This window comes from Zea mays, chromosome 4 (genome assembly GCF_902167145.1).
Source record: "Zea mays cultivar B73 chromosome 4, Zm-B73-REFERENCE-NAM-5.0, whole genome shotgun sequence".
Classification (NCBI taxonomy): Eukaryota; Viridiplantae; Streptophyta; class Magnoliopsida; order Poales; family Poaceae; genus Zea; species Zea mays.
In genome coordinates, this window is record NC_050099.1 from 244,643,046 (window position 1) to 244,713,919 (window position 70,874).

The 70,874-nt window shown below is 45.4% G+C and overlaps 4 protein-coding genes across 6 annotated transcripts; 1 reads left to right on the forward strand and 3 right to left on the reverse strand.

The window, feature by feature from the left end:
- Positions 1–10,476: 10,476 nt before the first annotated feature.
- Positions 10,477–15,469, reverse strand: LOC100191900 (glyceraldehyde-3-phosphate dehydrogenase, cytosolic). The gene is made up of 14 exons (NM_001137324.1): positions 15,163–15,469; positions 14,670–14,743; positions 14,506–14,564; positions 14,372–14,410; positions 13,890–13,990; positions 13,212–13,324; positions 12,628–12,727; positions 12,378–12,524; positions 12,181–12,241; positions 11,981–12,078; positions 11,763–11,905; positions 11,251–11,334; positions 11,079–11,168; positions 10,477–10,847 (listed from the first exon to the last, which is right to left on the reverse strand). Exons 1-14 carry the CDS (start codon positions 15,229–15,231, stop codon positions 10,787–10,789), a joined length of 1,239 nt encoding a protein of 412 aa, NP_001130796.1. The 5' UTR covers positions 15,232–15,469; the 3' UTR covers positions 10,477–10,786.
- A 3,176-nt stretch (positions 15,470–18,645) lies between these two features.
- LOC100381715 (uncharacterized) lies at positions 18,646–32,068 on the forward strand. 3 transcript variants are annotated; one of them, XM_035967013.1, is made up of 15 exons: positions 19,152–19,264; positions 20,060–20,269; positions 20,642–20,692; positions 21,052–21,129; positions 21,370–21,500; positions 21,590–21,706; positions 21,799–21,921; positions 22,654–22,709; positions 22,858–23,027; positions 23,890–23,943; positions 30,174–30,283; positions 30,845–30,958; positions 31,047–31,172; positions 31,434–31,501; positions 31,618–32,068. In XM_035967013.1, exons 2-14 carry the CDS (start codon positions 20,093–20,095, stop codon positions 31,462–31,464), a joined length of 1,338 nt encoding a protein of 445 aa, XP_035822906.1. In that variant the 5' UTR covers positions 19,152–19,264; positions 20,060–20,092; the 3' UTR covers positions 31,465–31,501; positions 31,618–32,068. The 3 variants fall into 3 exon arrangements, with proteins under 3 accessions (XP_020407220.1, NP_001169403.1, XP_035822906.1); XM_020551631.2 differs by lacking the exons at positions 19,152–19,264; positions 21,052–21,129 and adding an exon at positions 18,646–18,969; NM_001175932.2 differs by lacking the exons at positions 19,152–19,264; positions 21,052–21,129 and adding an exon at positions 18,740–19,058 and having other exon boundaries at positions 31,618–32,057.
- A 2,890-nt stretch (positions 32,069–34,958) lies between these two features.
- Positions 34,959–36,631, reverse strand: LOC100286311 (glycine cleavage system H protein 1). The gene is given in 4 exon segments (NM_001159198.1): positions 34,959–35,241; positions 35,330–35,500; positions 35,747–35,835; positions 36,373–36,631. Coding segments are annotated over 4 exon segments (483 nt in total). The 5' UTR covers positions 36,470–36,631; the 3' UTR covers positions 34,959–35,115.
- A 1,573-nt stretch (positions 36,632–38,204) lies between these two features.
- Positions 38,205–41,518, reverse strand: LOC100384405 (uncharacterized). Its single transcript, NM_001176947.2, has 10 exons — positions 41,236–41,518; positions 40,656–40,723; positions 40,371–40,504; positions 39,877–39,965; positions 39,687–39,744; positions 39,544–39,596; positions 39,217–39,315; positions 39,016–39,129; positions 38,455–38,556; positions 38,205–38,372 (listed from the first exon to the last, which is right to left on the reverse strand). The coding sequence occupies exons 1-10, from the start codon at positions 41,500–41,502 to the stop codon at positions 38,274–38,276; spliced, it is 1,083 nt and encodes a 360-aa protein (NP_001170418.2). The 5' UTR covers positions 41,503–41,518; the 3' UTR covers positions 38,205–38,273.
- Between the last annotated feature and the right edge of the window lie 29,356 nt (positions 41,519–70,874).

Below are 70,874 nucleotides of genomic sequence, written 5' to 3' on the forward strand. Positions count from 1 at the left end.
TTTAAATGCTAAGTTAGAAGTAGCAAATAAATCTAATTCTTGTGTAGAACATGTTAAGATTTGCACTAGGTGTAAGGATTTCGATGTTGATGCCTGTAGTGAACATCTAGTTTTAATTTCCAAATTAAATAAGGAAGTGGCTAGTCTTAATGCCCAACTTAAGACTAGCAAGAATGAAGTTGATAAAATAAAATTTGCAAGGGATGCCTATACGGTTGGTAGACACCCCTCAATTAAGGATGGTCTTGGCTTCAAGAGAGAGGCCAAGAACTTAACAAGCCATAAGGCTCCCATCTTCGTCAAGGAGAAAGGGAAGGCCCCTATGGCTAGTAATGCTAAAAAGAACCATGCTTTTATGTATTATGATAGGAGAAATGCTAGAAATGCTTATAATGATTTTGATTCACATGTTTATGATTCTCATGCCATGTTTGCCTCTAGTTCTTCTTATAAGCATGATAGGGATATGCCTAGGAGAAATATTGCTCATGTGCCTAGAAAGAATGTTATTCATGCTCCTAGGAAAGTAGTGAATGAACCTTCTATAATTTATTGTGCTTTAAACACTTCCTTTGCTATTTGTAGAAAGGATAGGAAAATAGTTGCTAGGAAGTTAGGGGCAAAATGCAAGGGAGACAGGACTTGCATTTGGGTCCCTAAGGACATTTGTGCTAACCTTGCAGGACCCAACATGAGTTGGGTACCTAAGACCCAAGCCTAAATTTGCCTTGCAGGTTTATGCATCCGGGGGTTCAAGCTGGATTATTGACAGCGGATGCACAAACCATATGACGGGGGAGAAGAAGATGTTCACCTCCTACGTCAAAAATAAGGATTCCCAAGATTCAATTATATTCGGTGATGGGAATCAAGGCAAGGTAAAAGGGCTAGGTAAAATTGCAATTTCTAATGAGCATTCTATATCAAATGTATTCTTAGTGGAGAGTCTTGGATATAATTTGCTATATGTCAGTCAATTATGTCAAATGGGATATAATTGTTTATTTACAAATGTAGATGTGTCTGTCTTTAGAAGAAGTGATGGTTCACTAGCTTTTAAGGGTGTATTAGACGGCAAACTTTATTTAGTTGATTTTGCAAAAGAAGAGGCCGGTCTAGATGCATGCTTAATGGCTAAGACTTGCATGGGCTGGCTGTGGCATCGCCGCTTAGCACATGTGGGGATGAAGAACCTCCACAAGCTTCTAAAGGGAGAACATGTGATAGGTCTAACCAATGTTCATTTCGAAAAAGATAGACCTTGTGCAGCTTGTCAAGCAGGGAAACAGGTGGGAGGAGCGCATCACAGCAAGAATGTGATGACCACTTCAAGACCCCTGGAGCTGCTGCATATGGATCTCTTCGGACCCGTCGCCTATCTAAGCATAGGGGGAAGTAAGTATGGTCTAGTTATTGTTGATGACTTTTCCCGCTTCACTTGGGTGTTCTTTTTGCAGGATAAGTCTGAAACCCAAGGGACCCTCAAGCGCTTCCTCAGGAGGGCTCAAAATGAGTTTGAGCTCAAAGTGAAAAAGATAAGGAGCGACAACGGGTCCGAGTTCAAGAACCTTCAAGTGGAGGAGTTCCTTGAAGAAGAAGGGATCAAGCACGAGTTCTCCGCTCCCTACACACCACAGCAAAATGGTGTGGTAGAGAGGAAGAACAGGACGCTCATCGACATGGCGAGGACGATGCTAGGAGAGTTCAAGACCCCCGAGTGCTTTTGGACGGAAGCCGTGAACACGGCTTGCCACGCCATCAACAGGATGAAGAAGATGTTCCGACAGCCGCTATACGAACCATGGCGATTGGAGAAGTGCGGCCACAGGAACAAGATGAGCAAGATCAACCCTCTTCCTCAATTATGGTGCATCCCCCGACTCAAGACGATGAACAGGTTCATCATAAGGAGGCGTGTGATCAAGGGGGAGCACAAGATGATAACGTAATGGAGGAAGAAGCGCAACCGGCACCTCCAACCCAAGTTCGAGCGATGATTCAAAGGGATCATCCCGTCGACCAAATTCTGGGTGACATTAGCAAGGGAGTAACTACTCGATCTCGATTAGTTAATTTTTGTGAGCATTACTCCTTTGTCTCTTCTATTGAGCCTTTCAGGGTAGAAGAGGCCTTGCTAGATCCAGACTGGGTGTTGGCCATGCAAGAGGAGTTAAACAACTTCAAGCACAATGAAGTTTGGACACTGGTGCCTCGTCCGAAGCAAAATGTTGTGGGAACCAAGTGGGTGTTCCGCAACAAACAGGACGAGCACGGGGTGGTGACGAGGAACAAGGCTCGACTTGTGGCAAAAGGTTATGCCCAAGTCGCAGGTTTGGATTTCGAGGAGACCTTTGCTCCTGTGGCTAGGCTAGAGTCAATTCGTATCTTGCTAGCATATGCCGCTCACCATTCTTTCAGGTTGTTTCAAATGGATGTGAAGAGCGCCTTCCTCAACGGGCCAATCAAGGAGGAGGTGTACGTGGAGCAACCCCCTGGCTTCGAGGATGAACGGTACCCCGACCATGTGTGTAAGCTCTCTAAGGCGCTCTATGGACTTAAGCAAGCCCCAAGAGCATGGTATGAATGCCTTAGAGATTTCTTAATTGCTAATGCTTTCAAGGTTGGGAAAGCCGATCCAACTCTTTTTACTAAGACTTGTAATGGTGAATTGTTTGTGTGCCAAATTTATGTCGATGACATAATATTTGGTTCTACTAACCAAAAGTCTTGTGAAGAGTTTAGCAGGGTGATGACGCAGAAATTCGAGATGTCGATGATGGGCGAGTTGAACTACTTCCTTGGGTTCCAAGTGAAGCAACTCAAGGACGGCACCTTCATCTCCCAAACGAAGTACACGCAAGATCTGCTAAAGCGGTTTGGGATGAAGGACGCCAAGCCCGCAAAGACTCCGATGGGGACCGACGGACACACCGACCTCAACAAAGGAGGTAAGTCCGTTGATCAAAAAGCATACCGGTCAATGATAGGTTCTTTGCTTTACTTATGTGCTAGTAGACCGGATATTATGCTTAGCGTATGCATGTGTGCTAGATTTCAATCCGATCCTAAGGAGTGTCACTTAGTGGTGGTGAAGCGAATTCTTAGATATTTGGTTGCTACGCCTTGCTTCGGGCTCTGGTATCCAAAGGGGTCTACCTTTGACTTAGTTGGATACTCAGACTCCGACTATGCTGGATGTAAGGTCGATAGGAAGAGTACATCGGGGACGTGCCAATTCTTAGGAAGGTCCCTGGTGTCATGGAACTCTAAGAAACAAACTTCCGTTGCCCTATCCACCGCTGAGGCCGAGTATGTTGCCGCAGGACAGTGTTGCGCGCAACTACTTTGGATGAGGCAAACCCTCAGGGACTTTGGCTACAATCTGAGCAAAGTCCCACTCCTATGTGATAATGAGAGTGCTATCCGCATGGCGGAAAATCCTGTTGAGCACAGCCGCACAAAGCACATAGACATCCGGCATCACTTTTTGAGAGACCACCAGCAAAAGGGAGATATCGAAGTGTTTCATGTTAGCACCGAGAACCAGCTAGCCGATATCTTTACCAAGCCTCTAGATGAGAAGACCTTTTGCAGGCTGCGTAGTGAGCTAAATGTCTTAGATTCGCGGAACCTGGATTGAATTGTAGCATACATGTAGTTATGCTTTTGATCATGTTCCTTTTTTGCATTATGTTGCTTATTATGGTGCTCAAGTTGTACAAACACTCCCTGGACCTCACAAGTCCGTTGCAAAGTGATGCACATGTTTAGGGGGAGATGTGTTACAACTTGACCCTTTGAGACTAACCTTGTGCTTGAGTTTGATAATTTAGTCTCGAAGGAGGATTGAAAGGGAAAAGATGGACTTGGACCATGAAAGACTTCCACTGCACTCCGATGAGAGGGTAACTAATTCCAAGTTCATCTCATGAAATCTTATTGCCATTTGCTCTTAATTAAAGACTTTGGTGAGGCAATGGGGTTAAAAGGCCAAGATTGATCCCGTTTTGGTGCTTGATGCCAAAGGGGGAGAAAATAAAGGCCAAAGCGATAAATGGATCAGCTACCACTTGAGAGATTTTGAAAATAGTAGAATAGAGTTTTTGTTGTGTCAAAAGCTTTTATTGTCTCTCTTGTCAAAAGTTGGCTTCTTGTGGGGAGAAGTATTGATTATGGGAAATAGGGGGAGTTTTTGAAATCTTTGATCAATCTCTTTTGGAATGACTCTCTTTATACTTCAACATGTGTGTTTGACTTAGAGATAGAGATTTGAGTTTGATTTGCTAAAACAAACCAAGTGGTGGCAAAGGATGATCCATATATGCCAAAATTGAATAAAACTTAAATTTATTTTATTTGAAGTGAGTTTGCACTTGTTCTAGTTGCTTTATGTTGTGTTGGCATAAATCACCAAAAAGGGGGAGATTGAAAGGGAAATGTGCCCTTGGGCCATTTCTATGTATTTTGGTGATTGAGTGCCAACACATGTGCTTAATTGGGAATTTATGTACATGGTTGAACAAGGTGAAAATCATGAAGTAAAGGTATGTTTCTAAGCCTTAGTACATTGGTTTTAAGTACTAATATATTTGTCTAAGTGTTAGAAACAGAAAGAAGAAGAATAGAGAAAAGGAGAAGGGACTTGGCTGTGTGCTGCCAAGACCCAGCTCGGTCTGGAGCACCGGACTGTCCGGTGTGCACCGGACAGTGTCCGGTGCGCCAGGCTGGCGCGACTCGAACTGGCCGCTCTCGGGAAATTGGCCGGCGGCGTACGGCTAAAATTCACCGGACTGTCCGGTGTGCACCGGACTGTCCGGTGAGCCAACGGTCGGCCAGGGCCAACGGTCGGCCGCGCAATCCGCGCGGGACACGTGGCCGAGCCAACGGTCGGAAGACGGCACCGGACTGTCCGGTGTGCACCGGACATGTCCGGTGCGCCAACAGCGCCAGATCTGCCAATGGTCTGCAACGGTCGTCTTCGCCGTTTAAGGAAACAAATCGGGCACCGGACAGTGTCCGGTGTGCACCGGACTGTCCGGTGCCCCCGACGACAGAAGGCAAGGATGGCCTTCCGGATTTGCTCTCAACGGCTCCTTGCTGCCTTGGGGCTATAAAAGGAGCCCCTAGGCGCATGGAGGAGATACACAAGCAACCTTTGAGCATTCTTGATAATCCACACTAAGTCTCTGCGCATTCGTTTGTGTTTCTAAGTGATTCGAGCTCTGTTCTAAGTGAGAACTCTGAGATAGTCTTGTGAGCTCGATTCTTGGCCGTGTGTGTGCGCTTTTGCTGTGGATTTGTGTGTGTTGCTTCCCTCCCTTGCTCTGTGTTTCATTTGTGATCATATACTTGTAAGGGCAAGAGACTCCAATTTGTGGAGATTCCTTGCAAACGGGATAGTGAAAGGAAAACAAAACACCGTGGTATTCAAGTGGGTCTTTGGACCGCTTGAGAGGGGTTGATTGCAACCCTCGTCCGTTGGGACGCCACAACGTGGAGTAGGCAAGCGTTGGTCTTGGCCGAACCACGGGATAAAACCACTGTGTCACTCTGTGCTTGATTCTCTTGTGGTACTTGTGTTTTGACTCCTCTCTAGCCACTTGGCATAAACTGTGCTAACACCTAATCAAGTTTTGTGGCTATAAGTTTGAAGTTTTTACAGGATCACCTATTCACCCCCCCCCTCTAGGTGCTCTCAGTTACGTATTTCCTAGCTTTTAAGATATAAAAATACACAAACAACTTTTTTCATCATTTGTATTATTTATAGTATATTTATAGTATTTAACTTTTGTTTTTCTCTTATTCATTCACTTGAACACAACAAAAGTCTATAACTTGAATAAATTATATGCTAGATGTATCTCATATTATATAAAAACGGTAAAAACGGTATCATCACAACTCGGAAATGGAAAATACAAAAACGATCGGAAAACTAGCTAAATCGTTTTTGTACCGTTTCTAATCGGTTCCTGAACAATTCGAAAACAATCGGGAAAAAAGAGTATTCGAAATGGGGCGGTATGGGAATTTCCCGTCCCGTTTTCATCCTTATAAATAGTGAAGATTTATCCTATATATGTATAGGGCAGTGCTTAATTTCTGTTGCCCTGTGGCATGAGGTGGGGTTATGCGTTAGCCTTGGGACCTGTGGGGGACAGATATCCCCCAGGTCCACTAGAAGGCAAGAAGGCCTCGCGAGAGGCTTTGGGCCAGTTACCTCGACTCATTGCTCTTAGTGGTGATGTAGACATAGGGGCCTTGAAAGTTTTCTTCTTTTTCGGGGCACCAATTCCCTCTAGAAAACAGGCACACTTGTCAGTGAGTGAGGATCCCTCTAATAACCTTAGATGTTCTAGATACCAAGATTGAGAGAAGCAAAATGGGGCTAAAGAACAACCGAAGAGCGAGAGAGGGTAAGTAAAACACCACTCAAATTGTAGCCCTAGCTCCAACCCGGCCAGTCTAAGTTGGCATATCGGGTAGGCTAGGATGACGACTAGGCTAGGTTAGGGTCAGTTAGGCTAAATTTTGGGCTAACTGCTAGTTGGTTTGAGTACCTAGCGTGACCATGTTTCCAACCTGTCTAGGCCAGGTTTGTCAACCCAGTCTCAAATGACTAGTTTTGGTATGCTAGCTATAAATATCTCTCCCACTCTACCATTTCATGATGCTGATCCTCCACACTCTTGTCCATGACCAGACTAGGCCCTAGGAATTCCTCCTATCTTTGTGAGTGTTTGATTAGATAAATATTAAACCTTGATTAGGGAGTATCCCAACCTTTGTGAGCTTGCCTTTGTGGCATTAGAGGGCTTGAAAGGCCATGAGAGTTGAGCCATTTTTTAGCACTTGAGGAATTCAAATATCTTTGTTTTGTTACAATCTTTCTCTTGGATCTTTGTTCCTAGGTGGTAAAGTGTCACTGGTAAGCACCCTAGGGTGTGTAGGCTACTACGACAATTTTGTAAGAAGGGCTAGATTTTCTGTTGAAAGAGGAAAGAAGACTCCTTAGTGGATTAGTAGAGGGGGTGCTATTTTGGGTATGGCCAAGAGTAGACATTTTTGGGTCATTCACCAGCTTCCATAATGGAGACATGGGGCACTTTATGGTGGCCCAAACTTTGGTCAATCAAATCCTCGTATCTTTCGATTGGTTTGTCTCATGCTTGTTCATATTGCTTATATATTTGTGTTTTCGCTTATGCTACTGGGGTGTGGTTGCTTGCGCTTGTAAGAAGTGTGTGAATGTATCATATACACACAATCAAGTGACACATGAAGTTGCATTGACATAGATGAAGAGGAAGGGAAAAAGGACCTTTAGGGTGCTCTCTAGCTAAAGTGGTCAAGCTAATTTGTCACCTTAGCTAGGCTAGGATTTGCAAGGAGGTTGTTATTAATTATTTTGTGTACTAATATTTTTATAAAAAAAATTGTGCAGGATATTCATCCTCTCAATAGTCGTCGAAGAGGTCTTCTCGTAAACCACCAGACCTAGCTAGAAAAGCATATATACTATATCTCCTCCATAATCTAGACGTTGGAACAAGAAAACAATGTTGATTGAGTAATTTTGATTATTAGCATTCAATCAGGCAAAACAGCAGCTTACAGCCAAACACCGGCCTCTCATGGCTCTCACGCTGCCACACAGCTATACCGCACCGGCAGGGAGCCAGGGAGATGAGAGCCGAGAAGACGACCTCGATGTTCTCATCGTGTGGTGCCACGCACCCAAAGAAGCGGTTTTCCTTTCGGGCTAGTTCCTGGATCATCTCCATTTATCTGTCCACCAAATCATTCATGATAGCAACAAATCACCCATTCACCGATTTGAATCTTCCAATTATATTGTTAGCAGTAGATACTAGCAGCAATTTTGGTATCTGTACTACAGAAAGAGTGGTTGTCTTGCATCAACAATTCGAGACTACAGGGGGTTTTCAAACAGTACACCTCTAAGACAAACTAGATCGGCAGATCAGAAAAATTGTTGTAATCGTACAATTGACAGTAGGCGAATTTGCTCCAAATGAGTATGAGTTTGAGTAGATATAAATTTGCTCCAAATGAGTTTGAGTAGATATATCCATCGTATGCTTATATTATGTGCGTTGGATGTGGATCATCATATATATGGTTATGAGTCACAACCGTTTCGTGCATTAGAGTAGATGCTAGGTTTCGTTTACTCCAGGGTGCTGTTTGGTTATGACTCCGTGAACGTAAGCGACAATGGAATGGTTACAGGAATGATTTGGTAACCGAAGCCTGTGATTGTTTAGAGGGTTTTTCTTCTCACTGCGTAGGAGATTAGATAGCAGTGGGATCCGTTAACGACGTGATCTGATTACATGCAACAAAAAATAAAACCAACCAAACAGCACGTACGAACCATTCTAGCTGGAATAATGACATCTTTTTTGTATTAATATTATAGATTAGTTGGAATTATATTGTTCCTAGCCTCAGACCGAGATAAACGAACGGACCCTAAAATGTTTTTTTGGTCATCCTGGCACTCGAGTGCTACACGCTTCCAAAACAAGAAAATTTGTGAAATTAGCGCCCTCAAAAATAGCCCGGTTTAAAATTTGCCTTCTACAAAAATAAAAATACGAAACGAACTCAGGACCTCGAATGTTACTCAGATCACTGCAACTCAGACTGCATGCATGAATGTTCTCTCGAATGTTACTCAGGTCACTGCAACTCAGACTGCATGAATGTTCTTTTCCACACACAGATGGTTTATGAATTGAAACTTCATATTTCTTATAAGAAAAGTAGAAAACACTCCTAATGCATGCACGGTGCATCTGCGGCGCTGCGCATGATGCATGCATCCGTTGCAGACGACTCTACCTACAGAGCACGCGGCGCCGGTGGTGGCTCGTCGGCGCACTTGAGGCAGTAGCAGGTGCCCTTATTGCACTCCCCGCCGACGAAGCCATTGCCAATCGCCACGCAATCGTTGCGGCAGTAACGAAGGCCGTCGCTTCCGTGGCAGACGTTGGGGTCCGGCGCCGGGTACTCCAGGCACCACGCTTCCACACCAGCATCTGCAGAACACCAAAGACAATTTTCATGTGTTTTTTTCCAGCAAATAGAAAAGAGAAGGCCATTATATACGTGTCCTGTATGCAGTGCGAGCTTACCATGAGACATGAAGGCTACTGCCAACAGCAGCAGGGCAGATGCGAAGAGGGCGGTGGCCTGGCGAGCCATATGGCTTCAGCTGCTTGCTCGATAGAAACGCTCGTGAGGAGAGAGTAACCTGGTGGATTTGTTGGATGCTGATTTGCACTGGGATGGATGATCGTCTCTGTCGATGGTGGCTGCTTTTATACTAGCGGAGGGTAATTAGTAGGCCGCGAAGAAGAAGCCCTAAAACCTGCACGGGATTGATTGCGAATAATGTCCTTCTAATTTTGTTGGGCAGTAAAATGGAAGCGTTTCCCGGATATATTCTAAGATACGATGCCTATCTGAGGATTGTTACGGCCAGATTGGTTGAGTCCTCGTCGCGTGGTGCCGGCGTGCCGCGCGCCAAGTGTTTTTTTTTTTTCCTTTCTGGCACTGGCAGCAAATCAGCGTGATGCTACCTGAGGATTGTTAAGGCCAGAGTCAATGCGTGATGCCGCGCGCCAAAGGAGGCGTTTTTTTTTCCCTTTCTGGCACTGGCAGCAAATCAGCGTTCACCGATCTTGATCTTCCAATTGTTAGCAGTAGATACTATACTAGCAGCAATTTTGGTGCCGAGACTTATCGTGCAAATAGTGATTTACACGAATAACGCGCGCGCGAACAGCACATAAATATAATAGCGTGCGGACCGGACGTGCAGCACGCGTGCACGAACATGCAAATGGATGACGACTACATATACTAGATGTGCGGAACGATGCGAGACAACACGCACGACAACACGTGACTTGCGCGCAGCACGAATTGCATGGCAGCGAGGGTGCGACGGGGTTGTGCGCAATGGGTAGACAAAGCTCACCTCGCGACGACACATATACTAGATGTGCGGAACGATGCGAGACAACACGCACGACAACACGTGACTTGCGCGCAGCACGAATTGCATGGCAGCGAGGGTGCGACGGGGTTGTGCGCAATGGGTAGACAAAGCTCACCTCGCGACGACGGCGAGACGAGTTCACGGCGAGGCTATTGCGCCGGGGGTCACGCAAGGGCCGAGTCGAACTACACACGCCGCGCGGGCTGCGCAGAAGAACTACGCCGGGTCGCATTTGTTCCAAATGAGGCTACTAGCTCAATTTTACCTGCTATGTCTGTTTCGTGATGCTTCTTTTTCTTGAGACTCTGCAAAACACATGAGCGTTCCATTTTCCAAATCTTCTGTACAAAAACTTCAGCTTAATTTCTATGCATATTATTGTCGACTTTCGAGCAACAGACAGATTTGTGCAAACAAAGAAAAATAGGGTGCAAGTCGACGGATTGCCATTGCCATCCTATATTTCCATTAATACCGCCTCATTCAGGGGCTCCCACATCAACATATCATCAAGTCGACAAACCGTACAACGACTCATCAATCAACAATTCCGCATATAACCATGCCAGGGTACTACGGTGCAAATTTGCCCACTTCTACAACTAAAATACAGGCCATGGATCTGAGTCCAGTCTCGCGCGAGTTCGAAGTGTTCCAGCATTTGATCTTATTCCAAACAACAGCTAACAGAAAATGGCCGTCAAAATTGCAGTCTTTTTTTCTAAGCTACTACTGGAGAAACGAGTACGGACATCAGAGCTTGGCGGCGGCACTGACGAGAGCCATGTGGGCGATCAGATCCAGAACCCGGTTGCTGTCAAAGCGAACAAAGAGCATGCAGTCTTAGGGCTTGTTCGGTTAGCTCTCAATCCATGTGGATTGAGTGGGATTGGATGGGTTTGAATCCCAAACAAGTCAAATTTCTTAAGAATTTTTTCCAATCTCATCCAATCCATGTGTATTGGGAATAACCGAACAAGGCCTTAGGTGTGTAGAAGGTTTGACTTCGACAAATGATGCAATTAAATAGGTAACAAACTCTTACCTGTAGCCCCACTCGTTGTCATACCAAGACACAAGCTTCATGAAAGAAGAGCTCAGTCCGATACCAGCCTTGGCATCAAAGATGCTTGACCTGATATACAGAAGGCAATGATCAGCTACCTTCCCACCCCACAGGGCAAAATTAGGTTACGTCACTGGATTGAAGTAGTCACCTAGAATCACCAACAAAATCATTGGAAACAACGTCCTCGTCTGTGTAGCCAAGAATACCTTTGAGTGCACCCTCTGATGCCGCCCTGGAAAAAAGATATGCTGCATAAGATCCACCGTAGGATGGCTGGTAATATGCGCATGGTTGCTCTCTGCACAAATCTTAGGAATACCACAGCAGAGCACGCTTCAAATGAAGTTCACACATAATTTCTAGTGGGGCCAGAGTAACATGAGCATGCAATTGAGCTACCTACTGTCCAATCGTGCAGCCTACAGTGAGCAAGATGTTGGACCGAGATATTTTGCTACCTCTCTCCAGATCTAACAAATGCTGCAACTATCTCTAGTTTATGTAAATCATGCGCTGCAAAGTATGAAGTGCTACGACCATTATGTGAGCCTTCAAATTGCTGATTACTAATTTATCAAGAGGTTGTGCTTTCACTCATCAGAATAGCAAACCGGAAGCTGAAAACCATACGGAAGCAACAAGTGAGGTACTTCTACATACTTGATGGCTGCTTTCACATCATCATAGGAGGCGTTTTTCTCAATCCGGCATGTCAAGTCCACAACAGAGACATTTGGTGTTGGAACTCGGAAGGCCATGCCAGTGAGCTTTCCATTCAGCTCAGGCAGAACTTTTCCAACAGCCTGACAACAAAGTGAAATCAGTCAGTGCAAAATTTGAGTCTAAAATACGCATGGTGTGCCTTTGGCTTCAGCTACCTTTGCTGCACCAGTGGAGCTAGGAATTATGTTTTGGCCAGCACCACGTCCTCCTCTCCAATCCTTCATTGAAGGACCATCAACGGTCTTCTGGGTGGCTGGACATGGTACAGTAACATGCTCATGACAATTATTTTGAAAATGCATGAAAATGGCAAATGACTTAACAGGTAGACACTGGATGAAAGCCAGTAACCAACCTGTTGTGGCATGAACAGTTGTCATAAGGCCCTCCACGATGCCAAATTCCTCATGTACAACCTGCACACCGTGTTTAAGAAATTAGGGTTTGGAAAGGCAGAAAATATGAAGTACAAGAGCCGTTTATTTTGATTATCAAGAACCGTTGTTGGCAGAAACTAGACACTGGTAAACAGACAGCAATAAGCAAAATGACCTTGGCAAGTGGAGCAAGGCAGTTGGTGGTGCAACTTGCATTAGAAACAACATTCATCTTCGAATCATAGCTATTCTCATTAACTCCAACTACAAACATGGGAGCATCTGCTGATGGTGCAGATATCACCACTTTCTTAGCACCACCCTGTAAACAAACAAAAGAAACCTCAACATGTTTTCGATACGAAAAGATATGTAGTTAGTCAATTAGATGTCATTGTTAGAAATTAGAAGTCTGGTACACAAACCTTTAAGTGTGCTGATGCTTTATCAGTCGTTGTAAAGACACCAGAAGATTCAACAACATATTCAGCCCCAAAGTTACCCCATGGAATCTCTGCAGGATCTCTGGAATGTTGAAGCAAAATTCTGTGAGTTCTTAGAATAAAAAATTGTAAAACTGCAGACCAAGAAATAGTAATGCAAAACACAACAAATCATTATATGACTATAATAAGCACAAAAGATGGTAGTGGTGCAGTACTCCAGAAATACAAAACTGTCATGCTTGTGCTCCAAAAAATAGCATAAGTAAAATGTTTACAAACATTGTATGTCTACATACTGAACATTGTAACAGATCAAAGAAATTTGGCATACTGCATGGCAAGCTTGCAAGTTATACATTGTGCTGACTTGTGTCTTCAAAACAGACTGAAATAAGAATTTATCAAGTGATTACAAGTAATTCAAGCACAATTCATCCATAGCACAGGACGAGGTATGTACCCACAAGTATTCACCAAATCCAAGCTTACTAGCACAACTGCAATATAACAATGTCATGTACAATAGGCAAATAAGATACTGATGTGACCTCAATCAACATTACCTTTTGCTTGTAATTGTGACCTTCTTCCCATTGATCTCCAGGGTTGAATCATCCACAACACAAATAGAACCTTTAAACGGGCCATGAGTAGAGTCATACTTGAACATATAGGCCTGGAAAGGGGAAGATTATATAGAAACAAACATAGAAACACAAACAATACCAAACCTCATGCATAGACATAGGCAGTTGTTAAATCAACAGTGAAGTAAAAAAATGTAATAGTAGAATTAAAAAATCTGCTAGATTCACATTAGCTGCATTGTTCCAGTTAATAATGTGCATTCACTTGCATTACAAAATTTGTAAGGTAGATGGAAAAATAGAAAACAATGCTTTTGTAAAAAAATAAAAACATCATGAATGATCAGTATAGCAGCTGTTTTGTAAAGCCATCACATACATATCATACTTGAGCAACATAGTGAAAGCACATGAAACATAACATAAATGAGATAACAGCAACTATGGTTTGTGTCAGATTAAAGATAATTATTTCAATTGATCCAGTGTTGTAGTTGGGGCCGTAACTGTGTACCTCTGCTCAGGTAGAGCAGTTTTCAAATAACCAGAAGGAAAATGCAAAAAGAACTCTTAATTAGCTCATTGTTGTTAAATGAAACGTCCAGAATCTGAAATTTCAAATATTATAACAAAAAAATAATTTAACTACCTTACCATGTACTTAGCATCAACGAAAGGGTCATTCACAGCCACAACTTCAATATCGTCTCTGCTAGTTGCAATTCGCAGGACCAACCTGCCAATCCGCCCAAAGCCTATAGTAACAAGAAAAGAGGGCAAGAGCAAATCAGAAATAGAATCTGATATAGTTCACCTGGTTCATACTTGCATCAAACTGCAAAGTAACTCAGAAAGCCAAGAATGATCTATTTGCTAAATGTAGTTAGCTAGTGCAACAAATACTCAACCAGGAACTAAAAACTGTCTTTGTAAAACCTTAAAACATAACATCTCATGTCATGTGGTGCAGTTGCAATGCACACCAGATATTAGTGAGAAAGGCCAGCCAAGCCTGAAGACAGAACGCATCAACCAGCAAGGCCAAAGGTGGTCGATGGTCTGTCACATTCAGGTTACAATATGATAGTTTTCATTCACGTCAATTTAGTTCCTAGGATTGTACATAAAGAACTCACCGTTGATGCCGATCTTTGTCTTCTCGCCACTCAAATATTCTACACAGAAACAAAGGGACAACAAAACTATAAATCCACCGCAGGCTGCACGGTTCACATGAAATGTTTCGTTGGTGGGCACAACAGCTACTTACGTGGCACGGCAGGGGGCGCCTGTGTAGCTATCGCTCTCATCGGCTCGATGTGCCTCGCACTTCAATTCACAAGATGTTAGACAGACTGACTGTACCAATGTCTGAAACTACACTTACAAGGCTGACAGGGACGGACTAGGGCCTCAAAAGTAAGCACCACTTACGCCAAAGAGGAGACCGCGACGGAGGGGAAGGCGCGGCCGAAATGGGCTGAACCAGTGCTCCTCACGCACGGAACCTACAACAAATCAGCCAAGTCGCATCAGTGGGGGGCGCCTGCAATGTGCTAGGAATCACACGTCACCGCATCAGGGGTGAGGACACCGCAATCAATGGAACACAAAACTGATGTCCTCCCGTCCGTCCCGAGGGGCACACACAGGGCCGCGAGCCAGCGACAGGGAAAACATATTGCGATTTGGCCAAGCACACGGTCGAGAGCTCCACCGAACCGCCAACGAACTAGGATACGACTATACGAACCAAATCTAGGCGCGGCAATGAAAACCCGCGAAAGGAACCCGCAAACCACCCGCGCGAGGCACGAGCGCGCTGCTCCAGGCTCCAGCAAGCGAATCGCCAACGATATCGAAGAAACGAGAAATACCCAGCATGCACGCGGGAGACGGAGAGGGCACGGGCTACGAGCAGGTATACCTTGACGGGGTCGGCCGCGGCGGCGCGGGATCCGGCGGCGGCGTGGAGGGGCACGGAGAGCGCCGCCATGGATGAGGGCCTGGGAATGGGAGCGGGCGGGGCTGGCCTGCTCGTACGTGTGCTAGGGTTTGACCAACGACGCTCCGCAAGTAGCGAGGGCTTTGCTTGCCTTCCGGGGGCAGGGCGCGGAACGGAAGCGGAGGCGAGCGGAGGGAGGAGAGCGGGGAAGGTGGCGGCGGGGCGGAAGCGTTCAGCGTGTGATCGTGCCTCGTTTCCGTCGTCAAAAGAGAGGAAATGAAATTAAAAGGAGAAAAAAAAAACAATGGTCTGCACTGTGCATGCAGCGCCCCGCCGGCCGCTTGGGTAGGTGGCGGTCTGGTACTCTGGTGCCCGTGCGATCCCGCTGCGTTGGGGTCGGGCCTGCGCTTTTTTGTGCCGCCTGTTCTGCTTCGCCTACCCCACGCCACGCCACACGGAACTCCCAGACTCTGGGCTCTAGCTAATATACTCCAAACCACTCCGGTAAAGACAACGAGGGGTACCATCAGGCTTGCGATTAAGAAAAATAGATCAATTTCCATTCGTCTGTATGCCTCTATGCGGCTACTACCTTTGACCACATCGATGCTGCTCGGTCGCTCCTATACTATAGTCCCACCTAAAACACTTTACTGACTAATTTTAGCATTTTGGCTTCGAAACACTCGCTAATAAATAGCTAGCCAAACGGTTGTCAAACTGTTTATCCATTAATCATTTATATTGCGAATAGATCGTGTAAAGAGAAAGTACATCTATTAGCAAAGACTCTAAACATACTTTTACTAATTGTTGCTAACTAATTATTTGTTGGCTAATTGTTAGCCGCGAGGATCAAACAGAGTCTAAGTAGTCATCTAGGGTTTGGGCTCTGATCATAAGACTGTAAGAGATGAGCTGGGAGCGCGTGGAACTTTACTGCAGAACACACAGGCAATCACCTTCAACAAAAGCACTTGGGAAGCATTGTGCAACCGAAGGTCACCTCTAACGAAAGTACACACGCGCAACTTTGGCGCAGAACAAATTTATGGTTGGTTGGTTGTCCACGCATAGCAGATCAGAATATATACACACAAAGCTAATTGACATGTTACGTAGCAAATATTTTAATTAATATTGTTGTTTTTTCTTAGTAATCACACGAAGCTAAATTCTTCCCGTCGTCATTTTTTTCTCTTCGAAATTAGTGCCGTTGGAGATGCTAATACTCTCGACTGAGCCTACAACTTTAGAGCTTTTTAGGAAATACAAGTGGACACACAGCCATTTCCTGTTAATACAATAGATGTCGCATGCGAAAAGGTCTTAGTTCGACCCGAAATGGCCGATAAAAGCAAAAGCAAAGACATCATCATTGACGATCCTCGCACGTCAAATGTATTGCAAAAGGAGATTGCTCGAAAGGCTCCGGACGATAAGGCTAAAAAGTCCGGAGGCACCGGGGGGCAAGCACAATTAATGAGCCAAGCACGACAGCCTGGCCTGAGCATCACAGACGGTATGGCACCTACGTGCGGACGGTCCGGTGCTCAGACAGACGGTTCGGCTAACTCTGCCGGACAATCCGCCTATGGCCAAAGGCGTCAGCCTCCACACAAAGTCTTAAAAGGGAAAGAGACGCAACAGCATAGCACATATGGTCGGCTCATCAAAACTGACTCTACTTTTGATCAGTTGCTCTCCAAGAATTCTAGCAAGAAGACTGTTCTACGTGATCGGTCAACGAAGAAACCTCGGTCACCTGCTAAAACAAAACGGGTAAACAAAACGGCCCAAAAGGCGACACAACAAGCATCGCATATTCATCCTATGAGACCAGGGTACTTTCCACCTGTTTACTCATCGTTGGTATATTATCCTATTCAAACATGGAATGATACGATGATGAATCTATGGTATATATATAGTCCCTTTGTCTATCTAGACTGGGGGGCACCTCCATTCTATTCCTTTTGAACCATTGACCAAGTGGTCATGGCCGAGAAGAATACAATCTGAAACGACCTTTATACATTGGTGCTTTATTGAATGATCTCCATGTTGAAAAGCCGATGACTTACATCAGGTTTAGTTCATATGCTTTTGGTTCGTCAACCTTCACCAAAAGGCAGGGGGGCATATGTTGGAGACCAAAAGTGTCTCGCGGACGGTCCGACCCTTAGGCCGGACGGTCCGCGGTCCGGACAGTCCGCGGTGGTGTCGCGGACGGTCCGCGCGTGCGCAGAGTCAGTTAGGGTTCCTAGTTTCTCGCGGGATTTGTTTCCTAAAACCACGGGATTAACTCGGAAATCAGTTTGAAGCGGATCCAGACCTCCCCCTTTATATAGATGAAGGGCTACGACCGATTAAACCCCCAACAATCGATTAACTCAAGTCTATTTCTCGTTTTTACCTTATGCATTAGAAGTAGCTCTAGTTTAGCTCTAGTTTAGTATTCCAATCCCCAAATTCTCCGCTTCTCTTCGGCTCTACGTCGATTAGAGGAGTCTAGGTCGGCCTGCCGAGCCTAGACATCACCTAGGATCTCTCCTCCCTGACGGGGTCCCTCCCGGGAGCGAGATCCAGGCGTCGCCGACGACCTTCGCCGCCCCCTGCGCACGCGCGGACCGTCCGGCCCCAGGGCGCGGACCGTCCGACCGTCAGGCAGGGAACCCAGGCCCCTGTTCCAGGTCGCGGACCGTCTGCGCCTGTGCAGAGAGCACCGCCACGGTTTGTATTGAGTGATTGACGCCCCAAAAAGGCACCAACAGATTCATTTGTATGTAACAAATGGTAAATATGGGTAATTTTATCCCAACTTTATGAGTGAAGTTGAAATTATCCATTAATGAAGTACTTCATGTTTTTGTGAAGTTAGAGAAAACTTCACATTTTTTTAAAGCAGAGTTGGTGAAGTTGGTATAGTTTAACTTGAGTCTATGAAGCTGAGTTGGTTTTCGTGAAGTGAAGATGTCCCAAAACATTTCCTAAAAACCGTTATTGACGGTCTGCAGCAGATCGCGTATATGGTCGTGTAAAACACTATTTTATACAATAAATTGCACTGTGCGTATAGATAAATTTGAAATAGAAGATAGAATAAGAGATGATGAATAAGTTGCTCGAGACATCTTAGGAAGTTAGGATGAGATCTATCGTTGCAGCCTCCAACGAACAACATGTATGTTGCCAAGCTACAAAGGGAAGCTACGCTGCACATGCGAAGGGCATGACGACTTTGTGCCGCTGAGACAGGCGCCGTGCAAGTCTGGCCTCTGGCGCATACCGCCAATGCAGCACCAGCACCGCAGGGCCACGCTTTTGTTGATGTTTCAGCTGTGGAGGATCCAACGTCGCTTGGACGTGACAGCCGGTGCGGTCCAAGTGATCACCACTACCACTGGAGCGATCGGATGGCCCAACAACGCCTTCGCTTCCATCCGAAGGCAAGCGGTTGCGCTGCGCTGCGCCCCATTCTCCCCCCCCCCCCCCCCCCCCCCCAGAAACACAGGCACCCACCGCCACCGCCCACCGGCCACCGGCAGTGCGCGCGGAACCGCTCCTGCCCGCCACGTGTCCCCGTCTCCCGTCCCCACGTTTAAATGTCATGTCCCGCTCGCCACCCATCCTCCCCCCTACTTCCAATTCAGCGAGCGATTCACCACCCCACCACCAAACCGTCTCCGTCGCGCCTCCCGAATCCCCGTCGAATCCGAGCTCCCGGAGGCACCCGAGGCGCGGGCTCCCCAACCGCCTCCCGACCCCGCGGGCCTGCGCTGCGCACCGGTGAGCTCGATTCGCGGCGCCGGCGTCGCCTCTATTTCATTTCCATTTCCCGTTCGCTTCGTCGTTCCTCCGGCGAGAGAGGGAGCGAGGTGCATGTTCGAATCCCCTGCCATTTTCACCTTTTTTTCCCCCGGGCACATCAGATCGCGAGGCGCGCTGTAGCAGGCGATGCTTGCTGCGTGCTGCCTGCACGTTCCTTTTATTCGGCGGCGCCAGTGCCAAAGCAGCATGCCGCTGACGTTCTGGTGGTCTCACTGTTCGGCCTCAGCGTGTGCGCGACGCTGAAGAACGGCAGGTACCGCGGGGGTGTGATGCTGTCATTGGCTGTCTGCTCCATTCGCGCTGCCGTGAGGTTCTCGTAGTTTCAGTGGTTGTTTTTGGGTAATACTGTCGCGTTGTGCGTGCGTATGTGCTGGATTGGGGCCCTGCGTCTCTGCGGGAAATTTTGGTGCCGAATGTTCTCTTGTGATCCGAGTCATTGATTACGAGGTAAACCGTGCATGTGAGTCCTTTTGTTTTGGCCAATTAGATCACCAATTCAAACTCGGGGGGCTGACCAGGATACCGTAGCTAGCTCTAGCTTTTTGTCTTTGCATAGGTAGCCCAAATTTAGCGTGTAGCGCCGCTTGCTTTGGCTGTTCATGTTCCTGTGTGCCTCTGCATGTTTTTATTCCATAACGGCGAGTTCAAATTTTGGTATCATTTGCGGTTCTACTGTGTCTCTGTTTTCCTAAATGCTAATTGATCGGTTTCATGTTATGCTTACATGTTTGTCGGATGATACCAACAAGTGTTTTCATCTGCAAGTGAATGCATGTTTTTTTTTCTTTCTGAACAAACGTGATTGCTCAGGATATCTTTGATGAAATGATTGGATATTCTTTTTATGTACAACTTGGCACCAACTTTATGCAAAATATATACCACAGCACAGTTTCTTGCTGAACATATGAGAACCTTTTTTCACCATGTCCAGAAAATAATGCAGATTGGGGCATGGAGCTTAGCTGTTTCACTTTGCCTAAATAAAGTAATATATCATATCTCATCTAAATTTCATTCCCTTTTCTGTTTTTTTTCTTCCCAACAGCGACGAAAACAAAGAACTACTGATCAATATAAAATGGCTGTAAGCTTCAAATACTGGGACGATTGCTTGGATCCAGAGGATATGAGATTGATGTGGCAGGATCCTGTTGTAAGTAAAGAGTGGAATGATGCTGGGGAAGAGCAAGGACAGAAAGTTCACCTGTCACGGGACCCTGATGGTGAAGCATATCTCACACAAACTGAAATGATGGTGAGGAGTCTGTTGAACTCCATGATATTGATAGCAATAGTTCTAGAATATTGGAATCCTATTGAAACCTGTCAAGTAAATCACCACTTCCCAACGTGCAATTCCGCCTTTTCAACTTTTCAAGTCTAAGCCACCAAAATTTCACTAAAGTTTGCCTAACATAAAGAAATTATCAATACTATATTTAACAAAGTGGTTACCGAGTAAATCACCGGTTAGGAGTATTTGTTACAAAGCTATTTGAATTAAGTTTGCTAAGGCGCTAAGCTATGAAAATAAACAGTAAAGGTTCTTCTATATTCTAAGTTCTGTCTGTTTTTACGCAACTGTGGCTTTGAACTGATTCTTGTGTACATCCATTGGTTCTTTCAGGCAGTGGCGGCAATTACCGTCCATAGACATTTCAAATCGCAGCTAGACCCGGTATGCAGTATTAGCTCTATTTCTCCATGTTCAACAAGTAGTTGCACTTCCCTTTTTTCTCTGTGATCTCACGTCCATCAGTGAGTACAACTGCATGTTAACTTATTGGATAAGTAGAGTTTGGTTAGATGGATACGGAGTTTGTTTAGATAGATAAGGATTTGGTTTGTTAAGATACTCCCTCCGTTCTTTTTTATTTCTCGCGTTTTAGTTAAAAAATGAACTAGCGAGCGACAAATATTCGAGAACGGAGGTAGTATTCGATAAGGTCGGCTGCTATCTCAGCCCTATAAATATAGTCCTCCAATCAATGAAAGATTAAGCAGGTAAGTAACTTGACCGTGCTTCCTCCAACGCAGCTACTGTTCACCATGTACTCTTCATCCGAGGTACTGTCCATCCACGGTGCCATTCACCTGTGCCTACTGTTCACCACGGTACGGCGTCTCTTCCAGACAACAGCCCTAACCCTAGGACAGACATCGAACTTACCACTCGTATTACCTCCGTAACCTTAATCCCAACACTTATTGTCATGACACATTCGCTGTGATGGTTCTCTAGAGTCTGGAGATACTAAATGAATGACGTGAGACAAAGTGGTCATATGTTCAGCAATCTTGTTACTGGTATGCATCACTGTGGATTTGCTGAATATGGCCTTTCTTCCCGTGCAGTATATGATAGGAGCACTTGCTGAAATTGCAAGTGGAAGGAGACTCTTTGTAGATACCTATGATCGCAAGACTAAAGAAACCAAGGTTGGCATACTGCAGGTGGCACCTGAAGTTGCTCAATGGCTTGGAAGGTAATCATGAAACCTTATTAGCACAATCTAGCAACAATCTCTGTCTTCTATGTTCTGAAGCTAAACTTATCATTTTCCTTGTTTTTAAGGGAACTAGGTTACAAGAGTTATGACATTGAAGATAATACTAATTTGCTGTACTGGCCTCTTGTGAATGTCTATTTTGGTGCTGCTTATGCAAAATGGCTCTTCTCTTGTGATGACAGGTATGTATTTTTACTTGGCACTATATGTTTTACTCATATTATCATCTTTGATATTTCAGCAGTTAATACAATTATATTACAAAATGCTGCAGACAAAGAACTGAAGAATTTGTTGTTAGAGCATATAAAGGCGGCAAAAAGAAGGCTGCTCACAAATCAACTTCCCCCATCTTCCAGCGTTATCTTTATGTGAAAGAGAACCTGTTGTCTATAAGGTTTCTTTCTTAATATTTTATTTTATATCACGTATCTAACTTTCTTACAGTTTTCAGTAATGTTCCTTAACTAATTTTATTTCTCTTAGCACTTGTGGCATATAGGATACCTGTTTTACAGTGCTTGATTTATTACAAGATTAGTAAACTTAAGTTAGGAGAAGATCCCTCAATCATTTAACATAGTCGGGTGCCTAGGACCTAAGCCAAACCTGACATGGCTGAAAGGGTTTAAGAATTAAGAGTTCAGTTGGATTCGTCCAAGTTCAAATTACTATAATATTTGAGTTCATTAAAAACAATTGCACTTAAACCTTAATGCTGCTAAATAACTATACGTCAAGATCGTTTCTGTTCATCTGACATGCTAAAGTATTAATGAAATGAACTAAGCAGTTTTGTAAGTAGCAACATGTACTTTTGCTGTTTTGCAATGACTGTATGGTGACTACTAACATATTCAGAACTTGAGCTCCATTCTGCTGGACTTTATATAATCTGAAATCTTCCTTTATGGCCATAAAGCTGCCTACATCTCATTACATATAACATATTCCTTAAGGTCAACACAATAGAAACTACACAGCAAAAGTCCAGATGCCTCTTTTGCAGATAAAGCTATGCGTTTGTTTCAAGTTTGAATTTAAACCTCATCTTCATCTGTGCACATTCATCTTCTGCCTTTGAAAGTTTGCCCCAGTTGACATACTATCGCTCACTATTTTTTTGCAGACAACCAGAAATTTGCCATGACCTCGCTCCTGACCAAGAAAAACTGTCAAGCACAGGTTAGATTTTGCTTTGTTGCTATTTATGTTTCTATATTTTCTTGTCTGAGATGCACGTGGTATTTATAGTTATGTGCAAAACATAAGGACATAGACCTTCTCCCCACTTAAAAAAACAGCTTATAACTTGACATGATTTTTGACTCAGAATCACAGTTGATATATTGGGATTCCAAGGTATCAGAGGCTGATATGGATGCAATGTGGAAACATCCTGATGTGTATAAGGAGTGGATAAAATCTGGTGAGAGACGTGGAAATGTACGATTCTCCCATGATGCAAAGAACAGGCCTTACCTTTCTCGCGTTGAGGTGAAGGTAAATAGGATTATAAATATTTGCAATAACTTATCTGCTTATGTCTAAAATCTTGAGTAATATATGTTCTTGTATAAATATCATATGTTTTTGCATAGAGTTACAGCCTTGTGCTTGTACACACATTCCCCCCAGTTTCTTTTGATTACATTGTTCAATAATGTTTTTGTAGTTCTATTTGTTCAAAGCCATATATTCAACACTATTTTTGTTGTTTTATTTGATGTTATGATTGCATATATCACTGATTTCGTATACTCATATACAATGATCATGTAAATTTGAGTTGGTCTATTATTATGTTGTACAAGTTAGGTATGGGAATCTTGTCGGGTCCCCGATCCCTGTCGGCGTCAGGTATGGCAAAAATTCCATCCCTGTGACAGGGAGCGGGGACAGAGATGGAGTTTTTTTTTCTAAATAAATGGGACGAGTATGGAGAGACATTTCCCCTAGGAATTTTCCCCGTTGCCAAGCCTAATATGGATGTCGTGTAACAGAACATATTGTATGGCTTTGCCTAGCTCATATTACAACATAGGCACATTTGTCCAGTAGGCAGTAGTAGATTTTTGCTCACTTTTATTATGAATCTTTGATAAGAATAGTTTATTTCCTGTTCTAAAAAAGCTAAAAACAGAAAAACCTCAACATTTGCTTGCTATATACTTCACTATCATGTGACTCCAAGTGCCATAACCAAATAGTCTTCAGAGGAGCATCTTTTAATGTTTATATAAGTGCCATTATCCATTGCTTATTCAAGAGGAACACTACATATATTATCCCACGGTTCAATTTGCTACCAATACTTAAGTTTCCCTTTGTCACAGACTTGTCCAATTTTGAATTATGGTTTCAGGCTGTTGCCGAAATAATCATATCACGCCATTTGAGCACAAGAGGAGTAAAACCAGTAAGTTTCTGATTGATAAGCCATTGCAGGCAGTTTTAGCAGATAGTGTGTTGTATATCGAATTCTATAAAAGATACCACCTCTTATAGTTATAGCATGTTTCATTTGTTGTAATTTGTAATGTAGTGAAGCATGGACATGTTTTTGCAACCAAACCATTTTAGCTCGTAAGTTTTTTCTTTTTATTTGGATTGTTTTTAATTGAAGGCCTAAATTTATAATATTCAAGCATGAGTATCCAATTTATTGATTTACATGCACAAATCATTTTAACCCAAAAGTTTAAGCTGATGTGAAGAGGTGGACAATTCACTTATACTTGAACACTTCCCTTCGCGTAGAGGCTTCCTCAGGTTTCAAACATAGAATAAAAGTTAGTGATAATTATTTTATTTAACTACGCTAACCAGGATTTGAACTCGAGACCTGTCTTCAATATTATATCAGTTGGAGAGTGAGAATATGGGAAACCCTAACCCTAACTCAGGGTTGAGAGATGTATTAATAGACTTAGGTTGTTGAGCCTGGCCCATTACACAGGGGTATAACTATAATTACAAGGGGCTAACCCCAAAACCCTAAACAGGCACTCTAACACCCCCGCGGTCTCAACTCTATCCCGCAGTAGACGAGGGTGGCGCACTGAAGGGGCCTCTGCTACGTCGTTGGCCACAACGCAGTACTCGGCCTCCGCGCTGGAGCAGGAGACGACGGGCTGCCGCTTGGCGGCTGAAAATCGCCTAGAGGGGGGGTGAATAGACGAAACCTGAAATTTATAAAATTTGAACACGCACTTCACCCGGGGTTAGGGTTAGAAATAAATAATCTTGAATTTGGAGTGCGGTAGATAGTTCCTCTTGCTATGAGTTGCTCAATCAATGAGGATAACTTTGAGAGCAAACTCAAAATAATATGAGCAAGGGAACTTTAGAGAGAGGAGATGGAAGAAACAAATCGAGTGATGAAGATCAACACAAATGAACGCGGTAATTTATTTCCCGAGGTTCGGTTCCAAAGAACCTACTCCCCGTTGAGTATGCCACAAAGGCCGGGTCTATTCCAACCCTTTCCCTCTCTCAATCGGTCACTTAGACCGGTTGAGTGCTTCTTTGACACTAAGACCCCGCAAGGATCACCACACAAGTAAGTGTCTCTCGCTTGCTTTACAAAACACTTGAGAAGTTTAGAGTGAGAAGAAGAAAGCAATCCAAGCAACAAGAGCAACAAAAGAAACACAAAACACCCTCTCCTAAGTCACTAAGCACTTGATTTGATTTTGGAGCTTGGAGAGGATTGAATGCTTTGATTGTGTCTTTGGAGTGTATTCTTTGCTCTTGTATTGAATGAGAAGAGTGAGAAGCTTGGATAGCTTGAATGGAGGTAGTTGGGGTATTTATAGCCTCCAACTACTTCTTAGCCGTTGGCTGACATTGCTGTCGATGGGTACACCGGACAGTCCGGTGGTGCACCAGACACCGCACTGTTCACTGTCCGGTGAGTGCCACGTCAGCCGACCATTGGGGTTTGGAGCTGTTGACCGTTGAAGTCTTCTATCCTCTTGCGGCACCGGACAGTCCGGTGGCTTCGTCTGGTGGCACACCGGACAGTACGGTGCGTTCTGACTTTGCAGTCTGACTTCTGCTCTGTCGACTGCTCTGCAGTCAGTTGACTGTTGCTCCGTTGGCTCATCGGACAGTCCGGTGGCACACCAGACAGTTCAGTGAATTATAGCGGATGCGACCTGAGAAAACCCGAGAGCGGCCAGTTCGTGGAGAGCTGCAGCGTGGGCACCGGACAGTGTCCGGTGCGCCACTGGCTGCGCCAAATCCTGTATGCTCCAAACTTCGTAGAATTCCCTCAAGTCATTTTCTTTGTATGTTTATGTTGAACTTTATGCACCTGAGAAAAATACCAACTAGGCAAACCAGTTAGTCCATATGGTTTGTGATGGACGTCAAACACCAAAATCGATTATAGGAAATGTTGAGGCCATTTCCCTTTCAGCGGCCCAGGAGACAAGGTTGGCGCCCAAGAACACGACATAACCGGAAGTGGACCGACGCGTGTCGGGACAGCCAACCCAGTCAGCATTGGTGTAGACCATGAGCTCTGACGTCGGGGAGGGTCGGAGTAGAAGGTCATAGTCGATGGAGCCGTGGAGGTAGCGCAGGATCCGCTTGAGAGCGGTGAGATGGGGCTCCCGCATGGTGTGCTTAAGCAGGACACCTGTTGGACGACGTAGGCGATGTCAGGACTGGAGAAGGTCAGGTACTGGAGGACGCTGGTCAGGCTCCGGTAGGACATTGCGTCGGCGACCGGGGCCCCGTCGTCCTCAGAGATCTTCGCATGAGTGTCGACAAGCGTGGAGCATGGCTTGCAGTCGGACATGCCAGCCCGCTCTAGGATGTTAGTGGTGTACTGGCGCTGGTGGAGGAAGAGACCTTGAGACCGACGCTCGACGGTGATGCCAAGGAAGTGGTGAAGGGGCCCCAGGTCTTTCATCACGAACTCCCGTTGAAGGGCGATGATCGTGCACTGTAGAAGGTCAGCGGTGGATGTCGTGAGCATGTTGTCGACGTAGAGCAGGAGGTAGATGGTGTCATCGCCCCGCCGGTAGATGAAGAGGGATGTGTCCGATTTGGCCTCGACGAAGCGATGGAGGCCAAGTATGAGGCGAAGCGACTGTACCATGCCCGCGGCGCTTGCTTGAGGTCGTACATGGACAGTTCAGTCGGTAGACTAGATCCGGACGAGCGGCGTCGACGAAGACAGTGGGCTGGCTGCAGTAGACAGTCTCCGTAAAGTGTCGTAGAGGAAGATATTCTTGACGTCGAGTTGATAGGTCGCCCAGTCCCGGGAGAGAGCGAGGGAGAGGACGACTCGAACGGTGGCAAACTTGACGACGGGGCTGAAGGTCTCGTCGTAGTCCACTCCGGGGCGTTGGGTGAAGCCCCAAAGGATCCATAGCGGTCGAGGGAGCCGTCCGAGGTTAGCTTGTGGCGAAAGAGCCACTTGCCGATGACCACGTTGGTGTCTGGTGGACGCGGCACCAGGTCCCAGGTGCGGTTGGCCAACATGGCCGCGTACTCCTCCATAGCACGGCCGCACAGGAGCTGGAGAGCGCCAGTCGCCGGAGCAGGCAAAGCGGGCGAGTGAAGACCGCAAGTCCATGATTGTGCGTACGATGATACGATGGCTGTGAGTCTGCGACGACGGTGGAGATGACTAATCGATTAGTGGGTGGTGATATCTCATCTGATATGTTGTTTGGCCGAAACAAGGTATGGCGTGAGCCATACATGGCCATAACGGGCGCTCCGCCTCTACCCAGGATCGAACTCTATAGAACAGTGGTTGTCACTAGTGAAGCAACGAACCGAGAGAAGGGGATGAGTCAGACCAGGAGCAACAAGGACGTCGTTAAGGTACAATGGTCCTGGAAGAACTGATGCACCGACTGAGGTGATCGACAGGGTGGAGCCGTTGCCCACAACGATAGAGGAAGGATGTGAGGGGTGTGGGTGGATGGTAGTGGAATAACGAGCTAGGGTGGGAGTAGTGTGGAAGGAGGCTCCAGAGTCGAACACCCAATCGGTGGGAGAGGGAGAGGGTGGTGAAGCCATGAGGTGCGAGGAGAGAGCCAAGGGAGGGACTCCGACAGAGCCACTAGGACGGGAGGGAGACAACAAGGGCTCGATCGCCAGGGAGGCAATCATAGTACGGGGGAAGACACGTGGTCTAGGCACGTGACGGCCTGCATGAGGGTGAAGCTCAACGCAGTCACGAATGATAGGGCTCATGGCAATGATCGAAGGCCATAGCGTGTCGTCGTGGAGGAGGATGCGCATAGCGATCCCGAGCGTCAGGGAAGAGGCGGCGGCATACGAGCTGTGCGCCGCGCCCGTGGGGGCAAGCAAGCCGGCGCCGGGGAGGAGGCCCGTGGCCGTCACGACAGTGGTTCGTGTGCCCGCAGCCAGGGCGAGCAAAGCAGCGCCGGGGAGAAAGTATGTGTGCTGGTCGTTCATGGAAGAAGATGAGGGGCGCTGGAGGACCGACGAGCGCGACCGACGAGGGATCGCAGCTGGGGTGAGGTCCTGGAGGGGGGAAGTCAACGGAGCAGCGCTGCGGAGTGGGCGGGCGGCCGCTGGCGAGCAGGGGCAGAGCCGCGTCGGGTCGAGGACGCGCTCGCAAGTGCGACGGCGTCAGAGGAGCTCGATGTCAGGACGCGAAGTCACGCCGACGCTGGATCCGGAGTGGCCGGCGGAGGAGGGTCCTGCTACGTCTGAGGATCTACGCGGCCGGTGGAGACCAGTGCGGCATGTCGTGCTGACGGCGGCCAAGGGGCGGTAGCAGCGCGACCTGGGAGCGGGCAGGACTAGCGGCGACATCCATGACTGAGGGGTGGCCGAGCGTGGTCTCGTCCACTGCGGCGCCGGCAGCAGCTGGGCAGGGGAGAAGCGGGGAGAGAGAGGGTTGAGCGTGGGTGCAGACGTGCGGGAGACCCGCGGGGGACGGCGGCCTGGTGGTGGCCAGAGACTGAAGGTTGGGGGAAGATGGTGGTTGTGGATGGGAGGGAGGGGAAGAGAGAGAAATCAGGCTCCGATACCAAGTTGGAGAGTGAGAGTATGGGAAACCCTAACCCTAACTCAGGGTTGGTAGATGTATGAATAGACTGAGGTTGTTGGGTCTGGCCCATCATACGGGGGTATAACTGTAATTATAAGAGGCTAACCCCAAAACCCTAAATGGGTACTCTAACAATTAGTCCTGCAAGTTTAGGCCGTGCTTACTGGGCCAGCACGAGCCCGGCACGAAATGGAAGGCACGTAGCTTGGCCCAGCACGAATTAGGAAAAATCGGGCTAGCACGACACGTTAGACGGGCTGGGCCGTGCTTCGGCTGGTGGCCCGACGGCCCAACTAGCCCGGCACGCCTTCGTGGGCCGTGCTCGGGCCAGCCCGGCACGATTTTTATTGGCGCGATATTTATTGGCGGCGACTCTTGGTTAGGGTTAGGGTTGAGCGACTGCTCGGTTCCTGTGGCGGCGCCGACGGCTCTCGGTGAATATTTCCAGGCGCGGCGTGCTACAGGGAAGCGGAGGCGGAGGCAGACCGCTGGGCAACGCCGCCGACACGGAGCCGCGGTGCCTGGGCTCTGCGCATTCGAATTTCCACGCGTGGGGGCATGCAGGCAAAGGAGGATCAGAGGAGACGGCTGTTGCTGTTGCTCAGGAAAGCAGCGGCGCATGCTTATGCATGCATGCACATGCATAGTGTGCTGCTACCTGCCTATCTGCCCGCCCCTGCGCCGGACATCATGTGATCCCAGCCAACCGTCGTCGGGGATCCTCCGCGAGATACGCCTGTCTCAGCTCAGGTGCCCGACTGCGCTCGGCGCCCACGCCACGATGCGCAGAGCGCACCGCGCAGGCGCGCACGCCCAGGCAGGCGCCCAGCGACCATCTCCGGATCTCCCTGGCGCCCAGCGGCCATCTCCCCAAGCGTCAGGCCGTCAGCCTAGTGGCCATCTTCCCAGCGGCCATCTCCTGATCTCCCCGCGGGCCACGGCGACCGAGATGCAGAGGCCGATGCGATGTGTGCCGTGCCTGGGCCAGCACGGCCCGGCGGAAGCCCGTTGTGTTTTAGGGCCGTGCTGGGCCTTATTTCTACTCATCAGGCCCGGTAAGGCACGACCCGATTCTATTTCGTGCTTGCTAGGCCCGACTAACTGAGGCCCGAAGCACGACGGGCTCGTGCCGGGCCGGCACGGCAAGGCCCAAGTTGCAGCACTACTAACAATATTGAGTTGCATGTAGCTACTAATTCAACCGAAGAAATGGGCAATTCACTTACACCCCAATGCAGTTCATGCAACATTATTGTATACTGATGCATTTGGTTGTTATTTGCTAGAATATCTCCTTTATTTGTTTATCCTATAATTATACAAATTTCCTTAATCCTATATGCGCATGTCAATCACCTTACCTTGTATCTCCTGTAAAACTGATGAACAAAATTAATTTGAGTTCAAAAATCCCGAGATAGGAATCAATTTATAAAAAACTACAGGTGGAATTACCGATCAAATAACAGCGACTGTTTTTTTAGAACACTTTGTCCCTATAACAGTAAATATATTGTTTGAACTTCTTATAGTCAGTTTTCTGGACTCCTGTATTGGAAACTAACACACATTAAATTCTCTATTTTCTATCGAAATCTGCACAGGAAGCTCTCGCAGCACTTGCAGAGGTTTGCAGTATGCGCTTTGTTCATGGAGTAAGTACCCGGACTGGATTGATGGGAATAGACTACCCTACTGCTGTATGGCTTTCCAGGCAAGTGTGATGGTGTGATACTGTGCTTAATGTACACTTTCACTAGCCATGAAGTTGTGATATTCTAAAAATTATGGTGATGTAGTTTTGATTTCAGTAGGAACTTCTCATTTGAATGGTACTTTTCCATCTAAAAAATTATGGTCAGATAACTTGGATTTCATTAGGAGCTTCTCATTTTGAATGGCATTGTTCATCCAATCACCCCAACAAACTAGATACTCACGTCTGCAGTACTAGCCCTCATTTCCTTTGTTAAGTATGCGTGCAGCATCATAGTGTTTCGCTGTCACGTGTCATAAGTAGTTGAACTTCAGTTCTATTCATATATAATCCCATAAGTATGTGTGCAGTGATCGAAGTATATTGTTTCATATAAGATTTCTTTCCATAAGTTCAAAAGTCAGATAATAGTGTTATTCAGCAGATTAACAAAATAATTAACTAATCGTGTGGAATACTTGGTTGGGTATTTGAAACAAAAGTGCCACTGCACTGGTTTTTATTGTATGTTCGTAATTTCTATGGACAATTACCCGCAGTTCCCTTTTGAATGCACAGGGATTGTGGCTACAGGGCATATACACTGATCTCTGTGGATGATCTCTACAATCCTTTTGCATCAATGTACTTTGGTGCATCGTACTTGGCATGGTTGTCTCAGTACGAAGGAAGGTTAGCTGTATGACTGAATCTTCTGAAAATCTACATTCACCTTGGTACATATCTGAAATTTACTACGAGTCGACACATTCTTTTTCAGGGAGCAAAGCTACGAATTCATTGTCCAGGCTTACCTTGGGGGACCAGAGAATGTTAGTCTTCAGGAGACTGGACCGTTTTGGAACCAATTCCTGGAGTCATTAACACAGTATCAAGATCCAAAGAAGTATGCTTGTGCTTTTTGTTTGACAGTTTGCTTAACTTTTTTAACGAATCTTTTATTATTTGTAATGAAATTTGTGACTCATCAAACTTGTGTAGCTGATTAGTAGCTAGCCAAGAGGGTGCTAAGGAGTAACGTTGACATATAATTCGTCTAATATTTCATCTCATCTGACAATCATACGATGACCATATTAGCAATTGCATAAAGAAACATTGATCTGCACATTTTTAATCATACCGGTAAAAACTGTACATTTTTCAGGGACAATAATAATAGCTGCTGTATCTTGTGAAGTTATCTGATACCTCTTCCAACTTTGGTTACTGAAGGTATTGATTTCATTCCAAACCCATTTTTCAATTATATTTTTCTATTTACTAATGTCAATGACTACGCATTCCTTTTCATATTTAACCTTATGACGACACTTGCTACGGAAATGCAGTTTCTGCTGAGGATCATTTATGAATGCTCATCGACATTCTTGCCAAATTTCAAATCCCCTCCCGAAGGGTTCGGGTACTGGCAAACAATTTTGCTTGCTAGACAACACGAGGTACAGGATAACAGGGGCTGTCAGTTCGTTCATACATTTTGGTCGCTGGCGCCTTGCTCATGTTTAAACAATTATTGATCCCATCTCGGTTCATACAGCTGCCCACACCCCCACCCCCGGTTCCATATGTTTTTTGTTCTACTTTTACCATCAGAAAGTTAACGCCCTTCCTGTTCTTTCCGCTCATTGGTGTATGGCATACTGTACCTCTGTTGTATAATAATAGGAACTTTAGAAGAAAATGGCCTTTGTAAAATTATCGACGCTCCATAGTACATGTGCTACCGTTATAGATGTACCAACTGATACTCTGATAGCAGAACCGTAAAATGTCGTCGCAGACTCGCAGCTGTGAACACAGCCATGTTATCGCTGGTCCTGACTGTAGAAAAGCCAACTGTAATCGTGACTGACAACCCGGCTGATCGTGGGCCAAACTCGACGAGACACGACTAGGCCTGCTAATGGCAAAAAATTCAATCTACTCCGACCCATACCCAAATCTAATTACTTTGATATCCATCCCACACCTAACCAAAAATAATAGAAGGAAGTTAAACCCAACCCATCCAATAACATTATTGATCCCAAACCAACCCGTAAAGGCTTGTTCGGTTATTCCTATCGCATCTGGATTGGATGGGATTGGAAAAAAATATGAAAGATTTTGACTTGTTCGGGATTGAAACCCACTTAATCCCACCCAATCCACATGGATTGAGAGCAAACGAACAAGCCCTAATTGGGTGGAAACTCATGAAAAATCCATGAGTTTAGCTTATTGTCTCACGTCAAGCTAAATATAAAATGATCTACATTTTATATTTTGAACATTTCTTCATATGATAAACTAAAAAATAAATTTGTTCATAAAACCTATATCTCTCATAGTTTATGAAACTACGAGAGATATGTATAGAATTTGTGCATATTGTTAGAACTATCATGTAAGATGAATAAATGATCAAACAATCAAAATAAACTTTGTAGATCTTGAAAAGTTATAGAAGTTTGTAGTTGACAACTTTTTCATTTGAAGTCATATTGTCAACGAAAACTATGTCTGAATTTAAAAATTTTAAAATTTGAATTTTGAAAACAACCTCGAAAGAAAAAACCACCAACATGAAAGTTGTAGGTATTGAAGAGTTATGAAACTTTGTAGTTGACAATGTTTTGGTTTGAAATCATCTTGTCATGCAAAACTATGTTTGAATTTTGAAATTTGAATTTTTCAAACTACCTCGGATGGAAAACCACCAAAATAAAAGTTGTAGGTCTTGAAATGTAATGAAACTTTGTAATTATCAACTTTTTATTTGAAATCATCTTATCATTGAAAATTTCGTATGAAGTTTTCAAATTTAAAATTCAAATTTTGTAAACAGTCTCGAATGTAGAAACTATTAAAATAGAATTTGTAGATCTCAAAAAGTTATGCAACTTGCCAACTTTATAGTTGGTCACATTTTCAAATAAAATGGTACTGATAAAATGGTATAGTATAGTGTGTTGTGTGTGACTAAAGAAATCAAAGACTTCTCTAAACCTGAAATAAAATGGTACTGATTAGGGTGGTAGTCTGATTGGTGAATACCCATGGAAACTCATATATACAAATCCATATATACCCATGGGTATCAACCATTTTGACCCGCAATATAAAATAAACTCACCCAACCCAACCCATTAATAATTAAAACCCATCACAACCCACCAAAACAAAACCATTTCTTAAACTCATCTAAAATATTTATTTACACCCACCCCATTTGCAGGCCTAGACACGACACGCGCTATACGGTCGGTTGCCAGATTTTTTGGCCTTACTGCGACGCTGCTTTTTAGGGTATTACTACATGCTAGTATATATAGTTGGAATCAGCTACAGATAAGCGCCCAAAGGAACTGCTTACTGCGGATTACCCTCTTTAGGGCTATGTTTTTCTTGGATAAACTGTTGTACAGGATTGAGCTTGTCATGGGTCGATAGTGGAATGGTGCTCTGAAATAGAACCAAACTGAGGAGCGTTGCGTTGCCTTGCTAGCTCAAGTGTATAACCGAACTTGACACTTATCGGGACATCTTGAAAGAATGAATCAAGGATGACACGTCGCAAATTTCTGTGATTATCAAAGCCTAATCCTTTATGTTGGCCTGAACGGAAACTTGCTAGTAGAATCTATTTCTCATGTTTTTTTTGAAAGGGACGGGCAAAAGATTTGTCGGTCCAATATATTAGAGTAGAAGAAAACACTTACAAGACACACACGAAGACGAAAAAGAGAGGGGGTAGGAGGAAAGAAGAAGAGCAAAACTCGACTGTCTACTAAGATTAAAAAAACAACTCCAAAGCCACTGGGCTCAAAACTAACCCACTAGAGCGCCAACAAGCTCTCTCACTAAATAAGCGACCTGATCTGAATTCTTCTGCTGATTTCTGAAGATCTTTTTGTTTCTTTCTAACCATAAGCTCCACCAAAAGTAGATCAGAAGCCCATCGAATTTTTTCCTAGATTGCCTATTACAGAGACCTCTTATATTCCTCTACCAATCATACAACGACTCCGATGTCTGGTTTCCTCCCAGGAAAGAACAGTTCCCCATATTAAAATTTTGTTTCACACCTCTCTATTGAAAGGGCAATCTTTACATAAATGGGTTACCGTCTCTAGTGCTGAGTTACAAAGACAGCAAACTAGGTTGCACTGCCAATGTCTTTTCTGCATGTGTTTACTGGATAGGAGATCAAAACTCGCCAGAATTCGTTCTCTTATGAAGGTTGAATTGATGACATGATTTCATGTTATCATTAAGCCTTTTCTGCTATGGCCTATAAGTGAATGAAGTATTAGTGCGCAAATTCCTACCAATGTTGAACTATCGACAACAAGGTTGTAGGAATTCTCGGTACAAAAGATGTTCCATCGTTGGATTGGATTGTCATAAGATTCATTAAACAGATATTTCTTGCAAAATTTTCGACAATGGAGATACCTTTTTAGCGAAACAGATGGTGCAATCTTTCTGTATAAACGCATGAGCCCCCTGTCTGTTCACTATGCACAGTAATGAACGCCGAACCATTCGCAAAAGGACCAAGAAATTTGCATACTAGCACGGAATCAAAAAGATAAATATTTTTTTTTAAAAAAAGAAGGAAATCACGAGATTACAACTAAAAAGACATAATCAAACTTGACCACGCCACTCACAACACAAGCTCGGATTTCCCAAGCCCTGGTAGAATAGGGCAAATCCTAACTAATTTATTCCATGCAATGAACCTTGCCAATTTAAATTTGTCACAGCAGGTGTCCAGACCAGAAAGCAGTGATAGAGCTTGAGACAGAGGTCCTTGGTGTTCAGAAGACCCTCTGATTTCTTCAATGACCGTCTTCTTCCTCGCAGAATTTCGAGTACTTGTCACCATCCATGAGCGAACTGAGCTCGCCTGAATCGCTGAGCTTGACCTTGATAATCCACCCCTTCTCGTACGGGCTTGCGTTCACCTGACCAGAAACGAGAATCACTGACTAACCTACCCATGGAAGTTTATTTTTCAGACGAGTCCTGGCTAGTGTGAGCTGCAGCACTTACCAACCCAGGCTCCTCGCTTAGCTTCCGGTTCACCTCAACCACCTCTCCGGACACTGGTGAATTGATATCACTGGTCGCCTTCACGCTCTCGACAGCACCGAAGTTCTTCCCCTGGGATACACTGACGCCAACTTCTGGCAGCTCCACGTAGACAACATCACCCAGATGATCCTGGAAGCCAGAAGCAGTATATATAAAACAATTCTTAAGCAATGGAAACCCTAGTGCTGTATAGTGAACATGATACAATATATTGGAACTAGACGTCTAGCCAACAGATAGTGTGCATTATGTTTATCAGTAGTCAGTACAGATAAGAACTACAGCACCAGATAACCTTAGCATATGGAGTGACTAACACCTAGAACTGCCTCACACTCCAAATTAACAGCGATAGAAATAAGTGTATGTATCGACCTGGGCATGGTCAGTAATCCCCACGGTTGCTGAATCGCCCTCAACCTTCACCCATTCATGAGTGTCAGCATATTTCAGATCCTTCAGCACTGGAGAAAAAAAACGTAACATGAGAAAAAAAATTAGAAACCTGTGCTCCTGGGACCATTTGTTCTGCATCCGCACTGAGCCACAACAGAGCTATCTATTCATATAGAAATATTGTTTTCAGGTTTGTAACACATTTCCTCCCTCATCCACATCTAACACCAAAACAAACCTTATAAATATTTTAGCAGAGTATCGTATAAGATCTTTTTTTTTCTTCTCCATACAGTATGCACGCGCTGTCACCACGGGAAGGACAAAGCATTCGTATTTAGAAACATAAATAAATAAATAAATAAATGAACCTTTCGCCGCAATAATCAACGCAGCCGTCAGTGAGGAGCGGCAAACCGCATCCCCTGAACCAACGTATCCGCCGGCTGAGAGGCCGCAGAACCATGGCCCAATCCGGATGCTTCCACAAGTCGGACCTACACGGTCGCGGGAACAACAAGACGGCGCCGTACCAGTCGCGAGGAGCCGTGACCCCACGAGCCAGAGCGCCGGGAACAGAGCAGGGACAGGGAGGGAAGACGTACCGGTGGAGAAGGCCCTGGGGAAGGTGGAGATCCTGAGGTAGGCGGCGGCGCGGGACGCCCACAGCGCCCGGGATCGGGACGCGGCGGCCATGGCCATGGCCACGGTCCAGGAGAGTGCGGTGGACGAGGGTTGTTCGGCGCCGCTCTGGCGCGCTCTCTCCCTTCCGCCCGCCGGGCTCGTTCCGTTCGGCGGTCAGCTGGTGGTGTGGCCTTGTTTCGCCTTTTTCTGCGTTTGCAAAAATGTAATGTAATGGAACATGGAGGAAGCTGGTGGTGCGAAGAGTGGAAATGGGCCCTGGTGGGCCTTTCAGTATTTGCCCTCTATGATTTGCAAATTTACCTCTGTTTTGGATCCATTAGTTTTGGAGGAATCTAAATCTATTTAAATAAAGTAAGCTATTTGGTTTGGAATTTGGTATTCTATCACTTTGTAAAGTTTAGATACAAGTTTATCTCAAATTTATAGGGATGTGAGATGGAAATTGATTTTATCTATCATTGGGTTATGTTTCTACTCTTGGCAAACTCTTCATCTAAATATGTGGCATATAAATATCTCTCACATATGACTAATAGTAGTATACAAATATTCCACATAAAACCATATTAGTTTAATTGATGTGTGCCTAAATTATGAGTATTAGAATGAAATTCAGTTCAAAAGGATGGCATATCTCTCACATATGGCTATTCCACGTAAAACCATATTAGTTTAATTGATGTGGATCTAAATTATGATTATTAGAATGAAATTCAATTTAAAAGGATCGTCTTATAGTTCTGGTGATCTATGTTGAAATTCAGGCTTTGCCCTTCGGTTTCCAACCAGGAAAGGGGAAGGAAGGTCCAGACTCCAGAGATGTCGATGATGTTCAAGTAAATCTGAAGCACCTCATTGTCTCGAACTAGTCACGTATGAGTAAACTTTGTTTTGATAAGACACAACAATCAAGCTTCAAACCTTCTATTTACGTATAATTTTACTTTATTTTTGCATTAAACGGAAAGGGTAACACGAAACGATCGTTGAAACTGGTGCTTTATATATTAGATAGATAGAATAGAGAATAGATTTTCCTCCTGCAAATTTGTGATGAATGGTTGCACCACCAACTTGCTCCACTGCGTTGGGGTGGACTGGCGTCACCACTCACCAACCAACAAACCGGCTCCACTGCTGTACGACATCGGGGCGAATCACGGGCTTGGGGTCGGTGCATGGGCGTGCGTAAACAATCCACTTAGGACGCCGGTGCTCTCTGACACCGATCGGACTTGTGAACGGCGGTGGTTGGTGGCTGATGCAGACGGCAAAACAGGTCTACTACTACTGCGTTGCATTAACCACTGAGGAATGCCCCCATCAATGGTATCTCGAAGAGGAGCAGCAGCCTAGCAGGCCAAAGCGGCTCACGATGGAATCAATTCTTAGATGTAGAAATGAGCTGGCCTCTTCCAAAATCTCGATCTCGTCCGATACATGTAACAATCGAAAAGCCAGAGCAATGGGGGCACATTCCATGTTCAGTTGTGAAGCTCTGTTCTTTCAGGAGCTTGGCTCTCTTGAAACTCTGATTTGAAACTCGAGTCGAAGAACTGTACATCGTATTGCCATTACAAGTACAGTGCTATTGAACTAAAAACATTATTGTTTCTTCTTGAAGGACACCCCCCAAAAAAAAGGAATAATTGGATCTATACCATTAAAAGATTACAACTTTAGATATATACCATTGGCTCCACATGTCATTGCCTCATATGGACCCCACATATAAGTGAGATACAATGGTATATATCTAAAGTTGTAATCTTTTGATGGTACAGATCCAAATTTCCCAAAAAAAAATGATGGCTGCTTTATTATGGTGGCCCATGGCTGGTGGTGGTGCCCTTGATGCAGCTCAAAAGTCAGTCGGGTACTTGTCAGGCTTGAACCACAACGAGAAGTCGATCCCTTTCTTCTTAAGGTCTTCAGTAGGAGGGCCGATCCGGTCCAAAAGCTGTCCACACAGACAACACTAAGAACAAAACCTGTCCATGAACGCCACAAACAATATGCCAAATTGTTGACAACAAACAAACCTGTCCATGAACAAGTCCGTTGGAAACAAGAACAGAGCGATCGAAGACCGTAAACTCTCCACCGTCCATGCGAGTTACCACCCCACCAGCTTCCTCTACTATCTGTCGAAGAAGCGGGCAGATATATATCAGCACAACATACACCATAAAACAAGATTATGCTAGATTGGAAACAGAGCTGTCATCCTCTGACTTAACGAGTACGCGTTGATCTAACAAAAGTAAATCCATTTATACGATCATGAAATATAATATAAGCATCGATTCAAACCTTTTACTCTCGTTGTTCACAGAAAGGCCATGGACAGGATTCTGACACTATTTTTAGACTGGTTACTGCCATATTAGAGGCAGCCCCTATTTACGTATAACTAATTTTAACAAAAAAATGTTAGATTAGATCAATAACAGGTAATATCTGATTGAGGTGAGATTAGGCAAAGCAAAAAAAAAGGGGCGATATTTAGTTCTGATGTACTCATGGTTATTTATCAACACTGATTTGGAGAAGTACTTATTAAATGTTAATATTCCCATGGGAGATAAAGTAACTATAACTACCAGGACGCCAGCAGCCATATCCCATGGCTTAAGTCGGTATTCCCAGTAAGCTTCTGTAATACCAAGTCCAATGTGGGACATGTCAGCAGCAGCAGACCCTAGCCTTCGCACTCCCTGAAAAAAAAGAAGTATATTTCGAGGATGATAGAAAAATCACATGTGCAAATCTGCAAAAACAATTGCAGTTCGGCAAACTCTTACCCTGCTAATGTCAGTAAATTCCTTGAACAGATTCATATTGGTCGTCCAGGCATCATCGTGTTCATATCCAAAACCTGTGACGAGAAGTGATTGTTCCACCTAGAGAATGAGTTGACGACTACCAATCAGAGACAATAACTTGAAAACTTACATCTACATACGCAGTCGGGGTTATGTGACATTTAATTCAGACATCCGAAAACACTTTTTATGAATGACTGATCGAGCACATGGCCCCTGGCAAATCATCGCAGAAGGCAGGCTTGCACTCACAGATGAACATAATAGAAAAATGCATGACAGCTTCTAGAAGAGAAAATAGGCTACCTTGTCTGTCTGACTGACATGAATCTTTTGCCCATTACAGTAAGCTCCTCCGCCTGTTCGAGAGGAAGGAAAGACATAAAGATGGAGTCTCTAGAGTCCTCTAGCATGAAGAAGCAAAGCCAGTAGTTGATTGGAGAACCTACCAGCAGATGCAGAAATTGTACGGGTGCTCCAGCACATAGGCCCGCCACAAAATTCCACCTAAATAAGGAAGGGGTAAAACATAAAATCGCATAGAGAAACTGTTTCTATATGTAGTGTAATATTCTGATTGTTTGGAGCTCTGCTATGGAAACATCATATGGATCAAGAACTATATGATCAAACACTAACCACAGTAGAAGCAGCAGGCTTTCCACGGAAGAGAACACTAATGGACACAGAAAAGCTGGGGTAACCATGTGCAAAGTTCGTTGTTCCATCTGGAGGGAGAAATTTGGTAGATTAGATCCCCGTCATGCTAACTTAATTTTCTCATTAAATTCAGGTACAATAACCCATATATGCAGGTACACCCTTACTGCTGTGAAATATCAGATATATGAATTGTACTAGTCCTTCTATTTCTCAATCTGCTTGTCACTAATAATACACAGGACTGAATTCTTTTTCTCGCCGGGGTAACAGTAATACAGAGAACTATCACCTTCTAAATGAATGAAGTGGAGGATAGACTAATCTGTTCAAATTCACAGGTTTGCTGTAAAAAATCGAGAAATTATCTGGAAAACTACTGGAGCTATCCGGTATTACAAAGTACAAAAATGGTTACAATGTTAAATAGATGTTCGTCAAATCAGAGGTAGGAACCGAGCAAGGGACCAAACCTAAAGGGTCAATGCACCAGAGGTACTCTGATAGGGAATCTCCAACAAGGCCGCCTTCCTCCCCAAGTATGAGGTGGTCTTTGAAGTTCTTGGTGACAACTTCCAAAATGACTGATTCACTCAACTTGTCTGTGCTGAACAAAATATAGAGCACTAGATTGAAACACTACGCTGTTTCACTTTACTGCATGAAACGAGGCGCTAATATCTTATACCTGCTACCTTATATAGCAATTAAACTAAGAACTGGCGCAGCACGACAATAACAGCGAGAAGCATTCTTACTCTGTCACCAGGTCTGCAACACCTTTATAGTGGATATTGCGTGGCTTATTAACAGCTTCCATTATAACCTGAAATAAGTAGGAGACGATGAGATACCTTGATATTTTATCTCTATCAACAGTAAACCTAAAATAAAAGGACATGTTTGTTGCCTTCTAAAAGTGGTGTAACCATTTCAGAGCTTGAAGCATTTAAACTTTAAAGCGGTACCCAACTATCAATATTTTGATATATCAAAATTCAAGAGTGTTAGTTGACTGAACGAACCAAAGTAGCAGACTTGACCCTATAATAACTGGTTAAAGAGACACAATTATGCCAGAGGGCAGAGCTACCCCTAAAAGTCTAAAACCCAATGCAACAAGTAGTTTGACAATTGGCACAACATAGCGCAATGAGCAGAATCAGCGAATTCATCAACTGAACGACTAGCACTTCTTGTTGCGGTTCAACAAACATGCAGTTTTGCGAACTGACAGACCACATTTCAACCAAACAAATCAACAAGCTGCGAGCGTTACCCCAAAATCGGAAATTGGGGGAGCAGAGATACCAAGCAACAAAGGCAACTGAAACTCACATCGGCCCCAGCTTTTGCGGCGGCCTCGATGACTCCGAGCAGCTCGGCGGCGGGGATCGGGCCGGTGGTAGGGGCGGCCACCTTGGGGTACCTGGCCGGCGGCGCGGCCTGCTCGGACGCCACCGCCATGATGTGCCGCGCCTTGCTGGTCCTGGAGCCGAGCGCACGGAGGCGGAGGGGCCGTGACGTCGGCGAGTTCTTGACTCCATCCTTGGGGAGAAAGGTAGAGGAGGAGGTGGAAGTGGGGGCGAGAAGATACCGTGCCATCGGCGCTCAGAGAAAGGGCTTGATGCTTCAATTCCCGGCTTGTGTCTCGTGTCGTGTACTCGTGTGTGCGTGCGCGCTCCAGCTCCACTACAGTGCTTCTCTGTGCTACCTTTAAATTTCCACCCTACGTTTATTAGATATAAAAAAAACTATTTTATTTATATTTCATAGACTTTTTTTTTTGCAAATATTCATGATTCGCACATCACCAGTGTGCTACTGCCTACTGGCATGTTTGCTCTCATCGAAGTCGAAGCAACACGTCGTTTAGGATATCAACGCTCTAACAATAATTTATGGATTTATGGCAAATCGATGTCCAATATATTTTCATGATTTATGCTTTCAATGAAAACTATATATCATATATAAAGATATATCATGACAATGTCTAATAACAACAATATATGTTATTTATTAATAATATGCTTTTAAAAAATCATGAGTTTTTCATACACAAAATTATTATAATCTAAATGTCTAATAACAACAATATATAGTTATCAATGTTTTGGAAAGCATATCCTTGTATGCTATCAAAACGTTACGGACTTTGTCAATAGAAGATAGACATATATTGTGCGAGTTTTATGTCGATCTGATATCTTTGGAGCCGTAAGCCCTATGACGTACAGGTCTTAAGGCCCTACAAGCCTATATAGGATCCCTTGTGGCAAGACAAACTTGACGAGACAACTACAATGTATTTAATGGTAAGGTCACACAGTGTGGCATACCAAAGGCATGCACATTATGCGGTATATATAACAACTACGATAACTCGATAAGATATGAGGAGGTGGACCTCTGTTGAGCAGGACTCATTGTTCATACAAGAATGTAACTCTCTCCATCCCTTTGCTATAAAAGGGAAGTGTAGATCAACATAGAAACGTAGAGTTATTCTCACCAACATGGTTCTTCCTACGAGGAGACAGGGTATCGAGTTGAGGAACAGTAGACAACTAAGGTTCAAAGGTTACCATCTGAGTCAGACCATACAACTTGAGTTTAGAGTCTTTAGGTTCCCACTCCAACTTGCTAGCTTAGTCATCAGTCATCATCTGTGCTAGTATCTATACATCCACCATATATAAAACGTAGGATATTACATTAAGAAGGCCTATACCTCACCATATTGTGTGTGTGCATAATGTTATGACAGTGCTCTATTGCAGCTGTCTTTGGGCTGCACCCTTCTCTCTCTAAGATTCCCTTCGTTACCATAGATATTGTAGTGTCGCATCCTGATAGTTGTAAAAGCTATATTTTTAAAAAGTTAGAACACAAAAACTTGAAGCAATTTATATCGACCAACTACTACTTTTGTTTGAAACAAAAAATTACTTTATCTTTGTCCCATGTTTATTTTAGAACGACAAGGTACAAAGTTGAACACGTGTTGGTTTGACTAAGAGGAAAGACATTACAGGAATGTTAAGTTCCTAACACGTGATATTTGACACGTGGATTCCTTAGGCCCTGTACGGTTTGACCTGAACGACAATCCGTCTGAAATTATATCACTTGGATTAAAACTAGATCAATCTTAAATAATTATTCGGATAGATTTAATCATGAACGAAACCAGAGTATTTCTGCCCTTTTGACCCATCTTTCACTCGGATTGGAGCCACACCTATGAACATCTGGAATCAAACCAGACCAAGATTTAGTAAATAACCAGGATCCACTCTATACTGGCGTGAAACTGTTCCTGAGCATGAACCGATCTTGACTGCCGAACAGCCCTTAGGCAGGTGACAACCGGAGCTTCTAATATAAGGAAATTGCTAATAGTTAGCTGACGAGTGCCTGCGGGGCGCGCGCGATTATGCAGACTTGGATCTTGTTTGGAACACATAAATATATCAAGAAAAAAAATCAAAATTCACAGGTATTATCGATTTGTTCTCATAAAAAATAGAAAATAGAAAAAAATAAAGATCTTGCAATCCGAAGAAGGCCCAATGTCTATATCTGGAGATAGAGATGGCCAAACGGGTCGTCCGGTCCAGACCTGGGCCCGGTGAAGCCCAGTCCGTTTTGGACCCGGCCCGCTAGGTACGGTTAGAAAAACCGGGCCGGACCGTCTAAGCTGCGGGCTCGTTTTTCTGTTCGAGTCCGGCCCACAGCGGGCCTAAACGGGCCGGGCCGCACGGAAAAACGGGCTAAGTGGACCGGTAAGTACGGTTTAGTGTAAAAAGCGGGCTTAACGGGTTTAGAGGTAAACGGATCGTGCCGGGCTAGCCCATCGTATATAGTTTACTGTCTGAGCCCGGTCCGCTTATTCGTGTCGGGCCGGCTCGGGCCCGCATAGAACCGGGTCGTGCTGGGCTCAGATCGGACCCAAACAGCGGGCCCGCGGGCCTCGTACTTATTGGCCTTCTATATCTAAAGTGAAAGTCGCCTAGAGGGGGTGAATAGGCAAATCTGAAATTTATAATGTTTAAGCACAACTACAAGCCGGGGTTAGCGTTAGAAATATAATCGAGTCCGAAAGAGAGGGCGAAAACAAATCACAAGCGAATAAGGCGAATGACACGGTGATTTGTTTTACCGAGGTTCGGTTCTTGCAAACCTACTCCCCGTTGAGATGGTCACAAAGACCGGGTCTCTTTCAACCCTTTCCCTCTCTCAAACGATCACCTAGACCGAGCGAGCTTTTCTCTTCAATCAAACGAGACACTTAGTCCACTACAAGGACCACCACAACTTGGTGTCTCTTGCTTTGATTACACTTGAGTTGAGAACAAGAATGGAGGAAGAAGAAAAGTGATCCAAGCGCAAGAGCTCAAAAGAACACAAAAGTCTCTCTCTAGTCACTAATTTGTTTGGAGTGATTCCGGACTTGGGAGAGGAGTTGATCTCTTTGTTTGTGTCTTGGAATGAAGTCTAGAGCTCTTGTATGAGGTTTGACGGCTGAAAACTTGGATGCATTGAAGTGTGGTGGTTGGGGGTATTTATAGCCCCAACCACCAAAATGGTCGTTGGTGAAGGCTGTTGTCGTATGGCGCACCGGACACTGTCCAGTGCGCCAGCCACGTCACCCAACCGTTAGGGTTCGACCGTTGGAGCTTCTGACATGTGGGCCACCGGACAGTCCAGTGGTTCACCGGACAGGCACTGTTCACTGTCCGATGCGCCATCTGATGCCTGCTCTGACTCTGCGCGCGCAGTCGGCACTGTTCACTGTTCACTGTAGTCGTTGCAGACGACCGTTGGCGCGGGTAGCCATTGCTCCGCTTGGCACACCGGACAGTCTGGTGCCACACTGGACAGTCCGGTGAATTATAGCGGAGAACAATTCCAGAAACCCGAAGGTGGCAAGTTCGGAGTGATTCTCCCTGGTGCACCGGACACTGTCTGGTGGCACACCGGACAATATGGTGCGTCAGACCAGGGCAGCCTTCGGTTTTCTTTGCTCCTTTGATTTGAACCCTTTCTTTTATATTTGTATTGGTTTGTTGTGAACCTTTGGCACATGTGGAACATATATTCTAGAACAAACTAGTTAGTCCAATAATTTGTGTTGGGCAATTCAACCACCAAAATCATTTAGGAAAAAGGTGTGAGCCTATTTCCCTTTCAATCTCCCCCTTTTTGGTGATTGATGCCAACACAAACCAAAGCAAATATATAAGTGCAGAAATGAACTAGTTTGCATAAGGTAAGTGCAAAGGTTACTTGGAATTAAACCAATTTACATTTCATAAGATATGCATGGATTGCTTTATTTATTTTAACATTTTGGACCACGCTTGCACCACTTGTTTTGTTTTTACAAATGTTTTGGAAATTCTTTTTCAAAGTCTTTTGCAAATAGTCAAAGGTATATGAATAAGATTTTGAGAAGCATTTTCAAGATTTGAAATTTTCTCCCCCTGTTTCAAATGCTTTTCCCTTTGACTAAACAAAACTCCCCCTTAATGAAATTCTTCTCTTAGTGTTCAAGAGGGTTTTAGATATTAATTTTGAAAGAGGTCATACCAATTTGAAATTATATCAAAAATGAGATACTAATTGAAAAACTCCTTTAATACAAATTGAAAGACTACATTTTTTTTAAATTGGTGGTGGTGCGGTCCTTTTGCTTTGGGCTAATACTTTCTCCCCCTTTGGCATGAATCGCCAAAAACGGATACTTGTGAGTGAAATATAAGCCCTTAGTCAAACTTTCTCCCTCTGTGGCAAATAATATATGAGTGAAGGATTATACCAAAGTGGAGAGCGATGTGGAGTGACGGCGAAGGATAAATATGATGGAGTGGAGTGGAAGCCTTGACTTCGCCGAAGACTCCATTTCCCTTTCAATTTATGACTTAGCATGAAATATACTTGAAAAACACATTAGTCATATCACATGAAAGAGAGATGATCAAAGATACATAAATTAGCTATGTGTGCAAAATATCAATCAAAATTCCTGGAATCAAGAATATTTAGCTCATGCCTAAGTTTGGTAAAAGTTTTCTCATCTAATGGCTTGGTAAAGATATCGGCTAATTGCTCTTTGGTGCTAACATATGCAATCTCGATATCCCCCCTTTGTTGGTGATCTCTCAAAAAGTGATACCGAATGGCTATGTGCTTAGTGCGGCTCTGCTCAACGGGATTATCCGCCATGCGGATTGCACTCTCATTATCACATAGGAGAGGGACTTAGGTTAATTTGTAACTATAGTCCCTAAGGGTTTGCCTCATCTAAAGCAATTGCGCGCAACAATGGCCTGCGGCAATGTACTCGGCTTCGGCAGTGGAAAGAGCTACAGAATTTTGCTTCTTTGAAGCCCAAGACACCAGGGATCTTCCCAAGAACTGACAAGTCCCTGATGTGCTCTTTCTATCAATTTTACACCCTACCCAATCAGCATCTGAATAACCTATTAAATCAAAGGTGGATCCCCTGGGGTACCACAGACCAAACTTAGGTGTATGAACTAAATATCTCAAGATTCGTTTTACGGCCCTAAGGTGAATTTCCTTAGGATCGGCTTGGAATCTTGCACACATGCATACGGAAAGCATAATATCCGGTCGAGATGCACATAAATAGAGTAATGATCCTATCATCGACCGGTATACCTTTTGATCTACGGATTTACCTCCCGTGTCGAGGTCGAGATGCCCATTAGTTCCCATGGGTGTCTTAATGGGCTCGACATCCTTCATCCCAAACTTGGTGAGTATGTATTGAATGTACTTCGTTTGGCTAATGAAGGTGCCCTCTTGGAGTTGCTTCACTTGAAATCCTAGAAAATACTTCAACTCCCCCATCACAGACATCTCAAATTTTTGTACCATGATCCTACTAAACTCTTTACAAGTAGATTTGTTAGTAGACCCTATATAATATCATCAACATAAATTTGACATACAAACAAATCATTTGCAATTGTTTTAGTAAAGAGAGTAGGATCGGCTTTTCCGACTTTGAAGCCATTAGCGATAAGAAAATCTCTTAGGCATTCATACCATGCTCTTGGGGCTTGCTTGAGCCCATAAAGCGCCTTAGAGAGTTTATAGACATGATTAGGGTACTCACTATCTTCAAAGCCGGGAGGTTGCTCAACATAGACCTCTTCCTTGATTGGTCCATTGAGGAAGGCAGTCTTCACGTCCATTTGATAAAGCTTGAAGCCATGGTAAGTAGCATATGCAAGTAATATGTGAATTGACTCAAGCCGAGCTACGGGTGCATAGGTTTCACCGAAATCCAAACCTTCGACTTGTGAATATCCCTTGGCCACAAGTCGGGCTTTGTTCCTTGTCACCACACCATGCTCATCCTGCTTGTTGCGGAAGACCCACTTGGTTCCTACAACATTTTGGTTAGGACGTGGAACAAGATACCATACCTCATTCCTCGTGAAGTTGTTGAGTTCCTCTTGCATTGCCAACACCCAATCTGAATCCCTTAATGTGTCTTCCACCCTATATGGCTCAATAGAAGACACAAAGGAGTAATGTTCACAAAAATGAGCGACACGAGATCGAGTGGTTACCCCCTTATGAATATCGCCAAGGATTGAGTTCACGGGGTGATCTCTTTGTATCGCTTGGTGGACTCTTGGGTGTGGCGGTCTTGGACCCTCATCATCTTCCTTTTCTTGATTATTAGCATCTCCCCCTTGATCATTGTCCTCCTCTTGTGGTGGCTCTTCTTGATCTTCATTTTCATCATCTTGAGCTTGGTCCTCATCTTGGGTTGGTGGAGATGCTTGTATGGAAGATGATGGTTGATCTTGTGCTTGTGGAGGCTCTTCGGATTCCTTAGGACACACATCCCCAATGGACATGTTCCTTAGCGCGACGCATGGAGCCTCTTCATCATCTAGCTCATCAAGATCAACTTGCTCTACTTGAGAGCCGTTAGTCTCATCAAACACAATGTCACAAGAAACTTCAACTAGTCCAGTGGACTTGTTAAAGACTCTATATGACATTGTGTTTGAATCATAACCAAGTAAAAAGCCTACTACAGCCTTAGGAGCAAATTTAGATTTTCTACCTATTTTAATAAGAATAAAGCATTTGCTACCAAAGACTCTAAAATAGGGAACATTGGGCTTTTTACCGGTGAGGAGTTCATAGGATGTCTTCTTGAGGATTCGGTGAAGGTAGAGACGGTTGATGGCGTAACAAGCGGTGTTGATTGCTTCCGCCCAAAATCGGACCGAAGTCTTGTACTCATCAAGCATGGTCCTTGCCATGTCAAGTAGAGTTCTATTCTTCCTCTCCACTACACCATTTTGTTGAGGCGTGTAGGGAGAAGAGAACTCGTGTTTGATGCCCTCCTCCTTAAGGAAGCCTTCTATTTGTGAGTTCTTGAACTCCGTCCCATTATCGCTTCTAATCTTTTTGATCCTTAAGCCAAACTCATTTTGAGCCCGTCTCAAGAATCCTTTTAGGGTCTCTTGGGTTTGTGATTTTTCCTGCAAAAAGAACACCCAAGTGAAGCGAGAATAAGCATCCACAATTACAAGACAATACTTACTCCCGCTGATGCTTATGTAAGCTATCGGGCCGAATAGATCCATGTGGAGTAGCTCAAGCGGCCTGTCAGTCATCATGATGTTCTTGTGTGGATGATGAACACCAACTTGTTTCCCTGCTTAGCATGCACTACAAATCCTGTCTTTCTCAAAATGAACATTTGTTAGACCCAAAATGTGCTCTCCCTTTAGAAGCTTATGAAGATTCTTTATTCCAACGTGGGCTAGTCGGCGATGCTAGAGCCAACTCATGTTAGTCTTAGCAATTAAGCAAGTGTCGAGTTCAGCTCTATTAAAATCAACTAAGTATAGCTGACCCTCTACACTCCCTTAAATGCTACTGAATCATCACTTCTTCTAAAGACAGTGACACCTATATCCGTAAAAAGACAATTGTAGCCCATTTTGCATAATTGAGAAATTGAAAGCAAGTTGTAATCTAAAGAATCTACAAGAAAAACATTGGAAATAGAATGGTCAGGAGATATAGCAATTTTACCAAGTCCTTTGACCAAACCTTGATTTACATCCCCGAATGTGATAGCTCTTTGGGGATCATGGTTTTTCTCATAGGAGGAGAACATTCTTTTCTCCCCTATCATGTGGTTTGTGCACCCGCTATCAATGATCCAACTTGAGCCCCCGGATGCATAAACCTACAAAACAAGTTTAGGCCTTGTTCTTAGGTACCCAAACGGTCTTGGGTCCTTTGACATTAGAAACAAGCACCTTGGGTACCCAAACACAAGTCTTTGAGCCCTTGTGTTTGGCCACAACATATTTGGCAACTACTTTGCTTGATTTGTTAGTTAAAACATATGATGCATCAAAAGTCTTAAAAGAAATGTTATGTTCATTGGATGCAATAGGAGTTTTCTTCTTAGGCATTTTAACATGAGTGGAACGCCTAGAGCTAGAAGCCTCATTCTTATAAATAAAAGCATGGTGAGAATGAGTCTTCTTAGCATGAATTCTCCTAATCTTATCCTTAAGATAACCATCAAGATATAAAATATAGCCCTCGTTATCCTGAGGCATGGGAGCCTTGCCCTTAACAAAATTAGACAATCTTTTAGAGGCATTAAGCTTGACATTGTCTCCCTGTTGGAAGCCAATGCTATCCTTAATGCCTGGGCGTCTCCCACTATAGAGCATGCTTCTAGCAAATTTAAATTTTTTATTTTCTAAGTCATGCTCATTTATCTTAGCATTAAGTTAAGCTATGTGATCATTTTGTTGTTTAATTAAGGCTAGGTGATCATGAATAGCATCAACATTAATATCTCTACATCTAGTGCAAATGGTAACATGCTCAATGGTAGATATAGAGGGTTTGCAAACATTTAGTTCATCAATCTTAGCATGTAAAATAGCATTTTCATTCTTAAGATTGGAAATAGAAACCTTGCAAACATTTAAATCTTTAGCCTTAGCAATTAATTTTCATTCTCATTTTTAAGGCTAGAGAGAGATGCATTCAATTTGTCAATCTTAGTTATCATACTAGCATTATCATTTCTAAGACTAACAATTGAATCATCACAAACATTTGAACACTCAACCTTAGCAATTAATTTAGCATTTTCATTCCTAAGGTTGGCAATAGTACCATGGCAAGAACTTAGCTCACTAGTTAATTTTCACATCTTTCTGCTTCTTGAGCATAAGCATTTTTAACCTTAACATGCTTCTTATTTTCTTTAATTAGGAAGTCCTCTTGGCTATCCAAGAGTTTATCCTTCTCATGAATGGCTCCTATCAATTCATTTAGTTTTTCTTTTTGTTGCATGTTGAGGTTGGCAAAAAGGGCAAGTAAATTATCCTCATCATCACTAGAGTTCTCCTCATCACTAGATGTAGCATATTTAGTAGAGGCTCTAGATTTTACCTTCTTTTTACCGTCCCTTGCCATGAGACATTTGTGGCCGACGTTGGGGAAGAGGAGACCCTTGTTGACGGTGATGTTTGTGGCGTCCTCGTCGGAGGAGGAGTTGGTGGAACTCTCGTCGGAGTCCCACTCTCAACAAACATGGGCATCGCCGCCCTTCTTCTTGTAATACTTTTTCTTCTCCTTCCTTCTTCCCTTCTTGTCGTTATCCCTGTCACTATCACTTGATAATAGACATTTAGCAATGAAATGACCAGGCTTACCACACTTGTAGCATACTTTCTTGGAACGGGGCTTGTAATCCTTTCCCTTCCTTTGCTTGAGGATTTGGCAAAAGCTTTTGATGATTAAAGCCATCTCCTCATTGTCGAGCTTGGAGGCGTCGATGGGGAGCCTACTTGATGTAGACTCTTCTTTCTTCTCCTCCGTCGCTTTGAATGCGACGGGTTGCACATCGGGTGTGGAGGTGGCGCCTTGCTCGATGATTTTTTTGGAGCCTTTGATCATCAATTCAAAGCTCACAAATTTTCCTATCACTTCCTCGGGAGACATTAGTCTATATCTAGGATCACAACGAATTAATTGAACTTGAGTAGGAATAAGAAATACAAGTGATCTTAGAATAACCTTGACCATTTCATGGTCATCCCATTTGGTGCTCCCGAGGTTGCGCACTTGGTTCACCAAGGTCTTGAGCCGGTTATACATGGCTTGTGGCTCCTCCCCTTGGTGAAGCATGAATCGACCGAGCTCCCCCTCAATCGTTTCCCGCTTGGTGATCTTGGTCACCTCATCTCCTTCGTGCGCGGTTTTGAGCACGTCCCAAATTTCTTTGGCACTCTTCAACCCTTGCACCTTATTATACTCTTCTCGACTTAGAGAGGCGAGGAGTATATTAGTGGCTTGTGTCGGTGTTTTGGGTCCGACCACACACCCGGGGTTGCCCCTCAAGGTGTTTTAGGAGTAGGACGGTGTCGACAACTGTAGCAAAATGGTTCGTGCCGATCGCACGAGGGACAGTGGACAAGGTTTACAGGTTCGGGCCGCTTAGAGATGCGTAACACCCTACGTCCTGATGAGTATGCTTGGTGAATGAGGTTACAAGAGGGCTCTCTGGATTGAGAATATAGAGAGTTGACGTGGGTGGCTAAGTAAAGGGTCGATCGTTCTGAAGGGGTGCCCCCTAGGCCTTATATACTCGACCGTGGGGCAGTACACGTGGATACGATAGCTACAAGTAGCTGAAAGATAGTAAACCTCTTGAGTTTATCCTTACGTAACCCTTGCCGACTTATCCTCGCATGGCTCTGTTGCATGGGGGCTTCAGCGCGGGAAAGTCGGGTCTCTGTTACGATTTACTCGTTCGACGTTGCGGGCCGTCCGGGTTTGCTCCAACCCAGTCTTACGTCTTCTCCGTTTCGTTGATTGTCTTTCCCCAGGCCCACGAAAGAACGACCTTACGATTTATTGGGCCTTTGGGCCTTTCGTGAGGTCTTTTATCTCTTTAGTGGACCCAGGGGATATCTATCCCCCACAAGCCCCCGATCTTTGGGTTGATTTAGAGGTAATCAACTCAAAGATCCAAGGTCCGAAAAATGACTTCCTGCTGTCTTCTCTTGCTCCGATCACTCGTTCGACCAAAGTTTAGTTTTGTGCTTGTGCCTTAGAGGTCGGCATTTTGAACTGTAGGATTCTGGACTTCATTGGGTGCACCGGAGGTGCACCCAATGGGTGTAGCCCCCGACCTTTGAGTAGATTTTAGAAGATAATCTACTCGAAGGTCTTCCCCAAAGATTATCTCCATTCGCGCTCCTGCATCTCGGTTGAGAATTGGTCTTTTCAATCTTGTCCCACGCCTTAGAAGTCGGCGCTATATCGGTTTAGAATGATAATCCATGAGGTGCACCGGAGGTGCACCCAATGGGTGTAGCCCCCGACCTTCAAATGGATTTTTAAGGATAATCCATTCGAAGGTCTTCCTTTTGCTTGTAAAAATTGGCATGAAGCTAATCGCATTATGCTTTGGAGGTCAGCATTATGTTATCAATATTTTGCTGCAGAGGTCAGCATATATTTTGTCTTTAGCGGCCGAGTTTGCAATCCATCCATATCTTGCTAGGTAGTGCAATTTATTTGCTTCTGCGACTGATTGGACGTTTGATGGACGTTCTCTGTCTAGTCTTCACGTCGCTTCTGTTGGCCATATTTTGTACTTTGCTGGCTATATTTGGCTTTCCTCTGATCCTTATTGATATCTCATTTTTGTCTTGAGGTATTCACTGCGTGCCCTGCACAGATGTGACCGTTTTGAAAAATATACTGATAATTCCTGGGCGTCCCCCCCCCAATGGGTGTGGGCAAGGGACGGCTTGGTACGCTGAGTGTTTTATCCGGCTGCTTCTGAGTAGTAATGTGATGGGACGGCGGGTGTAATCATATCCTTTGCGCTGTTGACTGGAGTCCCAATGGGTGTAGTGTTGCATGAAACGGCGTCAGCCGCCTGACGTGTCTTCAGACGAGTGGAAGTGCTTATTGAATGCTTTGCGACTGTTCAGTGACCGCGGTTGGAGGTGAGCGGTTGTCTTTCCCTTCTATAAATAACGCCCTTACTCCTCTGGTTTTTTCACATCTCTTCGCTGTTCTTTACTGCATCCTTCTCTTCTCTCCCTTCTGTTTCCGCCATGGGCAAGAGTAACAAACGCAAGCGCGAGCCGACTCCTCCGTCTGAGGACTTCGGCGACTCGGAATACTCGGAGGAGGAGTTCTCCTCCGAGTCCGAGGGGTCTCCGGCTCCCGTCTCTCCCCCGGCGTCGTCTGATGATTCAGACGACTCCCAGGGGATTGCCGCGGAAGTCTGGACGTACATCCGGGCCGTCGAGCGCTCCGGGCTCGAGGGCTCGGATGAGTCGGAGTACTCCTCGGATGAGGAGGACTCGGACGGCGGCGACGAGGATGAGGACGACGACGACGACGACGACGACGACGGCGACGGCAACGGCAGCGGCAGTGGCAGGGGCGGCGGCGACGGCAGCAGGGGCAGCACCAAGGGCGACAGCAGCAAGGGCAGCACCAAGGGCGGCGGCAGCAGGGGCAGCACCAAGGGCGGCGGCGGCGGCAGGGGCAGGGGCAGGGCCAGTGGCTAGACGCCACTGGCCTTCTTAGATGTTAGTATAGTTTAGTATAGTTAGAATAATGTAGTAGTAATTAGTGTAGTTTAGTAGTAGTAATAATATAGAGTAGTATAGTGTAGTTTAGCAGTAGTAGTAATGTAGAGTAGAAGTAGGGAAGCACCAACTCGCGAAGAGTTGGTTTGTAAACTCATTAACTTCCCTTTAATGAAGAACTGTCGTTGACCCCCCTTTTTGATGACTCGCCGTTGCTTTTTCTGAATGTTGAACTGATTCCTTTGATATAGTAGAAACAACGCCGAGCGATGTGAAGGTTGACATCAGCGTTTTAGAAGTAACACCAAGCAATCGAACACAAGATCAGCGTTTTAGAGGCAATTCCGAATGATAGAAGATCGGCATCGGCATTGTAGAAGTAATGCCGAGCGACAGAATATGAGCCTGGCGTTTTAGAGGCAACGCCGAGTGTTTAAAATGTCGACATCGGCATTTTAGAAGTAATGCCGAGCGATTTGGACACGAGGTCGGCGTTTTAGAAGCAACGCCGAGTGATTGGAGGTCGGCGTCGGCATTTTAGAAGTAATGCCGATCGATTCGGACACGAGGTCGGCGTTTTAGAGGCAACGCCGAGTGATAGCAGGTCGGCGTCGGCATTTTAGAAGTAATGCCGAGCGATTGAATACGAGGTCGGCGTTTTAGAAGTAACGCCGAGTGTTTAAAATGTCGACATCGGCATTTTAGAAGTAATGCCGAGCGATTTGGACACGAGGTCGGCGTTTTAGAAGCAACGCCGAGTGATTGGAGGTCGGCGTCGGCATTTTAGAAGTAATGCCGATCGATTCGGACACGAGGTCGGCGTTTTAGAGGCAACGCCGAGTGATAGCAGGTCGGCGTCGGCATTTTAGAAGTAATGCCGAGCGATTGAATACGAGGTCGGCGTTTTAGAAGTAACGCCGAGTGATTGAAGGTCGGCGTCAGCATTTTAGAGGCAACGCCGAGCGATTGAACACGAGGTCGGCATTTTAGAAGTAGCGCCGAGTGATAGCCAGCTTCTCGAGTTACTTTGAGGATAATAACCGAGTGATGAAGTGGCACGTCGGCTTTCTTGGAAATAACTGTCGGATATCCACGCGGCATGCTGGGATTTCGGAAATAGCCGCCGGGTGATGACTGGGCACTTTTTGAAAGGGTATCTGGCTCAAGAATATCCCTTAAGAGTCGCGCTTTTAGCCGCCTTTGCTTTCCGTGCCCTAGTTCTTGCATTTCCGCATCTGAATCTTCTCCGCCACTCGCCTCCTACTTTGTTTGCCAGCGAGAAGCAAGATGGCGCCCAAGAGGAAAACTGCGAACTCGTCTGCTGCAGTGATCCCCGCAATCGACCCCAACAGTCAGTTACCCTTCGCAGGTAACCATATGTCTGTTATTTCCGAAGCTGAGCTCCTCCGTCTTGTCTCCATCGGGGTTCTTCCTCCGCGGGAACTCTGTTCTTGGCGGGTTTGCCACGGGACTACTGTCCCAACTGAAGATACCCACGAGTCAGTAGTTTACGCTCCTTTCCTTCTCCGCGGCCTCGGCCTTCCCATATCTCCTTTTTTCCGTGGCCTCCTTGATTTTTATCACATCAACCTGACTCATTTGAACCCTAATTCCATTCTCCAAATCTCCATTTTTGTTCACCTGTGCGAAGCCTACCTCGGTGTGCTGCCGCATTTTGGTTTATGGAAGTATCTGTATCACTGCCATCCTGGGATGGCCGGGGGGCAACATCAGTTGGTCGGTGGTGCCAGTTTGGAGATGCGTCGTGGGCGGAAAACCGAGTATCTTGAAATACCCCTCAAAGACAGCATTAAAGGTTGGCGTTTGAGTGGTTTATAGTTGATAACTATGGAAATTCTCTCCCCTCCCGGTCAGGAAGACAGCCAGACGTTCGTACTCCGAGTTGGACTGAGTTTCCCACGGATCAAGAGGTGGCCGAGGCAGGCGTGTTGCTTTCTGAAGTCGGATTACTGAAAGAGAGAGGTCTGACTGCTGAAGCTGTGGTCACAGATTTTGTTTTCAAGAACATTCAGCCGCTGAAAGACAGGGCTTATCCGGCATATCTTTATCGAGGGCTGGCCGACTCAACCCGAGTTACCGATAGGAGAATTCCTTCTGTTGACTTGGTAAGCCGACTTGAAATGATCCTCAGGGGTAAAGTTTCAAATGTTGGTGCTCCAGTGGCATACTCGGCTTGGAACCTTCCTTCTCCCAAAGCTTTCACCCTTTTTGTGTCCAATCCACCCGTGACTGATAGCAATTTGGGTCTTAGAGTGCGACCCTCTGATGAAGAAGTCAGTACTTTGGTTGCTTCGCTCGGGGAGATTCCTGATGATGAACGGCAGGTTTATTTTGAAGTGCCTCTGAACCCTAGTGATGCCGACATAAATGACATGCTTGATCTGTTAGCTGAGGATTCATCCGATGCTGCTCCTGATGGTACGTTGGCAGTGGTGCCCCTCCCGGAGGTTGATACAACTTTGGATGTCCCGAAACCTGTCAGTACTCGCCCGAAACGTCCTAGCCGAACCAGTCAGCCTGAGCCTTCTGCTGACGAGCAAAAGAAAAAGAGAAGACGCCTCCGGCGAGTATCCAGTTTTGATGAGGACGCCAGTACCTTAGCTCCTGCTGCTGAAGAAATGACTGCAACTGGCCTTGCTGACATTGAACCCAATGGGTGTGCTCTGCCTGCTGCTGACCCCAATGAGGATGCTGTTTGTGTTGTTACTGTGGAAGATGAGGGGGAAGAAAATGAAACTCCATTAACTCGGAAAAACAGTCGGCAGTTCATTGCCAGTGGTGGAAGTAGTGGAGTTCCTTCTCCTGCTTTGTCTGCCCTTATTGCTCTGCAAGAACTGTCCCTGGCCAACTTTGATCAAACTCTAGAGGATATGGTCCCAGAGGATTTGTTATCAGAGCCTGTGGATGTTGACGCAACAGAGATCTGCGCTGCCGTGCCTGACGCTGGGTTGAGGTCATCCCGTGCCTCGTCGACCTTAGAGCGCGATCTCGAGGGTCAGGATGCTGACTTGGATTGCCCCGGTCCCACGGAAGTGGCTGAAGGCCTGTCGACCTTAGAGGTGGTTACTGCAGAAAGCCTAGGCCCCAAGAATGGTGCTGACACATGTCCAGCCCCCGAGGATGTCGCCAGGAATGACTTAGCTCGGGCGAAGAGTGTAAGTCACTGCCCAGCCCCCGAGGGTGTTGCCGGAGATTACCCGGCTCGAGTGGGCAGTGCCGACTGTTACCCAGCCCCCGAGGGTGCCCGAGCAGGGTCTCCTTCCTGCACTTCCATGGACGTTCACGCGGGTTCGCCTCCACACTCTGGCTACATGGTTGTAGCCCAAATTCCGAATCAGGGAGTCGCTTTAGAGGGCAGCGTTCCCGCTGATCTGGCGTTTGGCTCTGTCGAAGGCACTGAGTTGATTCCTACTGATCCGTTGCAAGCTGCTTCGGATGGTGGTCTTGTACCTGATTATCAACTGATCTCTCCTGATTTGGGAATACCTTCGTTCTTCTCCAACCTTCAGGTATTTGTGCTGTATTGTAGCTTGGTCCCTACATTGCATGAACTGTTGCCATTATATTCATCTGTTCTTCTCATCAGGCTTTAGTGAATGGGATGGCCAGCCAGCTGAGATTGCAGGGTGCTTCTGTCCCGGAAGTGGCTTCGTCTCTTGCGTGCTGGAATCCAGTGACGCTTCAACGTCGTGTGTCCGAGTTGGAGGCAACAAATTGAGAGCACCTAGAGGGGGGGGGGGTGAATAGGTGATCCTGTAAAAAACTTAACTTATAGCCACAAAAACTTGTTAGAGGTTAGCACAATAATTGCCAAGTGGCTAAAGAGAAGATCTTGCACAATACGACAATCACAGAGAATTCAACACAGAGGAGACACGGTGATTTATCCCGTGGTTCGGCCAAGTACAAAACTTGCCTACTCCACGTTGTGGCGTCCCAACGGACGAGGGTTGCAATCAACCCCTCTCAAGCGGTCCAAAGACCCACTTGAATACCACAGTATTTTGCCTTGCTTATCTTTATCCCACTTGCGAGGAATCTCCACAAATTGGAGTCTCTCGCCCTTACACTTAAGATTCACAAAGAAGCACGGAGTAAGGGAGGGAAGCAACACACACAAATCCACAGCGAAACGCGCACACACACGGCCAAGATTCGAGCTCAAAGACTATCTCACAGTTTCTCACAAGAACAGAGCTCGAATCACTTAGAATCACAAACGGATGCGCAAAGACTGAGTGTGGATGATCAAGTATGCTCAAAGGTTGCTTAGATATCTCCTCCATGCGCCTAGGGGTCCCTTTTATAGCCCCAAGGCAGCTAGGAGCCGTTGAGAGCAAATCTGGAAGGCTGATCTTGCCTTCTGTCGTCGGGCGCACCGGACAGTCCGGTGCACACCGGACACTGTCCGGTGCCCGATTTCCTTCCTTAAACAGCGCAGTCGACCGTTGCCCGCCAGAGAGCCGTTGGCGCACCGGACATGTCCGGTGCACACCGGACAGTCCGGTGCCCCCTTCCGACCGTTGGCTCGGCCACGTGTCCTGCGCTGATCGCGCGGCCGACCGTTGGTCCTGGCCGACCGTTGGCTCACCGGACAGTCCGGTGCACACCGGACAGTCCGGTGAATTTTAGCCGTACGCCGTCAGCAAATTCCCGAGAGCGGCCTCTTCGGCCGAGATAGCCTGGCGCACCGGACACTGTCCGGTGCACCACCGGACAGTCCGGTGCCCCAGACCGAAACAGCCTGTTGGCTGTACACAGCCAACTTTCTTCTCTTCTTCTTCTTCCTGTTTCTAATACTTAGACAAGTATATTAGTACACAAAACCAATGTACTAAGCTTTAGAAACATACCTTTGCTCTAGATTTGCACTTTGTTCATCCATGGGTATTGATTCACATTTAAGCACTTGTGTTGACACTCAATCACCAAAATACTTAGAAATGGCCCAAGGGCACATTTCCCTTTCAATCTCCTCCTTTTTGGTGATTTATGCCAACACAACATAAAGCAACTAGAACAAGTGCAAAATCACTTCAAATAAAAACTCAAATTGGTTTTGATTCAATTTTGGCATATATGGATCATCCTTTGCCACCACTTGGTTTGTTTTTGCAAATCAAACTCAAATCTCTATTTCTATGTCAAACACACATGTTGAGGCATAAAGAGAGTCATTCCAACAGAGATTGATCAAAGATTTCAAAAACTCCCCCTATTTCCCATAATCAACACTTCTCCCCACAAGAGGCCAACTTTTGACAATAGAGACAATACGAGATAATAAAAGCCTTTTGACACAACAAAAACTCTATTCTACTATTTTCAAAATCTCTCAAGTGGTAGCTGATCCATTTATCACTTTGGCCTTTATTTTCTCCCCCTTTGGCATGAAGCACCAAAACGGGATCAATCTTGGCCTATTAACCCCATTGCCTCACCAAAGTCTTCAATTAAGAGCAAATGGCAATAAGATTTCATGAGATGAACTTGGAATTAGTTACCCTCTCATCGGAGTGCAGTGGAAGTCTTTCATGGTCCAAGTCCACCTTTTCCCTTTCAATCCTCCTTCGAGACTAAATTATCAAACTCAAGCACATGGTTAGTCTCAAAGGGTCAAGTTGTAACACATCTCCCCCTAAACATGTGCATCACTTTGCAACGGACTTGTGAGGTCCAGGGAGTGTTTGTACAACTTGAGCACCATAATAAGCAACAGAATGCAAAAAGGAACATGATCAAAAGCATAAGTACATGTATGCTACAATTCAATCCAGGTTCCGCGAATCTATGACATTTAGCTCACTACGCAACCTGCAAAAGGTCTTCTCATCTAGAGGCTTAGTGAAGATATCGGCTAGCTGGTTCTCGGTGCTAACATGAAACACTTCGATATCTCCCTTTTGCTGGTGGTCTCTCAAAAAGTGATGCCGGATGTCCATGTGCTTTGTGCGGCTGTGCTCAACAGGATTCTCCGCCATGCGGATAGCACTCTCATTGTCACATAGGAGTGGGACTTTGCTCAGATTGTAGCCAAAGTCCCGGAGGGTTTGCCTCATCCAAAGTAGTTGCGCGCAACACTGACCTGCGGCAACGTACTCGGCCTCGGCGGTGGATAGGGCAACGGATGTTTGTTTCTTAGAGTTCCATGACACCAGGGACCTTCCTAAGAATTGGCACGTCCCCGATGTACTCTTCCTATCGACCTTACATCCAGCATAGTCGGAGTCTGAGTATCCAACTAAGTCAAAGGTAGACCCCTTTGGATACCAGAGCCCGAAGCAAGGCGTAGCAACCAAATATCTAAGAATTCGCTTCACCGCCACTAAGTGACACTCCTTAGGATCGGATTGAAATCTAGCACACATGCATACGCTAAGCATAATATCCGGTCTACTAGCACATAAGTAAAGCAAAGAACCTATCATTGACCGGTATGCTTTTTGATCAACGGACTTACCTCCTTTGTTGAGGTCGGTGTGTCCGTCGGTCCCCATCGGAGTCTTTGCGGGCTTGGCGTCCTTCATCCCAAACCGCTTTAGCAGATCTTGCGTGTACTTCGTTTGGGAGATGAAGGTGCCGTCCTTGAGTTGCTTCACTTGGAACCCAAGGAAGTAGTTCAACTCGCCCATCATCGACATCTCGAATTTCTGTGTCATCACCCTGCTAAACTCTTCACAAGACTTTTGGTTAGTAGAACCAAATATTATGTCATCGACATAAATTTGGCACACAAACAAATCACCATCACATGTCTTTGTAAAAAGAGTTGGATCGGCTTTCCCAACCTTGAAAGCATTAGCAATTAAAAAGTCTCTAAGGCATTCATACCATGCTCTTGGGGCTTGCTTAAGTCCATAGAGCGCCTTAGAGAGCTTACACACGTGGTCGGGGTACCGTTCATCCTCGAAGCCAGGGGGTTGCTCCACGTACACTTCCTCCTTGATTGGCCCGTTGAGGAAAGCGCTCTTCACATCCATTTGGTACAACCTGAAAGAATGGTGAGCGGCATATGCTAGCAAGATACGAATGGACTCTAGCCTAGCTACAGGAGCGAAAGTCTCCTCAAAATCCAAACCTGCGACTTGGGCATAACCTTTTGCCACAAGTCGAGCCTTGTTCCTCGTCACCACCCCGTGCTCGTCCTGTTTGTTGCGGAACACCCACTTGGTTCCCACAACATTTTGCTTCGGACGAGGCACCAGTGTCCAAACTTCATTGCGCTTGAAGTTGTTGAGCTCCTCCTGCATGGCCAATACCCAATCCGGATCTAGCAAGGCCTCCTCTACCCTGAAAGGCTCAATAGAAGAGACAAAGGAGTAATGCTCACAAAAATTAACTAATCGAGATCGAGTAGTTACTCCCTTGCTAATGTCACCCAGAATTTGATCGACGGGATGATCCCTTTGAATCATCGCTCGAACTTGGGTTGGAGGTGCCGGTTGCGCTTCTTCCTCTATCACTTGATCATCTTGTGCTCCCCCTTGATCAAGCGCCTCCACTTGAGGTACCTGTTCATCATCTTCGGTTGGGAGTTGCACCATAGTTGAGGAAGAAGGTTGATCTTGTTCATCTTGTTCCTGTGGCTGTACTTCTCCAATCGCCATGGTCCGTATAGCTGCTGTCGGAACATCTTCTTCATCTACATCATCACAATCAACAACTTGCTCTCTTGGAGAGCCATTAGTCTCATCAAATACAACGTCGCTAGAGACTTCAACCAAACCCGATGATTTGTTGAAGACTCTATACGCCTTTGTATTTGAGTCATAACCTAACAAAAACCCTTCTACAGCTTTGGGAGCAAACTTAGAATTTCTACCTTTCTTCACTAGAATGTAGCACTTGCTCCCAAATACACGAAAGTAAGATACATTGGGTTTGTTACCGGTTAGAAGCTCATACGAAGTCTTCTTGAGGAGGCGATGAAGGTAGACCCTGTTGATGGCGTGGCAAGCCGTGTTCACGGCTTCCGACCAGAAACACTCGGGGGTCTTGAATTCTCCAAGCATTGTCCTCGCCATATCGATTAGCGTCCTGTTCTTCCTCTCTACCACACCATTTTGCTGTGGTGTGTAGGGAGCGGAGAACTCGTGCTTGATCCCTTCCTCCTCAAGGAATTCCTCTACTTGAAGGTTCTTGAATTCGGACCCGTTGTCGCTCCTTATCTTCTTCACCTTGAGCTCAAACTCATTTTGAGCTCTCCTGAGGAAGCGCTTGAGGGTCCCTTGGGTTTCAGACTTATCCTGCAAAAAGAACACCCAAGTGAAGCGGGAAAAATCATCAACAATAACTAAACCATACTTACTCCCTCCTATGCTCAGATAGGCGACAGGTCCGAAGAGGTCCATATGCAGCAGCTCTAGGGGTCTTGAAGTGGTCATCACGTTCTTGCTGTGATGTGCTCCTCCCACTTGTTTACCTGCTTGACAAGCTGCACAAGGTCTATCTTTTTCGAAATGCACGTTAGTCAAACCTATCACGTGTTCTCCCTTTAGAAGCTTGTGAAGGTTCTTCATCCCCACATGTGCTAAGCGGCGATGCCACAGCCAGCCCATGCTAGTCTTAGCTATTAAGCATGCATCTAGACCGGCCTCTTCTTTTGCAAAATCAACTAAATAAAGTTTGCCGTCTAATACACCCTTAAAAGCTAGTGAACCATCACTTCTTCTAAAGACAGACACATCTACATTTGTAAATAGACAGTTATACCCCATATGACATAATTGACTAACAGATAGCAAATTATATCCAAGACTCTCTACTAAAAATACATTAGAGATAGAATGCTCATTAGAAATCGCAATTTTACCTAACCCCTTTACCTTGCCTTGATTCCCATCACCGAAAATAATTGAATCTTGGGAATCCTTATTCTTGACGTAGGAGGTGAACATCTTCTTCTCCCCCGTCATATGGTTTGTGCATCCGCTATCAATAATCCAGCTTGAACCCCCGGATGCATAAACCTGCAAGGCAAATTTAGGCTTGGGACTTAGGTACCCAACTCTTGTTGGGTCCTACAAGGTTAGTGCAAATTTCCTTAGGGACCCAAATGCAAGTTTTGTCTCCCTTGCATTTTGCCCCTAACTTCCTAGCAATTACCTTCTTACCCTTTCTACAAATAGCAAAGGGAGCATTGCAAGCATAATAAATGGTGGAAGGTTTGTTCACAATTTTTTTTGGAATATGAGCAAAATTTCTCCTAGGCATATGCACAACATTTCTCTTACACATATCTCTATCATGCTTATAGGAAGAACTAGAAGCAAACATGGCATGAGAATCATAAACATGTGAATCAAAATCATTATAAGCATTTCTAGCATGTCTCCTATCATGGTACAAGAAAGCATGGTTCCTTTTAGCACTACTAGCCATAGGGGCCTTCCCTTTCTCCTTGACGAAGATGGGAGCCTTATGGCTTGTTAAGTTCTTGGCCTCTCTCTTGAAGCCAAGACCATCCTTAATTGAGGGGTGTCTACCAACCGTGTAGGCATCCCTTGCAAATTTTATTTTATCAACTTCACTCTTGCTAGTCTTAAGTTGAGCATTAAGACTAGCCACCTCATCATTTAGTTTTGAAATCGAAACTAAGTGTTCACTACAAGCATTAACATCAAAATCCTTACACCTAGTGCAAATTGTAATATTTTCAACACACGAGTTACTTGCTACTTCTAGTTTAGCAGTTAAAACATTAATTTCACCTTTTAAAGAAGAAATGGTTTCATTACAAGTAGAAAGTTCACAAGAAAGTATTCCATTTCTTTTAACTTCTAGAGCAAGTGAATTTTGTGCACTAACAAATTTATCATGTTCTTCATATAAAAGGTCTTCTTGTTTCTCTAAGATTCTATCCTTTTCATTTAAGGCATCAATCAACTCATTAATCTTAGCTATCTTAGTTCTATCCAATCCCTTGAATAAACTAGAGTAATCAATTTCATCTTCACTAGATTCATCATCACTAGAAGAATCATAAGTATTAGCATTATGAGTGATTACCTTCTTTTCCCTTGCCATGAGGCAAGTGTGATGCTCGTTGGGGAAGAGAGCCGATTTGTTGAAGGCAGTGGCGGCGAGTCCTTCGTCGTCGGAGTCGGACGAAGAGCGATCCGAATCCCACTCCTTTCCAAGATGTGCTTCGCCTTTGGCCTTCTTGTAAGCCTTCTTGTTCTCTCTCTTCCCATTTTTCCCTTGCTCCTGGTCACTATCATTTTCGGAACAGTTAGCAATAAAATGACCAAGCTTACCGCATTTGAAGCATGATCGCTTTCCCTTGGTCTTGGCCTTGCTTGGCTGTCCCTTTCGACCTTTTAGCGCCGTCTTGAATCTCTTGATGATGAGAGCCATCTCTTCATCATTGAGCCCGGCCGCCTCAACTTGCGCCACCTTGCTAGGAAGTGACTCCTTGCTCCTCGTTGCCTTTAGAGCAATGGGTTGAGGCTCATGGAGTGGACCGTTCAATGCATCGTCGACGTATCTTGCCTCCTTGATCATCATCCGCCCGCTCACGAATTTTCCAAGTACTTCCTCGGGCGTCATCATCGTGTACCTGGGATTCTCACGAATATTGTTCACGAGATGAGGATCAAGAACGGTAAAGGACCTGAGCATTAGGCGGACGACGTCGTGATCCGTCCAACGTGTGCTTCCGTAGCTCCTTATTTTGTTGATAAGAGTCTTGAGCCGGTTGTAAGTTTGAGTTGGCTCCTCTCCCCTTATCATGGCGAATCGTCCAAGCTCGCCCTCCACCAACTCCATCTTGGTGAGCATGGTGATGTCGTTCCCCTCGTGAGAGATCTTGAGGGTGTCCCATATCTGCTTGGCATTGTCCAAGCCACTCACCTTATTGTACTCTTCCCTGCACAAAGACGCTAAGAGAACAGTAGTAGCTTGTGCATTTCTATGAATTTGTTCATTTATAAGCATAGGGCTATCCGAGCTATCAAATTTCATTCCATTCTCCACAATCTCCCATATGCTTGGATGGAGAGAGAATAAGTGACTATGCATTTTGTGACTCCAAAATCCGTAGTCCTCCCCATCGAAGTGTGGAGGTTTGCCAAGAGGAATGGAAAGCAAATGCGAATTCGAACTATGTTGAATACGAGAATAATCAAATGAAAAGTTCGAATTGACCGTCTTTTTGTAGTCGTTGTCATCATCCTTTTGGGAAGAAGTAGACTCATCACTATCGTCGTAGTAGATGATCTCCTTTATGCGCCTTGTCTTCTTCTTCTTCCCTTCCTTCCGTCTATGCCCCGAGCCGGAGTCGGTAGGCTTGTCGTCCTTCGGCTCGTTGACGAAGGATTCCTTCTCTTTGTCGTTGATCACGATTCCCTTCCCCTTAGGATCCATCTCTTCGGGCGGTAAGTCCCTTTGTGAAGAGAACGGCTCTGATACCAATTGAGAGCACCTAGAGGGGGGGTGAATAGGTGATCCTGTAAAAAACTTAACTTATAGCCACAAAAACTTGTTAGAGGTTAGCACAATAATTGCCAAGTGGCTAAAGAGAAGATCTTGCACAATACGACAATCACAGAGAATTCAACACAGAGGAGACACGGTGATTTATCCCGTGGTTCGGCCAAGTACAAAACTTGCCTACTCCACGTTGTGGCGTCCCAACGGACGAGGGTTGCAATCAACCCCTCTCAAGCGGTCCAAAGACCCACTTGAATACCACAGTATTTTGCCTTGCTTATCTTTATCCCACTTGCGAGGAATCTCCACAAATTGGAGTCTCTTGCCCTTACACTTAAGATTCACAAAGAAGCACGGAGTAAGGGAGGGAAGCAACACACACAAATCCACAGCGAAACGCGCACACACACGGCCAAGATTCGAGCTCAAAGACTATCTCACAGTTTCTCACAAGAACAGAGCTCGAATCACTTAGAATCACAAACGGATGCGCAAAGACTGAGTGTGGATGATCAAGTATGCTCAAAGGTTGCTTAGATATCTCCTCCATGCGCCTAGGGGTCCCTTTTATAGCCCCAAGGCAGCTAGGAGCCGTTGAGAGCAAATCTGGAAGGCTGATCTTGCCTTCTGTCGTCGGGCGCACCGGACAGTCCGGTGCACACCGGACACTGTCCGGTGCCCGATTTCCTTCCTTAAACAGCGCAGTCGACCGTTGCCCGCCAGAGAGCCGTTGGCGCACCGGACATGTCCGGTGCACACCGGACAGTCCGGTGCCCCCTTCCGACCGTTGGCTCGGCCACATGTCCTGCGCTGATCGCGCGGCCGACCGTTGGTCCTGGCCGACCGTTGGCTCACCGGACAGTCCGGTGCACACCGGACAGTCCGGTGAATTTTAGCCGTACGCCGTCAGCAAATTCCCGAGAGCGGCCTCTTCGGCCGAGATAGCCTGGCGCACCGGACACTGTCCGGTGCACCACCGGACAGTCCGGTGCCCCAGACCGAAACAGCCTGTTGGCTGTACACAGCCAACTTTCTTCTCTTCTTCTTCTTCCTGTTTCTAATACTTAGACAAGTATATTAGTACACAAAACCAATGTACTAAGCTTTAGAAACATACCTTTGATCTAGATTTGCACTTTGTTCATCCATGGGTATTGATTCACATTTAAGCACTTGTGTTGACACTCAATCACCAAAATACTTAGAAATGGCCCAAGGGCACATTTCCCTTTCACAAATGCTGGTTGGTGCTCTTTTCCTTCTTCTTCTTTGCTTTTGTTCGTGGATTGTTTTACCTTCTGACCTTATTTCATTTGATTACCCCTTGATAGGAATGACTCGGCAGATTGCAGTTCTTGAAGAAAAACATTCCCAAGATCAAGCTGAAATGGCTCAACGGTGCGCTGACTTCGAGGAGAAGTATTCTCAAAGCCAGACTGAACTGAATCAAGTCTCCGCTGCTTTGGATGACGCCAACGCTCTAAGTTCTTCTCTTCATGCTCGGCTTGACTCTGAAAAGGTAACTTACGAGACCGTGCCTCACCTTGCTATGCTCTTATTGCTTGCTTGGATTCCGAAGGAGTTGATTTTTGTTTGTAGGAAGAGAAACGTATCCTTGCTGCTTCTCGCGACAATCTGGACAGATTGTATCGTGATTCTAGCAACTCGCTGACCATCTTGGAGAGGAGCCATCGTTTCACAATGGAGGAACTGGACAATCAGCGTTGTAGGTTGCAAGAATCTGTGGATGAAATGACCAGCCTTAGGCGATTGCTATCAGCGAAGGATGCCACCATCAAAGAACTCCGGACTTCCAAGAAAACCATTGCCCAGGAGTTGGAAACCGCTCGGCTGGCTGCTAAGGTTGCCGAAGAGACTGCAGCTACTCTCAAAGCCCAGCGCGATAAAGCCATGGACAAGGCTATTCGGGCAGGACGAATCTTGATGAGGAGACCCGGCGTGGTTGTTCCTGAGGACATAAGGGCTGACGTGATCGCTGCCCCTGATTCCTCAAGTCGCCCTTCTTCGTCGGTCGCTCCTGAGAAAGACATTGCCAAATAGAAAACATTTTGCGTGCTTTGAGCGCGTGGTTAGCATAATCAAGTATCTGTTAGAGGACATCAGCTCAGCGTTCGAATGATATAATTACTCTCTTACTGTATCAGAATTCATTAGTTCGTAATTTTGTAGTAATGAAACAACGCACGATGATTATGAAGTTTGTGTGTGGGATATGGAAGTCATCCCCTGAATCGCATAAGCACGAGTAAGCTGCACCAGCTTGAGCCGTCAATGACTTTAGCTGATAACTCCGTTAGTAGGGCATAGTGGTCACCCTAGGTTAGGTAAGCGTGAGCATGTTGCACCGCCTTAAGTCGTTGCCGACTTAAGTCGATTGCTCCGTTTGTAGGGCATAGTGGTCACCCCGAGTTAAGTAAGCGTGAGCATGTTGCACCGCCTTAAGTCGTTGCCGACTTAAGCCGATTGCTCCGTTTGTAGGGCATAATGGTCACCCCGAGTTAAGTGAGCGTGAGCATGTTGCACCGCCTTAAGTCGTTGCCGACTTAAGTCGATTGCTCCGTTTGTAGGGCATAGTGGTCACCCCGAGTTAAGTAAGCGTGAGCATGTTGCACCGCCTTAAGTCGTTGCCGACTTAAGCCGATTGCTCCGTTTGTAGGGCATAGTGGTCACCCCGAGTTAAGTAAGCGTGAGCATGTTGCACCGCCTTAAGTCGTTGCCGACTTAAGCCGATTGCTCCGTTTGTAGGGCATAGTGGTCACCCCGAGTTAAGTAAGCGTGAGCATGTTGCACCGCCTTAAGTCGTTGCCGACTTAAGCCGATTGCTCCGTTTGTAGGGCATAGTGGTCACCCCGAGTTAGTGAGAATGCAAGTCAATCATAAACGAGCCAAGTATCTTTGAAATTTCTCTTTATTGATGACGTATTTCCATTATTACAGAATACATGGTCGCCCCGGCTTGTTTTGAAATACAGCTAGGGGTAAAACTTTCGGAGGTGCTCTATGTTCCAGGAGTTCCCAACTTCTGTGCCATCCATCTGGGTGAGGCGATACGATCCGGGCCGAGTGACCTCTGCTACTATGAATGGCCCTTCCCATAAGGGTGATAACTTGTGCCGTCCCTCCCCCGTTAGAATTCGGCGGAGGACGAGGTCTCCTATCGAAAAGAAACGTTGCCGCACAGCTTTGTCGTGGTAGCGCCTTAGGGTCTGCTGGTATCGTGCTGATTGGATCACTACATTTAGCCGTTCCTCCTCGAGTACATCAATATCCTCTAATCTGGTGGCTTCAGCTTCTGCTATACTGTCGAAGATCAACCTTGGCGCCCCGAACTTGAGATCAGCAGGTAGCACTGCCTCCGACCCATAGACCATGAAGAAAGGGGTGTTCCCATGCAGGGCTCGGCTAGGTTGGGTTCTCAAGCTCCAAACAACATAAGGCAATTCTCTTATCCATTTTCCTGCGAATTTTTCGTTCTTATCAAAGACCCTTTTCCTGAGTGCCTCCAATATCATTCCATTGGCTCGCTCAACCTGCCCGTTGGCTCTCGGATGGGCTACAGATGCGTACTTAATCTGAATGCTCTTTTGCTCGCAGAAGTCAAAGAATTCTGAACTAGTGAAGTTGGATCCCAAGTCAGTGATGATACTGTTTGGTATCCCGAATCTGAATATTATGCTTTGTATGAATTCCACGGCTTTAGCGGAGGTTAAAGAGGCAATGGGCTGGAACTCTATCCATTTAGTGAATTTGTCAATTGCCACCAATACATGGGTGCATCCTCCTTGAGCTTTCTTGAAAGGTCCAATCATATCCAATCCCCAGCATGCGAAAGGCCAAGTTACTGGTATGGTCTGTAGCTGCTGTGCTGGCATGTGCTGTTGCTTTGACAGGTATTGGCAAGCTTCGCATCTCTGAACTAATTCGGCTGCATCGTTCTTTGCCGTTGGCCAATAGAATCCTGACCTGAAAACCTTCCCGAGTAGTGTTCTGGATGCTGCGTGTATTCCACATTGCCCAGCATGGACCTCTTCCAGAAGTTGCTTCCCAGTGGACGGGAGAACGCACTTCATGAGGACGCCCGATGCCCCCCTTCTGTATAATGTCTCCCCAATGAGTGTATAGTGAGCCGACTGCCTGGCAATTCGCTCTGCCGAGTTCTTGTCGTCTGGTTCTTCTTCATTCTTTATATACTTAATGATCGGCCTTCTCCAGTCATCAGAGTCTGACTCGGGTTGACCTATGATGTTGCACTCTTCTGTTTGATCCATTGAGATACTCGGCTGCAGAATTTCTTGCACAAAGACTCCGGGTGGGGCCTGAGTTCGACCGGATCCGAGTTTGGACAGTACATCAGCCGCCGTGTTCCGATCTCTTTCTATATGATGAAATTCCAGACCCTCAAATTTATCTTCCAGCTTTCGTACGGTAGCACAGTATTTTCCCATTGAATCATTTGAACAATCCCATTCCTTGTTTATCTGGCTGATGACTACCAGAGAATCTCCGTATACCATCAATCTCTTGACGCCTAGTGATATGGCGATGTTCAATCCATGTATCAGAGCTTCATACTCGGCTGCATTGTTAGAGGCCGGGAATAACAACTGAAGAGCGTACTTGAGGTGTTCGCCTCCAGGTGCAGTGAAGAGAATCCCTGCTCCTGCTCCCTGCAGCTTCAGTGAGCCATCAAAGTACATTCACCATACTTCTGCCGTTTCTGGATTGTCTGGTACTTGCTGTTCTGTCCACTCTGATACGAAATCGACCAGTGCTTGAGTTTTGATGGCAGTGCGAGGTTGGAACTCGATATCATGGGATCCCAACTCGCAAGCCCACTTGGCTATTCGGCCAATGGCTTCCTTGTTGTGAAGAATGTCCCCTATTGGAAAACCAGTAACTACTATGACTTTGTGATCGTCAAAGTAGTGGCGCAGCTTGCGGGCAGTTAGAAGTACTGCATATAATAGCTTCTGAACTTGAGGATACTTTTTCTTCGATGGGCCTAGAACCTCACTGATGAAATAAACAGGATGTTGTACCGGATAGGCATGCCCCTCTTCCACTCGCTCGACTACCAACGCAGTGCTTACCACGTGAGTCGTGCAAGAGATATATAGCAGCAAATCTTCAGCCGGTTGAGTCGGCGTAGCTCGCCGAGGTGGTTTCAGTACTGGTGGTGTTGTTAAGAATTTTTTCAATGCATCTAGAGCTTCTTGTGCTTCTGAAGTCCATTGAAACTTATCCACCTTCTTGAGTAGTTTGTAAAATGGCAGACCTTTTTCTCCCAGCCTGGATATAAATCTGCTCAGGGCTGCCATACATCCAGTGAGTCGCTGAACCTTCTTTTGCGACCGAGGAGCTTCCATTTTCATGATAGCTTCAATCTTATCTGGATTAGCCTCAATTCCCCGGTGGCTGACAATAAATCCGAGCAACTTTCCTGCTGGTACCCCGAAAACACATTTTTCAGGATTAAGCTTCCATCTATATCTTCTCAGGCTGTTGAAAACCAGCTGTAAGTCTTCGATGAAGTTTTCCGGATTCTCTGTTTTGATCACCACGTCATCTACGTAAGCCTCCACACGCTTGCCCCAGTGATCGGCTAAGCATGTTTGAATGGCTCTCTGATAAGTCGCTCCAGCGTTTTTGAGGCCGAACGGCATGGAGGTATAACAGAAGGCACCAAACGGGGTGATGAACGCCGTTTTTTCCTCGTCTTCTTTTGCCAAACTAATCTGATGATACCCAGAATAGCAATCTAAGAAAGACAGCACAGAACACCCAGCGGTGGAATCCACCACCTGATCTATCCTCGGGAGCCCGAAGGGATCTTTCGGACAGTGTTTGTTGAGA

Coding starts and splice junctions, on each gene's coding strand:
- LOC100381715 (NM_001175932.2), top strand. CDS start 18,786: ATGTCATGTCCCGCTCGCCACCCATCCTCCCCCCTACTTCCAATTCAG. Junction 20,693..21,369: donor TCAAATCGCAGCTAGACCCG/GTATGCAGTATT, acceptor CTTCCCGTGCAG/TATATGATAGGAGCACTTGC. Junction 21,707..21,798: donor CTCTTCTCTTGTGATGACAG/GTATGTATTTTT, acceptor AAAATGCTGCAG/ACAAAGAACTGAAGAATTTG.
- LOC100384405 (NM_001176947.2), bottom strand. CDS start 41,502: ATGGCACGGTATCTTCTCGCCCCCACTTCCACCTCCTCCTCTACCTTT. Junction 40,724..41,235: donor CCGCAAAAGCTGGGGCCGAT/GTGAGTTTCAGT, acceptor TACTTATTTCAG/GTTATAATGGAAGCTGTTAA. Junction 39,745..39,876: donor AGCCTGCTGCTTCTACTGTG/GTTAGTGTTTGA, acceptor TTCCTTATTTAG/GTGGAATTTTGTGGCGGGCC.
- LOC100191900 (NM_001137324.1), bottom strand. CDS start 15,231: ATGGCGGCGCTCTCCGTGCCCCTCCACGCCGCCGCCGGATCCCGCGCC. Junction 13,991..14,371: donor GACAAAGATCGGCATCAACG/GTGAGTTCTTTA, acceptor TTGTTACTATAG/GCTTTGGGCGGATTGGCAGG. Junction 12,242..12,377: donor GCCTTGCTCCACTTGCCAAG/GTCATTTTGCTT, acceptor CACGGTGTGCAG/GTTGTACATGAGGAATTTGG.